The sequence below is a fragment of the Quercus robur genome, chromosome 1 (assembly GCF_932294415.1).
Source record: "Quercus robur chromosome 1, dhQueRobu3.1, whole genome shotgun sequence".
Taxonomy (NCBI): Eukaryota; Viridiplantae; Streptophyta; class Magnoliopsida; order Fagales; family Fagaceae; genus Quercus; species Quercus robur.
The window spans coordinates 48106334-48178422 of NC_065534.1; the positions used below are offsets into that span (position 1 = coordinate 48106334).

Below are 72089 nucleotides of genomic sequence, written 5' to 3' on the forward strand. Positions count from 1 at the left end.
GTTGCCAGAGTTTGTTCCTAAGGTTGGACTCAAAATTGTCAAAAATGGAATTTTGAGCCTTTCAGGTGCCAATATTTTAGAGCATCTTGCTAGCTCTTTCATTGAGGCACTACGTCATTTGAGACAAGAAGTAACTATTATGAGAATTTGATGAGAGAATTCTATATTGCATTGAAAGAAAATAAAAGTACATCAAGTATTTATACAAAGTCTAAGAGTAACTAACTTCTTACTAACTCCACAATATACGGATCTAGCCTCTACAACCAATCAGATTAATACACATGTATATAAATAATAGCTATGAATTAAACTAATCCTAAAGTACAGGTAGTATAGCTGTTTTAAATATAAGCATTGTTGTTTATACAGTCACAGCTACAATTCTTCCATTGCTCTATTCTGATACTTTGCCTCTCTGCCTGAGTCAACAGCTACAATCCAAGCTTGCTCGACCTTCAACATGAGTCCTTGTGATCTCGTCCTTTTGATAACTATGAAACACCATTGGTTTCTTCGTCTTAATGGAATTGTCCAAGTTGGTGTGAAGATTGCCAAAAACACAAAGGCTTAAAAAATACTTACCTCTTTACATAGATATGGAGAGTGCCACCTAATTGAAAAATAAAAAAGTAACGAAACCTAGAAAATGAAAATTCCTAATAACAATTCAAGTAGAATTTGATCTTCTAGGTGTATACTTCTTTGACCCACATGAACTGCACTTGCACATAACTCTAAGATGGGGGGAAAATAAAATAATAAAGAAGCATCTTAATGAATCCTTCAACAAAACAAACAGAAAGTTGCTGTAAGGATTGCATAAGAAGAAAATGAATGTGGTGGTGAGAAAGGAGTGCATAAAGGTCCTACAAGAATATTAAAGAAAAATATGTCAACGTACATGTAATATTTAGAAATGAGTTCAAGGCTTACATATGAAGGATTTGAATATATGTTCCTTCCATGCCAACAGCTTTGATGGCCCCAAAACTTAAATTTTGCATTTTGATTGAATAGTACACTGAGAAAATAAATAATCAAGTGAAGATTATGAAATACAATGCCTAAAAATGAGTGTAAATATTAAAGAATGTAAATGCAGAACTGAAATAGGAAGGAAAATTTTCTAACATGTTCCCAATTTTCTTGAAGTTCCAAAAGATGCTGATAATATGTGAGACACAACATGATGTACAACAACTAACTTTCTTTTATCAAGGCCTTTGTTTCAATGATGCCAATCACTTCAAAGAAAAATATGTCATTTGTGAGAAATAGAAAAAGATGACCATAAGTCAGGTTAAATAACGTAGACCAAAGTTTGAAATTCCCTATAGTAAAAACTTAAGTGCCAAATATGTTTTACTTGGCAGTATTAAGCAATGACCATTCACCAATTTAAACTCTAGCATCAAGATTGATGCAACCAACATTTAAAATGGAAATTTGACTTTATGTTTCTACCGTAATAAAATCTACTTACAAACCACTCTAAGGCAATTCATTTCAAATCAAGGATTTCATGAACAATTTGCAATTATGATTGAAGATAAAATGACTAAACAATATTAAGATATAATATATACTGATATATACAAATAACAAAGAAACTGAAATTTAGCTCCACAAATAAAACCAAATTTGGTTACCAAATAGAGAAGTAGATGTGCAGGACCAAAGTGATTGCAAAAGTATTTTAAAAACATAGCCAAGTTAGGGATAGAGACTTTAGAGTACCTTGGTGTCATTGTCATTGTTGCTATTGTTGATGCTTGGATAGGTTGTGAGTACAACTCATGACCCATTGTAGCATCCAGACTCATATATTAATACATAAATAAATTTTTTTGGCTAAATAGGTAACTGATTTAGTGATATATTCTAAATGCGTTTCTGCTCATGTTCACTTCTAGAGAAATTATAATCAACATTAACTTTCAAGCTCTCTCATGTTCCTTCAATCAAACAATAAAAAACAGAATATTGATTCAAAACAGTAACCATATATTTGCCGTGTGTTTAGAAAAGAGCATACCCAAGCAACCTTCAAGGATCCTTTGTTGTTTCTTGAAATAATCAGCTATCAGTTTCCTTTTCCTACAATTAAATGCATTCCAAAAAAGCTTAACATCAACTATGTCAAAGAATAAGAAATTGTTCAATGATATTAAAACTCCAAGCATAAAAGCAGATTTAAAATAGCAACCATATATTTGCTGTAACTATTAAACATACATAGGGAAATAAAAAAAATACTATATTATTAGATTGATAAATATATATAAGGTTAAAATAAGATATTAAAACTCCAAGAATAAAAGCAGATTTAAAACAGCAAACGAATACCAAACATAACTTTTAGAAGAGAGCATTAAATGATCACTAGATTCATATATTAAAATTTGATTTTGCAGAAGTTCAAAATACCTCACTTAAGAAGACTTTTTGTTGCCATGCAAGTACAATGATAGCTAAGAAACTAAAGTGACTACAATCCTCAAGAGACTAATTTTCAATTTCTAATTCTAACTCATATTCCAATGCTATTGATTCGAAATAACTTGATTCAAAACAAACTGACTTGAAGTGAACTATTCCTAAACAGACTAACTCAAAGTGCACTTAATCAAAGTAAACTACATCGAAGTGAACTAATTCGAAGTAAATTAATTTGAAGTAAACAAAAGCAGATCAGATCCTAATTCATAATTCTAACATCAAATTGATTGAAAGCAAGCATAAATGCAGACCAACCATAGACTACCACAAAACAAATTCAAACCCATAGCTTAGTTTCCACACAAAAAAAAAAAAAAAAAAAAAAAAAAAAAAAAAAATCAAATTGATTATCGTCAAAACACAGTACTAAACTTAGTTACAGAGTTCCAAACCCAAAGACTTATCTAGTGTGTGCACAAACTCAATTACAGATTCAAAGAGAAACACAGCTAAAACTACATATGTATGCACATTTATGTTACCAATATCAATATGTAATACAAAGTTTAAAGAAAATCAAACCAACCCATCAACAAAAAAGTAAATAATCGCTATGTTTTTTCTAGAACAATTAGGAAAATAGCCATTTCACTATTTCAGTAAGGATGGAAAGTTTTCTATCAGATTATCCTAAATACTTACTCTGAAGCTTCCTTCAATCATAGTGATTTACAGATTCAAATGGCTTGTTAGATCCTCTTCACTAATTCAAAAATGAAGCATCCAAACCTATCATGATTGCCACATTTCAGATAAGTACAGGCCTTAAATTTATTTAATAAAATTATGCACTTTTCCTCCCACAAAGGGTTAAATACTCCTAGATATAACCAAAGGGCTAAAGACTTTTCAATTTGATCTAACCAGTCAAATCCAACACCTCTCAGCACAACAATTTATGTCAACTGTATCCATCACCTATTTGGTCCCTAAAAATAAATACAAGTTACAAAAAACAAAAAGATTTCCAGCATGACATACTTTGCAAAACATAAAAAACATGTGAAATCTACTTTTTCTTTGTCGTATTTTCTTTTAATTTTAGAACCCATCATAAAATTAAAAACAAAATTTATTTTTTAAAAGGGAATACAAATCAATTACTGGTATATTTTTGAATCTGTGACCTTTACCCACCACACCATATCAAAAGATTCATATTCCAAAAACACATGCTTAGGCATCCCTGACAATGAACACCTCTCTATCTTGCTGAGATTTCCGATTAGCACAGATGTTTCCGCAATCCCACCCCATGACAGTTTATAATCCAACCTAGATTGCTTAATGTGCATGTCACGATTTTAGACTCAAACTCAAATACGCTGTGATGTGGGTTGATTTTGATGCCAAAACCCATATCCCCAATCCTGTAGTAAAATTTAATATATTGAAAGGAACCAAAATTGAGGGAGAACCTATATTAGGGTTTCGAGTATTGATAAAAACCAATTCTAAATCAAAACAAAATTTGAACCAATTTTTTAAATCAAAACCAAACAAAATAGCCGAACCTAAATCCTATTAAACACCCAAAATTAATATAAAAGATTTTACCTGTAGCCGTTCCAACAGTCTGATGTTAGGTTTACTTTCACTTTCTTCAATTGAAGCTTACCGTCGCCGGGGAAGAGAGAAAGCTCTGCGTCTAGGTTTTTTGTTTTTGGGTTCCTACGTATGGGTCTTGCAGTGTTTGAAGGAGAGAGAGAGAGTCAAAGACTGAGAAATAGGTTTTTGTATCGGGTTTTGTTTAGGAGTTGGAGAGAGTAAGGGAGTGTCTGGTAGGTAAGTTCAAACACACTTTGGAGCATTTTAAACAATATTACATATATTTCTACACACTTTTTTGACCTACACGTATATCAAAAACACCCAAACAATATTATTCAAGCTCTTCTACCAAACACTCCCTAAATTTTATCGGGTTTGTTTTGGGGAGAGATAGTTAAGGGTTTTAGGTTTTTTTTTCTCTATTTTCGTTTGCTATTTTTTTTGGGGGGGGGGGGGAGAGAGAGAGAGAGAGAGAGAGAAATACACATATATCAAAAACATCTAAACAATATTACTTAAACTCCTCTACTAAACACCCCCTAAATTTTATCGGGTTTATTTTGGGGAGAGATAGTTAAGGGTTTTAGTTTTTTTTTTTTTTTTTAATAGTTTTTTTTCTCTATTTTCGTTTGCTATTTGCTGGTGGGGGGGGGGGGGGGGGGTGGGTTTGCTATTTTTTTTTTTTCCTTTTAAATAATGCTGACATGGAAACTCCACCTTACTCGTACTATCGGATCTCGAGTCTGTAACTTCGAGTTTCAAAACACATGCTATCCTACATTCAAAAACAGGCCATTCACCTATATTTTTTTTTTTAAAGTTACTATTCAGCCAATTTTACCATCCGTATCATCATCCTTCTTTTCTGTGATTTAAAAAAAAAAAAAAAAAATTCCGACACTCTACACTCTCTCCGTTCCGTTCTGTTCTGGTCACTCTACAGTCTATATGCAGATATACTCTCTGTCTGTCTCTATGTATATAATAGTATATACATTCTGGCAAATCAGGGGTTTTTAGGGATTATCTATCTCCAGTCTTAAATTTAGGGTTTTGACTCCATTACAGCTACAGGTAAACAATTTTGTGATTTTCTCTCTCCTAGGGTTTTGCTCTTATACTCAGTTCGGACTTCGAATTCAAGAACTATTAAACCTTTTTTTTTTTCAGTGAATCTTCACCACCATGAGCAGCAGTAATAGAGCCAAGAACTTCCGCCGCCGCGCCGGTAACGATAACGACGACAACCAAAACGACGACGCCAATCTCTCCTCCTCCTTCACCACCACCACCACAACGACTGCCCGTTCCGCCAAACCAAAACCAAAAAAACTCCTCAGCTTCGCAGATGACGAAGACGCCTCCGCCGCTGAAACACCCTCCTCCACCTCCAAGAAAACCACTAGTAACTCCTCTTCTCGCCCAACAACCAAACATAAAATCACTTCTCTCAGAGACCGCCAATCGGCGACCGCCACAACCACCTCCTCCAATGTTCAACCCCAAGCCGGCACTTACACCAAAGAAGCCCTCTTAGAACTCCAGAAAAACACTCGAACACTTGCGCCTTCTCGTCCGGCCGTGGCGGCCTCTGAGCCCATCATAGTCCTCAAAGGCCTCGTCAAACCCTCCTCTGAACAAGAATTGGACGACGAAGAAGAAGATAGGCGTAATGCTGAGGATACCGAGGCGAAATTGGCTTCGTTAGGGATTGGAAAACCTACGAGGGACTTGTCGTTGTTTCCTGATCAAGCTACTATCAATGCTATTCGTGCCAAGAGGGAGCGGTTACGGCAATCACGTGCCGCTGCACCTGATTATATCTCATTGGATGGAGGCAGCAATCATGGTGAGGCTGAAGGGTTGAGCGATGAGGAGCCAGAGTTTCGTGGCCGAATTGCAATGTTTGGGGAGAAGAAGACTGAGACAGTTACAATGAAGAAGGGCGTGTTTGAAGATGTGGATGAGAGGGGAATTGATGTGAATTTTGGGAAGAAGGATAGTGGTGAGGATGAGGGAGTGGATGAGGACGAGGAAGAGAAGATATGGGAGGAAGAGCAGTTTCGGAAGGGTTTAGGGAAGAGAATGGATGATGGGACGGGTAGAGTGGCTGCTGTGACTGCTACTAGTGCTGTTCCTGTTGTTCACAGTGTGCAGCAGCAGCAGCAGCAGCAGCAGAAGTTTGTTTATCCTGCGGTGATGAGTGTGTCAGGAGTGCCAAGCATAGGTGGGGCAGTTGGAGCCTCACAAGGTTTGGATGCCATGATGTCGATACCCAAGCAAGCTGAGATTGCTAAAAAAGCTTTGCAGGAGAATGTGAAGAGGCTCAAGGTATGGAATACTTGTCTCATTGCCAAATTGAACCTGAGAATGGTTTAAATATGTAGTGATATATTATGTTCTTATAGTATTTTCTCTTTTGTGCTGTATGCTAAAACATCAGAGCTAGTAAGTTTGATAATAATTGGTTATGAGTGGCTTATTGTTGTTGTCTGATAAAATCGGTTTCTTATTTATGAGTTTTTCGCATATGAGTGCCTTTGAGAAGAAAAAAATTGTAGAATATATAAGTTTAAGAGTATAACCTTAAGAAGAAAGAACTGGTTAGATGCAAAATACATATTTCCGTTTGAAAAAGAAGAAGCAAATTAACATAGTAGAAATTCTATAACATTTAAGAAGTATTCTTTTCATCTCAGCCTGTAGATATAAGTGATTATATTGAAGTGACAGCAATAACTCCATAAATCTAATTATTTACAATCAACACCTAATAATTTTCAGAAATTTCTGTAATCATCATGCATATACATTAGTTATGCATTGTTGAATTAGTTGCCATTTTGAAGTTTCTGGCAGTTAGAAACAGCAACAAGGTGCTGTGGCAGTTTTATAACCTATTATAGGTTGAAGAGAGGCATCGGAAGCTCTATCTGTGTAGGTGAATGGAAAATGGAAATGCTACTGGAAATAAAAATCTTCATCTCATTAGACAAAAAAGTTTGTTTGTTTTCAAGCTTTCTTTGTGATCTTCTGTATTTGAGTTCTGAAACTATGGGTGGTTCCATTTTCTTTTTTCTCGAATCCAAATCGTTTGAATTTTCTGTGGAAGAGGGTGGTTCTTTCTTCTTGTTACGCATTTTTGAAAGATATAAGGATTCTCTCCGATCGGTTTTCATGGGAAAAGAGAGTGCTTTTCGGTTGCTTACGTATATTGAGGATCACTTGTCAAATACCCGTCCTGATAACTTTGCTAGAACCTTCAGGGATGGTAATAAGGTTTTGATTTTGCAAATGGGATTCAATGCACATGGAAGCTTTCTTATGATCTCTGAGCTTCTGCATGGTCGTCGGAAGGGCCTCATCATTGTACCAGAAGGAAAGCTGGGTAGTGGGTGGAGAGGTTTTGGCTTTCATCTTCGCAAGGCCATTGCTCCCGTCTCTCCTGGCGTCAAGTTGCCACCTCTTTCTGCCCCGTTTCCGTCATTGCAAAAGTCCAGAAAGCATAAGTCTTTTCTGGCGGCAGCGGTGGAAGGTGATCGGAAATCCTTTGGTGGTAGTAGAACTGGTAAGCTTGCAATGCCCAATATTCAAAATTCTATCAAATCAAATCTAGCTCACAAGTCTAGATTGAGCAGTCAGAAGTCTCAGAGCTTGGATTTGCGTGATAGGGGTGCTGGGCAGGTAAGCACAGTTCCTGAGGATGAAGTCACGCTTAATCTTCAGGATGACGCTCTTACAATGGCTGACTCTCCTCTCTCGCTAGAAGTTTCTTTACTTTTGGTACGTGGGCTGAATGGCAAGTGGGACATTAAGAGTTCAAACATTAAGGAAGTGGGCTGTTCTGGTGTTGGGCCCTTGAAAGATGTCTTTAAGCCCAATGCTCTTGCTGAAGCCCCCCCACTTAACCCACCTCATGTTCCCAAACTTAAGCCCAAGACTTCGTTGGTCTGGCAGCCCAGAAGAACTGCTTGTAAAGAACTTCTGACTACCATGTCCTGCCCGTCGCGAGAGACCCATTCTCCTGATTGGTTAAGTCCTGGCGCGAGATCCTTCCAGTCGTCGCCGTGCCCTTCGACTTTGCCTCTGAGGTCGTCGGTGGTCTCCGATGTCGCCGCTGCCCATTCTCTCATATCCGACATGTCCGTCGAAGCCAGGTTTGAGCCACCGGCGACGACGGACTCGAATCTTGTTTCCGATGTAGCCGAGTCTGTGCTTCTCGGCTCCGACGAGTCCGAGGAGGCCAGGAATGGGGTCTCCGATGTCGCCGCTGCCCATTCTCTCAGAACCGACAAGTCCGTCGAAGCCAGGTTTGAGCCACCGGCGACGACGGACTCGAATCTTGTTTCCGATGTAGCCGAGTCTGTGCTTCTCGGCTCCGTCGAGTCCGAGGAGTTCAGGAATGGGTCGGTTTGCTCCACAGTTCACGATGAGAGCCTAATGCTTGATCCCCGACTGTTTCTCCAGGAGCATTCCGGCATTTTTGACAAGAAATGGGGAAACTCGGAGCAGTGGTTTCTTGAATTACGCGATGGGAGGAGGGTTGAGGTTCCGGTGCAGATTGCTTTGCCTCCTTGTGAAGCTACAGAGGTTTTGGAAAAGCAACAACAGCTTGTTACGTTGGAATTTTCTGAAGTCACGAACATGTCTTTGGCTCTGTTCGAAGAAGATGATGTTTTGGTGGAGGATTGGGCTTCGGATTCCTTCTCAGAGGAAGCTAATCAGCCCCTAGTGGTTGATCCAATTGCTTTTTCTCTACCCTTGGCCAAGGAGAAGCAGTCTCTTGTAGATGGGGATAGTGTTGTGGGTGTGGACACTTCAAGGAGTCAGGAACCTTACTCCGTTTGGTTTCAAAAGAGATTCAATAACTTTGATAGCTTCCTTGGCACGTCACTTGTGGGTTTAGAAGATCAAGCAACAGAATTTTTATTGGCTGTTGAAGCTGAATTATATCGGAGGGCTGAGGTGAAAAAGAATTCATGTGGTTCAAAAGGTTCGGGGGTGAAAGGTTTAAGAGAGTTGAAAGGGTTGTTTAGTTCTATTAATTATGGCTCTTCATCTTCTAGGCGATGTGGTATTAATAGGAATCGGGTTCTTTCCGTTGCTCAATGAATTTAAAGCTTATTTCCTGGAATGTCAGAGGTCTGAACGAAGTTGACAAGAGGCTTCAGATTCGTAACTTGTTGCGATCCTGGAAGGCTGATATTGTGTGTTTGCAAGAGACCAAACTAGAGTGGATTACTAGAGGTACTGTTCGAAGTATTTGGAGTTGTCCTTATGTCAATTGGTTGTACCTGGGCTCTGAAGGTGCTTCGGGAGGAATTTTATTGATGTGGGATAGCCGGGTTGTGGAAAAGGTGGAGGAAGCGGTGGGGCATTTTTCAGTTTCTTGCAAGTTTAAAAATGTAGGCGACCAATTTGAGTGGGCTTTCACAGGTGTATATGGGCCTAATTTGAACATTAGGCGTAGGTTGATGTGGGAGGAACTAACCGGGCTGATCAGTTGGTGGGATTTGCCTTGGTGCCTTGGAGGGGACTTTAATATTATCCGCTTTCCTTCTGAGCGTTTGGGGGCTGCCAGCTTCTCCAGGTCTATGTTTGGTTTTTCTGACTTTGTTTCTTTGCATGGGTTGTTGGATATTCATATGGAAGGGGGCCTTTATACCTGGTCTAATACTTCCTCAGCTTCTAGGCTAGACCGGTTCCTTTTCTCCCCTCTTTTGGCTGATCACTTCTCTCAGTTCACCCAAAAAAGGATGCCTAGAGTTCTTTCTGACCATTTTCCTATTTCGTTGGAGGGTGGGTGTCAGCGAAGAGGCAGAATTCCCTTCCGTTTTGAAAATTTGTGGTTAAGGGTGGATAACTTTGTAGACAAAGTGAAGGAGTGGTGGGCTTCCTATTTGTTCCATGGTACCCCTAGTTTTATTCTTGCTAAGAAGTTGGCTGCATTGAAGTCGGACTTAAAAAAGTGGAATGAAACTGAGTTTGGCAATGTCACTTTTAAGAAACAGGCCCTTTGGAGTAAGTTGATTGATTTGGATGCTAAAGAGGAGATTCATAGTCTATCTGCTGAGGAGAAGTTAGCTCAATCTAACCTTCGTTCAGATATTGAAAAGTTGACTCTTATGGAAGAGACTAGTTGGAGACAAAAGTCTAGGGTGTTGCATTTGAAAGAAGGGGATGCCAATACCAAATTCTTTCATAGAATGGCTAATTCCAACAGGAAAAATAATGCCATCGAAAGCCTTATGGTTAATGGTACTTTGTCGTCGGATCAGGGTATAATTGCAGACTACGTTTCTCATTTCTTCATGAATTTGTACTCTGAGCAGCAGGTTGAGCGGACGTTTCCGGATTCGTTGGTTTTTCCAATGATATCTGGGGAGAATGCGGATTGGTTAGAGAGGCCTTTTGAAGAGGCAGAAATCTTTGATGTTATTCAAAGTTTTCATGGTGATAAATCCCCTGGTCCTGATGGCTTCCCTATGGCTTTTTTCCAAGCTTGCTGGGGGATTGTTAAGCCGGATCTCATGGCTGTTTTTCATCATTTTTTTGCCAATGGTCAGTTTGAGAAAAGCTTAAACACAACTTTTGTTACTCTTATTCCTAAAAAACATGCAGCTAATGAGATTGGAGATTTTCGGCCCATTAGCTTGGTTGGGGGGGTTTACAAAATTATTGCTAAAGTTTTGGCTAATCGTCTCCGCTTGGTGATGGGGGATATAATCTCTGCATCTCAGAATGCTTTTGTGAGGGGCAGACAAATCCTTGATCCTGTTCTTATTGCTAATGAATGCCTTGACAGTAGATTGAAGTCTGGGTTGCCGGGGCTGATTTGTAAGCTGGATGTTGAGAAGGCTTTTGACCATGTAAACTGGAATTTTCTGCTTCAGATGTTAGAAAGAAGTGGTTTCTCTGCCAAATGGAGACAATGGATTCGCTTTTGTCTTTCTACTGTCCGCTTCTCCATCTTGATCAATGGCTCTCCTTGTGGTTTTTTTGGTAGCACCAGAGGCTTGAGGCAAGGTGATCCGTTGTCTCCTTTGTTGTTTGTTTTGGTGATGGAAGCTCTTGGTCGTATGTTGGACAAAGCAGTGCTTGAAGGTCGCATGTCGGGCTTTAGTGTAGGTAACTTGGAGGGAAGATCCATGGCGGTGTCCCATCTCCTCTTTGCAGATGACACGCTTATTTTCTGTAAGGCTGATTTAGATCAGATTTTGTTCCTTCGCATGATTCTTATTTGGTTTGAGGCGGTGTCTGGCCTTAAGATCAACCTGGGCAAGTCAGAATTGGTTCCGGTTGGGGTAGTCAATGATTTTGACCTTTTCTTGGTTGTTCTTGGCTGCAAGCAGGGCTCTCTCCCTTTGAAATACCTAGGTCTTCCTTTGGGAGCTAAATTCAAGGATAAGTCTATATGGAATCCTATTCTAGAGAAAATGGAGAGGAGATTGGCGGGTTGGAAACGTTTATACTTATCCAAGGGAGGTAGAGTCACCCTTATCAAAAGCACCCTATCTAATCTACCCACTTATTTTCTTTCTTTATTTCCTATTCCTGCTAGTGTGGCTAACCGTATTGAGAAGCTCCAGCGGAACTTCTTGTGGGGCAGTCTTGGAGAGGATCCTAAAATCCATTTGGTTAAATGGGCTACCGTTTGTTCTCCTATTTCTGCGGGTGGCTTAGGGATAAGGAAGATTAGACTTTTCAATGAAGCTTTACTTGGAAAGTGGCTTTGGCGATTTGGGGTTGAGGTAGATGCCCTTTGGAGGCAAGTGATAGAGACAAAGTATGGTTGTATGTGGGGGGGCTGGTTCTCCAGAGCTGTGATTGGCCCTTATGGTGTTGGTTTATGGAAACATATCAGTCAGGGATGGCCTTCTTTCTCTCACCATATTATGTATGATATTGGCGCTGGATCTAGAGTGAAGTTTTGGCAAGACCGGTGGTGTGGAGAGACTTCTCTTGCTGTTAGATTTCCAGACTTGTTCAGATTTTGTAGGAATAAGGATGCTAGTGTGGCTGAGCTTATGATGTTCGCTCATGGTGTCCTCTTTTGGGATGTGAGATTCATTAGGAGTGTGCATGCTCGGGATCTAGAGTCTATGTCCGACTTCATGGCTTCTATTTATGGTTCGCATATAAGGGGGCGAGGTGAGGATAAAATATGTTGGATTCCTAACAAAGTTAAGGGTTTCTTGGTTAGTGGTTATTATAGAATTTTAGCTGGCACCGCTTCCATTGGGTTTCCTTGGATAAGTATATGGAAGCAAAAGATTCCCTCTAGAGTAGCTTTCTTTGTTTGGACTGCTGCTTTAGGGAAATGCTTGACGATTGATAATTTACGTAAAAGGAAGGTGTGGATTCTAGATTGGTGCTACATGTGTAAGAGAAATGGTGAATCGGTTGACCATCTATTTCTTCATTGTCCTTTTGCTTCGGATCTATGGTCTATGGTTTTGGGCCTTTTTGGAGTTTCTTGGGTTATGCCGCACTCTGTTCTGGGGCTGTTATGGTGTTGGCAAGGCAGCTTTGGTCGTCATCGAAATGGTTATATTTGGTCCATCATTCCTCATTGCTTATTGTGGTGTCTTTGGAGGGAGAGGAATAGTAGATGTTTTGAAGATACTGAGAATTCTATTCCTGCCCTCAAGCTTCTCTTTTTTAGGACTTTAAGGGATTGGTTGTTTGCTTTGCAAGATAAATCTTTCCCCTCTTTTATTGATTTCCTAGACTCTTGTAATTTTTGCATTTGATTTCTTTTCCCTTGTTCACTTCCTGTGCACTAGGGTGTTCCCTTTTTTATCAATATATCTTTTACTTATCAAAAAAAAAAAAGTTTGTTTGTTTGTTTGTTTTTATTTTATTTTTAATAATTCGATTGTGGGGGGTGGGGGGATTTGAGCCCTAGATGTCTCATTGAAATACTTGAAGGTGCCAATCAATTGAGCTGCAAGGCTCTTGGTGCCAACCATTAGACAAAAAGTGAATGAACTTTGAGGTAACTAAGAATGGGGTGGAGAGTATGGTTGTGGGTTTAAGACCCATTAGATGCATGTGTAACTTACAAAAACAAATTGTAGCCGTTCATTTGTGGCTGTCATTAGGTCATAAATAGCTAGGCAACTGCTGTACTAATCTCTATTATGTTCAGAGATGGCTGGAGAGTTTTTGTTGGTGGTTGGTGCCATTGGTTAGGTTATATTGATGCATGCTAATAGCACCCACTATATAATGAGACTTCGAAAGAAAAAGAAAACTAAGTATTTGAACAGACTTGTCTTTATCTAGGTTCACTTAGTTAGAGGTGAAGACCTCAATAGTTGGGAGATGGTGGGTTTGAACATTGGATGCGTTTGTTGGATACATCAGGAGGTGTCAATTGAGCTACAAAGCTCTTGTCTTGGCCTTCAAATATTGCTTGAATGGTGTCTTCATTTTTTATTTGAAGTAACGTGTTTGTTGCATAATGGAAGAGGGTTAACCCTAGACCATACATGTGTACATTTTTCCTTTTTTTTTTTTGGCAAAATTGTCCATGGGTATGAAACGAAGTGTTGAAATGACATATATATTAATAATGTTCTGTGCTTTTAGTCTATGCATATATCTCCATACTTTAAACTTACTTTCTTTTTGTTTGTTTCTTTAATAAGGAATCTCATGGCAGAACCATGTCTTCATTGACAAAGACTGATGAAGATTTGTCTGCCTCATATGCGAATATTACTGCTTTTGGAAAGTCCCTGTCTATTGCCAATGATAAGTTCATTTTTATGCAAAAGCTTCGCCAATTTGTTTCAGTTATATGTGACTTTTTGCAGGTATGAATTTATCAAATTCTGTCCAGAATACTTGTGTGCTCAACTTCTCTTCTTTGCCTTGTACAGGATAACAAATTTTTTATTTTTATTTTTTAAATATAATTAGTAAACATTCTTTTGACAAGTAATAAGAATAGTATTAATGAAGGAGAAAAAACGAATAAAGCAAATGCAAGATGTTCATGATGGTGAACACAAGAAAAAGCAACAAACAACAACAAAGATAGAAAAAGCAACTTATGGGACAAATCTAATGAGAAGAAAGAAACTCAATGATGGAAGAACAATTTGAAGCACCCTAGCACCTAGACCAATTAAAAAGAGTTCTTTGGCATATAACAACAAAGATAGAAAAAGCAACTTATGGGACAATTCTAAGAGAAGAAAGAAACTCAATGATGGAAGAACAATTCAAAGAACCCTAGCACCTAAACCAATCAAAAAGAGTTCTTTGGCACAAAGCTTGTAACTGAATAAGCGATTTCTCTTTAGTCTCAAAAGAGCACCGATTTCTTTCCATCCAAACAATCCACATCAAACAGCCAGGAACTATATTCCATATGTCCGAATTAAATTTCCCTAGCCAATAACTCCAACAAAACACCAAACTTTTCATAAAACCTGGCATGACCCATTGGATCCTGAAAACCTGAAGCATAGACAATGGAGGAGAAGATGATCTACTAATTTCTCGTTACAGCAGCACATATAACACCGATTCTCCAAAGAGGGACCCCGGAGCATCAAATTTTCCAAGGTAAGGATCTGTTACAAACTTATGAGTAGAACTCACTCTTGAAAACTGGCTTGCAAGGGAAGGGTGCTCAAGAGCTTATAAACACATGGTTAAACTTATACTTAATCCATGAGGGACACTAGGATCATAACAGATCACCACGCTTCGCAGTTGACGTCCACGACGACTTTCTTTAGCAACACTGATCCGATGGTAGCCCATTCTCTTTTGGTGGCTCCGTTCACCTATCAGTTGGTCACCCCTTTCGGGATTTGACTATAAAGCCGCAACTTATTTTATCTCATACTCAATGAGCTTTGCCTGATTAATCGAGGTGGTGGTTGGCTCTGATACCAGATGTTACAAACTCATGGGTAGAACTCTCTTTTGAAAACCGGCTTGCAAGGAAAGGGTGCCCAAGAACTTATAAACACATGGTTAAGTTTATACTTAATCCATGTGGGACGCTAGGATCATAACATGATCTGACCATGAACTGTTGTCCACATGTAGAAAGCCACTCTTTTAGGAACCTTTAACTTTCCATATACCCTTCCAAGGGAAACTAGGGATAGAAGCACCCTGGATCTTATTGTAATTGGACCAAATATCAAACTTACCATTCCTGTTAAGACACCAATGGGAATTGTCACACCCAACACCCCTAAGAATCCGAGATTGAATGAAATCAAGGAAAGAGAAGGCAACTTCTAATTCCTTATCATGAAAGGTCTTATAAAAATCTCAAATTTCAAATTCTATTATTTCCACCCTCCGAATAATACAAAACATTAGAAATGCAACTTTCCTTGTCATTTGAACACGCATATAACTGAGGATAGAGCATTTTAAGTGAGATATCCCCAACTCACCTATCATGCCAAAAAAGAATGTGAGAGCTATCACCCATCACTAGGGCCAAATGTTTGGAGAATCTCTCCCAACCTTCATTAATACTATGCCATAGACCACATCTGCGGGCCCTTTTGCATACTTTAGTATTCCACCCTCCTTGACCCTCTCCATATTTAGTGGCAACAATCCTCTGCTAGATATGGGTTCCTTATTATGCAAACCTCCTTAACCATTAATAGGGCTTGATTGAAATGCACTAACTTCCTAATCCCTAAACCACCCATCTCTAAAGGTGAACACACCTTCTCCCAAGCCACCAAAGAATATTTGAAACACGTTCCAACTTATCAGCCATAGCTACATGGATGGTAAATAAGGATAGGTAGTACGTAGGAAGACTAGAAAGGGTACTCTTCAATAGAGCAAATTTACCACCCTTAAACAAATAAAGAGGATTCCAACTTGAAAGTTTCTTCTCTATCTTCTCCAAAATAGGATTCCAAATGGATGCTATCTTAAACGGAGTACCCAACGGCATTCCCAAATATTTCATAGGTAGGATACCCACCCTGCACTAGAGTGTATTAGCCAAAGCATCTATATTACAAACCTCCCCAACCGGGACAATCTCACTCTTCCCCACATTTACTTTCGAACTAGTAAAAGCTTGAAAACAAGACAAAGCTAGCCTAATGGATAGCAACTGTTTTCTAGAAGCATCATAGAACAAAATGGTATCATCTGCAAACAATAAATGTGATGTGCGTACCCCAATGGAGTTAACTAGTCCCACATGAAAACCACGAAGAAGACCACTCTTCTTAGTTTTCTTCAGAATTCGACTTAATACTTCCATAATCAAAAGGAAAAGAAGAGGGGACAATGGATCACTCTGTCTAAAACCACGAGAACTTCCAAAAAAACCTGTCGGGGATCCATTCACAAGAACAGAGAAACGAACAGTAGTAATGCAAGCCTTAATCCACCCCTTCCACTTCACCCCAAAACCCATCCTATTCAACAAATAGAATAAGGCATCCCAATTCACATGATTGTAGGTTTTTTCTATGTCCAACTCAATGTAGTCAAAGGCACCCTTAAGGTGCCAAGGCCTTATATCGCCTGAGGCGAGGAGGCGCCAAAAAGGTGTTAGCTCGAGTGAAGTAAGGCGCCAAATTCTAAATATAGTTATTTTACATATAGGGTTCCAATCTAATGTATTTGATGTATAAGAATATTATATAAACAAATCTGACTCTATTCCTAATGGATAGGAGCTGGTCCATAAAACCAGTTTTTGGGTTTGAATCCCAACTAAAAATTTAGTCTCCATCCAAATATCAACTAAGTCTGAATATTAAACCATAAATCACCATTAAAAAATTAGTCTCCATCCAAATATCAACTAAATCTGAATATTAAACCAAAATATTGTTCATAACTTCATATTAGAAAGAAGAAAACTCCTAAACAAAACATTGAATTTCATGACTATCCATGACAAAACAAAAGCATTTGAAGATTGAACATTCTAATAGGCTAATAGCTTGAATGTGGTTGTTAGTTTTAATCTAAAGGTCATCATCAGACTCTTCACTCAAGTTTCCATCACTTTCAAAACCACTTGAACCAAATTTATAACCATCAACATTCTCTTCCTTGGTCTCATCAGAATCAACATCTTCCTCCTCAATATTTGGTTGTGATGTTGAGGCCTTTGAGCTAGCCCTTGATTTTGTTTGGAATCTAGTATTCTTCCTTGGTTCTCCAACACCAGCAGCTCTTGCTGCTACACCCCATGTCAAACCATCATCATCATTATCAAAAACCAACTCATCTTCAATATTCATAGATGGTTCGGACCCATTTCCCCTAACAACCATTCATTACTTTCATCTATATCACCTAAGGAGATGGGATCAATAACATCACGCTTATTATATCATGCCTTAATCTTTTGATTATACTTCACAAAGACCAGATCATTTAGTCGTTTTTGTGCAAGTCTATTCCTTCTTTTTGTGTGAATCTACAAGCATTATGAAAACTAAGTATTAGACTATTAGTGAATAATTAAACCTTTGAAACTTTCTATGAAATAAAGTAGTTCATCAAAGGATAAAATCTACTTATTATACTTAAAAACTCCCTTGCTCAAACACGCTCCAATTACGCTCACAACAAACTCCACAATTCAGCTATGTTACAAAAATAAGTATGAGTAATGATATATGATATATCATAGAAGTCAGATTTTTTATTTTTAAAAAGTGCCAGTGTTCTAGTCATTTTAAGTTAGATATAAATGCTTTCTTACCTGGAGCCCTTGTCTTTCTAGATCTTTTCCACCAATGGAATGCCAAAGAGTCCTTCAGCTTTCTTATACATGGATAGCTCAAGCATGATCTTGTCTTGAATTTCAGTTCTAGGAACTAGTTTTTCTATACAAGCATACAATCTTGCTATAATTTCTTCATTTTTCTCTATCTCAAGATCGAAATAGAAATACTCTGGATTCAAGAAATGACCCGCTACATGCAGAGGCAGGTGTAGTTGACATTCCCATCTCTCATCAATGATTTTAAAAATATTTGAATACTTTTCTTCATTCTCATTAAAAGCTTTTATAATAGCTTCTTTGGCCCTATCCATTGCCTCATGTATGTAACCCATAGCCGGTTTCCTCTCATTCAACAAGGCAAAGAACTTGAACAAGAGGGTCCATAATTTTAAGAATGTAAACTATAGTATTCCAAAAAACAGGCATCAAAATCGTTTTTGCTTCTTGTTTAGCCTTTGCTTCCTTTGCCCATTTTCTACGAACCCACTCCTTAGAAGTAAACATGGCCCTTAAGTTATGCTTTTGCTTATAAATGGATTTTAATGTAAGATATGAAGTGCAAAACCTAGTTTTCCTAGCCTTAACTAGCTCTCTTTGGTTTGTGTATTCTCTCATCATATTTAACACACCCCCATGGTTGTAGATATATTTAGTCAATTGAATGACTCTTTCCAAAGTTTTTACAATTCTAGGAATTTTCCCAATGTCCTCCAATATAATGTCAATGCAATTTGTAGCACATGGAGTTCAATACAAATTTGGCCTTTTTGCTTCCAACAACTTCTTAGCCAACACATAGTTAGATCCATTATCTGATACTACTTGGGCTACATTAGCCTCCCTAATCTGATCTACAAATGCATCAAGTAATTTGAAATTTTTTCCCTAGTTTTCATAAAGATGATGCATCAATTGACTTCACAAACATGGTTCCAGAGGGCAATTCACCAAAAAGTTCATCAAGGTCCTATTGGTTCTTCTAGTCCACCAATTAGACATGATAGAACAACCATATTTCCTCCAATATTTCCTTGTGATCACTCAATAACTCATTTGTGTAAGCCACCTCCTTTTTGAGAATTGGAACTCTTAACTCATGGTAACTAGGAGGCTTCATATTTGGACCATACTGCCCAATAGCTTCAATTGCCCATTTAAAGGCATCTAAGTGAGCAACATTAAATGGTGTACTGGCTAGATAAAATAGCCGGCCAATATACTGGCAAGCTTGTGCTCTTTTCTCAAATTTATCATTGATGTTAGTTTGCTTCATCTTACCATGTTTCCTAAGCTCAACCACTTTTTTTGGCTTTAATGTCACAAAAAAATCAATGGGACCTTTCAATTTTTTAAGACTGACATTAATTTCACAGGTTTCACTTGGGTGCTACTGCCAACCCCTCTCTTACTAGAGCATGATTCATTTCCTTTTTGGATAACTTCTACTTCCTCTACCTCATCATCATCTACATCCTCAATTTCAATCATATTATTTATATCATCAAATTCAGGCATCTTGTCATAGTTCACCTTCTCTGTCATATAACACGCAAGCTCTTTTCTAATGTGATTAGGACATTTTGAACACTTTGTAGTGCTTTCAAAATTCCCCACTTGATGCTGCTTTGCTCTATGTATCCCTTCCTTTGTGACTTTATTACAAAAGAGGCAAGTCACTAAATTTTTGTCTTCACTATTAGCTAAATAATTATATTTCCATCTTGGATCTTTTCTCTTCCCATTATTTGAAGCCATTCTACATATAAAAAAATGAAACCCAATACAATACATTTAATAGGATTCTATTAAAGAATAGCTAGCTATGTATCATTTACTATGGTTTAAGCTCTAAAATTGAGTGAAGTAATGAGTTTGAGAAAAGGGAAAAATACAGGAAAAGAAAATAGAGAAAAAGATAGTGGAAAGTTGCTATGAGATAGTTAGAGTCTAAGAGAGAAGGGTAAAGGAAAAAAAAAAGCAGAGAAAAAATAGAAAAGGAAGAGTTGCTGCAGATAGTTAGAGTCCAAGAGAGAAGGGAAAAGGGAAAAAAAAAAAAAGCAAAGAAAAAGCAGAGAGGGGAGAGTTGCTGGAGACAGTTAGAGTCCAAGAGAGAAGGGTAAAGGAAAAAAAAAAAAAAACAAAGAAAAAATAGAGAGGAGAGAGTTGCTAGAGATAGAGAGTCCAAGAGAGAAGAGTAAAGGAAAAAAAAAGTAGAGAATAAATAGAGAGGAAAGAGTTGCTGGAGGCACCAAGGCAGTGAAAGAGAACTCAGGAAAAAAAAAAGTGTAAAAAAAAAAAAAAACTAAAAGAATAGGAAAAAATTACCTGATGTTGGTTGATTGCTGGCAGCCACTGGCCCACTCTTAGTGGTACTTCTCTTCCAAACCCTAGAAGAAGAAGAAGAAAGACCAATGCTTTGCTCTGAAAGCCGTTGAAGAAGAGTTGTTCTAGAAAATTCTTTTTGGATCTTTTGTTTTATGGTTTTTTTATTTTTTATATTAATTTATTTGAACTAATGGGTGATAGCTCATCCCCACTAAGGATAACAAGTTTAAAACCAACCTTGCACCCCTTTAAATTTACAAAACATGCCATCAGTGGCTTTAAAATGCCAAAATTTACCGAGGCTCTCGCCTCTTGTCTAACAAAATACATCTGGGTGAGCGGCTCACTAAAGGTGCCTCATCTTAGTGCCTTTGAGGCGCTTTTCTGGCGCCTGGCCTTGCTTGGGCGCCTAGGTGAGTGCCTGGAACGCCTTTAACTACACTGGTCCAACTTACAAGCCACATTTGGTGAATGACACTTCAACCTACTATCTAGGCACTCATTTGCAATAAGCACTGAGTCTAAAATTTGTCTCCTACCAACCAAGGAATTTTGAGACTCAGAGATCAAACTGTCTAACACCACTCTCAATCTATTCGCCAACACCTTAGACATCACCTTGTACACAGTACACACTACCCACCAAATTGATAGGCCGAAAATCCTTAATATTTATAGCATTATTTTTCTTGGGAATTAAAGAGAGAAAAGAGGCATTTAGAGACCATTCAAACATAGAGTACCTATGAAAGTACTTAAATACAACCATAACATCAACCTCCATAACACTTCAACATTTGTGAAAAAAAGCCACTGTGAATCCATTCGGACCAGGGGCTTTATCCCCCTCCATCTTTGTCAGAACCTGAGTAACTTCTTCTTTTGAGAACTCCCTCTCAAGGGACAACCTTTCATCCTCTCTAATACAAGCAAAATCCAACTCATCCACAGTTGGATGCCACACATCTGTCTCTGTATAGAGATCTTGATAGAACTGAACCACTTGAGAACTTACAACAGATTCATTCTCATATAAAACACCATCTACCTCTATGTTCCTAAAGTGAGTAGCTCTTCTATGAGAATTCGCTAATCTATGAAAGAAGTGTGTGTTGTTATCTCCCTCTTTCACATACAAAGCACGGGACTTTTGTCTCCAGAATGTCTCTTCCATAGTAGCTAAAACTTCAATATCACCTTTAACTTGTGTTCGGCGAGATTGTTCCTCATGTGAAAGGCCCAGTAGTTCTTCCTTAACATCCTGACCCAATAATTCGGACATCAAACTCTTCTTCCTAAAAGCCAAATCTCCAAATTCCTCCTTATTCCACTTCTTTAGGTCTTCTTTAAGAGCCTTTAATTTCTAAGCCAAAACAAAACTTGGAGAGCCCATAAAACAATACCCTTTCCACCATTGTTGAACTCTCTCAACAAAACCTTCAACTTTTAGCCACATATTCTCAAACTTAAAAGCATAACACCCCCTACCAACACCACCAACTTCCACCAAAAGCGGACAATTAGAAATAACACGAGGAATCACCCTTTGAGACACATTTCCAAAATTATCCACCCAATCCACAGATACTAAAGTCTTGTCAATACGGATATAGATTGCGGCTCAGAATCCCTAAACCAGGTGAAACAAGCCCCATCTAATGGTAAATCCACTAGGTAATTACTCCCTACAAAATCCTAAAAAGCAAACATGGTTGGGCTGAAAGACTCACAACCAAGCCTCTCACATGGATATCTAATGATGTTGTAATCTCCAAATAATAACTAAGCTGTGGTCCACCGAACATGCACCCTGGATAACTCCTCCCACAAAACAGCCCTATGTTAGTTTGCATTGGGACCATATATACCGGTGCAAACCCATTCAAAACCATCTAATACTCTCCTAAGAAGTACACTAACAGAAATTTGACCAACAAAAACATCAATTTTCTCAACCACCCGCTTATCCCAAAGCAGTAGAACCCCCCTGGATGTTTGAACCGCATCTAGGACAGCCCAATCAATGAAGGGACTACCCCATAAGCTTCGCACAACAATAGAGTTTAACGAAGGAAGTTTAGTTCTTGGAGACATACTATATCACACCGCCTTTCCTTAAGGAGATTCTTACAAACGTCCCTCTTCTGAGGGTTATTCAATCCCCTCAGGAGGGATTTTGGTTATGTGGGATAGTAGGGTAGTGGAGAAGTTAGAAGAAGTTGTGGGGCACTACTCAGTTTCTTGCAAATTCAAGAATGTTGGTGATAATTTTGAGTGGGCATTCACTGGTGTTTATGGTCCTAGTGTGGACAGGGATCGTAGATTGTTGTGGGAGGAGTTGTTAGGTCTTCATAGTTGGTGAAACGTGCCTTGGTGTGTATCAGGGGATTTCAATGTTGTTCGTTTCCTAACGTAGCGATTAGGGGCTGTTAATTTTACTCAAGTAATGCATGACTTCTCAGATTTCATTTCTGTGCATGGTTTGTTGGATCTCCCTATGGCAGGTGGTAGGTATACACGGTCCAATTCCATCCCTGTATCCAGGATAGATCGATTCCTTTTTTCTCTTGATTGGGAAGAGCATTATCCCAATATGTCACAGAGGAGGTTGGCTAGAGTCTTATCTGATCACTTTCCAATTATCCTTGAGGGTGGTGCAATTCAGAAGGGACGAAGACCTTTTCGTTATGAGAATATGTGGCTCTAGGTGGAAGGTTTTGTGGGGAAGGTGAAAGATTGGTGGGATTCTTATCAATTCCAAGGTACACCTAGCTACAGAATGGCCATGAAACTAAAAGCCCTGAAGGCAGACTTGAAGAAATGGAACGAATTGGAGTTCGGAAACATGGCTGTAAAAAAAATACAACTGTGGAGTGATTTGAATGCTTTGGATGCAAAAGAGGAAGTGGTAGTTCTATCAGAAGAGGAGAAGTTAGAAAAGGCAAGGCTTTAAATAGAATTTAAAAATCAGCCTTTTGGAAGAGATTAGTTGGAGGCAAAAATCAAGAATGTTCTACTTGAAGGAAGGGGATAGCGACACAAAGTTCTTTCATCAAATGGCTAACTCACATAGAAGAAACAATGCAATTAATAATCTCAAGGTTGATGGGGTCCTGACTTCTGATAAAAAAAGTATAGAGGATTGCATTATTCAGTTTTATAAAAATTTATTTACAGAACATAAAGTCTATCGCCCACATCCGGTTGTGCTGAATTTTCCTGAAATCTCTGATGACAAGGCTGGTTGGTTGGTGAGGCCTTTTGATGATGTAGTAGTTTTTGGGGTAGTTAAAGACTTTGAGGGGGATAAAGCTCTTGGCCCAGATGGTTTTCTTATGGCTTTTTTTCCAAGCTTGTTGGGATGTTATCAAATTAGATCTCATGGAGATTTTTCAAGTTTTTTTTGAGAGAGGTCAGTTTGAGAAAAGTTTAAATGCAACCTTTATCTCCTTGATTCACAAAAAGTTAGATGTAGTAGAGGTGAAAGATTTTCGGCCTATTAGTCTGATAGGGGGGTTTACAAAATTATTGCTAAAGCATTGGCTAATAGGTTGAAAGAGGTGATTGGGATGTTATTTCGAAGTCTTAAAATGCTTTTGTTAAGAATAGGCAGATTCTAGACTCATGTCTCATTGCAAATGAATGTTTGGATAGTAGGCCGAGATCAGGAATTCCAGGGGTGTTATGCAAGTTGGATGTGGTGAAGGCTTATGATCATGTGAATTGGGGTTTCCTAATGTACATGCTTGAGCGGCTTGGGTTCCCAGAAAAATGGAGAAAATGGATTTTTTATTGTATATCCATGGTCAAATTCTCAGTTCTGATTAATGGAGCTCCATGTGGTTTCCTTGAAAATTATAGAGGCTTACAACAAGGTGATCATTTGTCTTCATTATTATTTGTTGTTGTTATGGAGGCAATTAGCAAAATGATGGATAAGGCGGTGACGGAAGGTTGATTGTCTGGATTTAGTGTGGGAACCTCCACAGGTGATCACTTATGGGTATCTCATCTTCTTTTTGCAAATGATACCTTGGTTTTGTGTGATGCTGATATCGACCAGATGCTGTTTTTGCACTTGATTTTGTTATGGTTTGAGATTGTATCGGGATTGAAAATTAATTTGGATAAGTTTGAACTAGTTCCTGTGGGAGTGGTTCCAAATTTTGAGATGTTAGTAGACGCTTTAGGTTGTAAGCAGGGCTCACTTCCTATGAAATATTTAGGCCTTTCATTGGGTGCAAAATGGAAAGATAGAGCAGTTTGGAATCCCATCATTGAGAAGGTGGAAAGGAGGTTAGCAGGATAGAAAAGATTGTATCTATCCAAAGGGGGGAGACTTACTTTCATAAAAAGTACTTTATCCAATTTACCTACTTATCTCCTTTCCCTTTTTCCAATTCCAACAGATATAGCATATCGTATAGAACAACTTCAATGAAATTTTCTTTGGGGTGGTTTAGGAGATGATCCTAAACGTCACTTGGTGAATTGGTCCAAGGTATGCTCTCCTATCTAGTTTGGGGGTCTAGCAATTCGAAACTTGAGATACTTTAATGAAGCACTATTGGGAAAATGGTTGTGGAGATTTGGGTATGAGAGAGAAGCGCTATGGAGAAGGGTTATAAGGGCTAAATATGGAGTTGAGGAGGGAGATTGGTGCTCTAATTCTGTTCCAGGCTCCTATAGGGTGAGTTTATGGAAAACTATCAGTAGTGGTTGGTCTACTTTTTCTCGCTACATTTAGTTTTAGATTGGAGATGGGACTAGAGTGAAATTTTGGCATGATGTCTGGTGCGGGGATAATCCTTTGAGTATGTGTTTTCCAGATTTATTCAGAATCAGTAATGATAAGGAGGCTTATGTGGCTGATCTCATGCAATTTCCCAATGGGGTTATTTTTTGGGACTTAGAAATCCTACGAGAAATTCATGATAGGGAATCAGATTCTGTTTGTTTTTTGGAATGTTATATATGGAGTCTCATTGAGAGGTATTGGTGAGGATAAGATGTGTTGGACAACTGCTAAGAGCAAGGGTTTTGAGGTAAGCAGTTACTATCAGGCTTTGTTGGGTGTATGTACTCAATCCTTCCCTTGGATAAGTATTTGGAAGCAAAAGGTTCCTTCCAGATTTGCATTTTTTGTTTGGACTGCAGCTTTAGGAATGATCTTGACTATTGATAATTTACGTAAGAAGAAGGTGTTGATTCTAGATTGGTGTTATATGTGCGAAAATAATGGAGAATCGGTAAACCATCTTTTAGTACATTGTCCTATTGTTTATCAGTTGTGGTCTATGGTGTTCACCTTGTTTGGTATCCACTGGGCGATGCCAAAGACTGTAGTTGAGCTCCTTGCTTGTTGGCAAGGAAATTTTGGTCATCATCGTAATGGTGTTATTTGGATTTCTGTCCCTCATTGTTTGATGTGGTGCATTTGGCAAGAGAGAAACAACCAGTGTTTTGAAGATTCTGAAAGGACTATAGCTGATTTAAAACTTTTCTTCTTTAAAACTCTATTGGACTGGATGTCTATCACAGGAAGTCATTCTATTTTTTTTGTCTATGTTTTGATGGATGCTTGTAATTTATGTATTTGATTATGTTGGTCCCCGGCTGTATACTTCCTGTATACTTGGGTGACTGATTATTAAGTTCTTGAATAAAATTTCCTTTACTTATCAAAAAAAAAAAAAAAAAACTTTTCAATGGCATGTCTCCACCCCATTGATCATGCCAAAATCAAACCATCTTCTACGACATATTGCATAAATTTTGAGAATAAATCCCATCCACTTCTAATCAAACCATCTTCTACTTCACACTGGATAAATTTGTTCCAAGATCTTCTTTTCATTTATATTCAACTGTGAATGTTTTGGGCCTTCTGGCTCTTGACAGCCCAGCATCCTGTACCATGTTCATATTCAATTTTAATTTCCCCAATTCCTTTACAAGTTTGCCTACATTGTTTTGGTCTTAATATGAGTGGATAATCTAATCCAGGGACTAGGTCCTCTGAATCTGTCATGAATTGCCTTACAGGTTTCGTCATAGCAGCCCTTTCAGGTTAGTCCCTTTCCGCTTTCCCATACAAAGAAACACAACACCGAGGAATATTACACTTGCAAGCAAACCATATTTAGCTTCTCCAAAAGGTCAAAAGAATTCTCATTCTTCACATATTAAAAAAGAAAAGAAAAGAAGTATCATTCCTGACCACTTATAATGGTAGGGTAAAAAGCTCTGGGATACGTCCTCCAGGTTGTCTAAGAACCAGGTAGGAGATTAAACCCATATAAACTAGAGACTGTTTCCCATGATTGTTCTTATTCTAAGTATTGCCTCCATGATTTCGTGTGCTTGGTTTGGTTTCTTAATGAATATATATATATATATTAGTTCTAGGATGGGTGACCTCCTGGGAAGTCCTTGTATTGCACCCTTTTTCTTTCTCAATAAAAAATTTATTACCTATCAATAAACACTTTGGTTATAGGCTTCATGCATGCTCACTGTCTTTGCATTTTATCTTTCTAACCAGTGTGCTTCAGAGGTATTAGTAGAACTGTGATATGGGTTCTCTTGTTATATCATCATCATTCTCTCTCACCCTCATCCTCTCCATCTCTTTTTTACTTTTAAAATTTTCAAAGGCTATGAGCAAGGTCCTGCCTTTTTATCTGTGTTTATGAGTGTGCTGTTACCCCTTACTTTCAGTATAAAGCTCCCTACATTGAGGAACTTGAAGAGCAGATGCAGAAAATTCATGAAGAACGTGCTTCAGCTAATTTGGAAAGGCGGGCTGCTGAAAATGATGATGAAATGGAGGTAGAAGTAGCTGTGAATGCAGCAACATCTGTTTTCAGTAAAAAAGGTAGTAGTGCTGAAATGGTTGCGGCAGCCACTAGTGCAGCACAGGCAGCATCTGCTGCTGTAAGAGAGCAAACAAATCAATCGGTAAAGTTAGATGAGTTTGGTAGAGATATGAACCGGAAGAAGCATATGGACATGACAAAGAGGGCTGACCACCGGAAAGCTAGGTTTGATTCTAAGAGAATTGCATCGATGGAATTGGACAGTTCAAATCAAAAAATAGAAGGCGAGTTAAGCTCTGATGAGAGTGACAGCGAACTTCAATTATTCGAACATCGCCAAAAGTCGTTGATCCAGATTGCTGACGAAATTTTCAGTGATGCTGCTGAGGAATATTCTCAACTTTCAGTGGTTAAAGAAAAATTTGAAAAGTGGAAGAGAGATTATTCAGCAAGCTACCATGATGCTTACATGGCATTAAGTGTTCCTGAAATCTTTTCTCCATACGTGAGACTGGAGCTGTTGAAGTGGGACCCACTCCATGAGGATGTAGATTTTTTTGATATGAAATGGTATTTGACTAACAGCTCCAGTGCTAGTTTAAAAGTACCTCTTTTTTTTTTGTCCTCTGTTCAGAAGGATTCGCCCTTCTGGCTGGGTTAAACTTGCTTGAGGCTTAAGCCACTTGTAACTTTTCCTGTTCAATTAACACATCACACACAGATTTGTATTATATGAGTACTTGTTTTCTTAAGTCCGTTGTTTATATTCAGTGTTTCTTTGCTTCTTCAGGCATTCATTGTTATTCAATTATGGTGTGCCAAATGATGGAAGTGATTTTGGATCCGATGATGCTGATGCTAACCTTGTCCCTGAACTGGTGGAAAAGGTAGCACTCCCAATTTTGCATCACGAAATTGCCCACTGCTGGGACATGCTCAGTACACAAGAGACGAAGAATGCAGTTAATGCCACAAACTTGGTTACAAATTATGTTCCAGCTTCCAGTGAGGCTCTTTCAGATTTATTAGTAGCTGTTCGCACTCGTCTAGCTGATGCTGTTGCTAATCTAACGGTATAACTTATCAACTATCAAACTGTTTATAATATGGTTTTTTCTTTTCTAATTTTGATTGTAAATTCAAGAAACCATGATATGTTCACTTCTAATGCTCTTGATATTGAATCTACCGTCACTTCCAATTCTTAGGTCCCAACATGGAGCCCACTTTTATTGAAGGCTGTGCCAAGTGCTGCACGAGTAGCAGCATATCGATTTGGGAGGTCTGTTCGTTTGATGAGAAATATCTGCTTGTGGAAGGAAATTCTTGCTTTGCCTGTTCTGGAGAAGCTTGTTCTTGACGAGCTTTTGTTTGGAAAAGTTCTACCTCATGTACGAAGCATTACAACAAATGTTCATGATGCAATCACAAGAACTGAAAGGATCATTGCATCTCTATCTAATGTATGGGCAGGTCCAAATGTCTCAGGTGAACGCAGGTACCTACAGTTATTCTCATCTTGCCTTTAAATTAACCTTGGGAGTGATCTCCACATATTACTTTTTATGCAAGGAGCACAAAGAAAATTGTTTTGTTGATTTAGTTTTATTTAATTTTGAAGTCAATTATATTTCTATGACTGGTCAATTGGATTTTATTTATGGTCTTATTAGTTTATATGGTTATGAGTATTTTATTTAATTTTCTAAAGTCGTTATTTTTATAATTTGCCTAGAGCCTTGTAGCTCAACTAGTACTTTATGGTGTTTCCAACACAACATTCAGGGTCCATACTGTGTTATTAGCAAAGTCCAGCTGCTAGTGTTACATAGCTCAAACAACCTAAATCCTTCCACTGTCAACACCTAAACAAAATTTAAAAAAAAAATCAATGACCCCTGTGTAGTGGTCTCTGCTCCATCATATAGTTGCTGCCGCCCAGAGATTGCTGAGACCTCAGCCCATACAATTTGATCCACCAAGTAGCAAGGTCTTCATTGCCCTATAGCATATGAGCTGTGGTCTTTGGTTTTTTGCTTGTTTGGAATTCATTGGGTTATGCCACATAGGGTTATCAAGTTGTTCGAGTCTTGGCAAGGTAAGTTCAGTTGACATTGCAATATTAGCTATTTGGACACTTGATGTGGTGTATTTGGTGAGAATGGAATGCTAGAAGCTTCAAGGGATGTGAATGGTCTATGCTTGACATTTAAGTCTTATTTCTTTTAAATTCCCCTTCAATTGAGTTTGGTCCTGCCATCTGTTTTTTGTTTTTCCTTTCCTGTTTTACATGATCTTTATAATTTTGGTTCTCGATTTTTACCCCTATAGTACATTCTCAGTGTACTTGGGTTGGCTCTACTTTTTAATAAAATTTTACGTTACATATCAAAAAAAAGTAGCAAGGTCTTCGACCTCCAACGACTCCAATAGACAATCTCGGGCCTTCCGGCCTGATTTGTGGTTCAATTACTTTTCAGTTGTCTTTTGATAATGTCATCTTAGTTGAGTAACAAAGTATTAAGTAACAAAATAAAAGGCTTGTTGCATGATCTGCCTGTCAAGCCTACAACCCATGATTGGATAAGCCTTGGTTATCTTGGGTGTCCAATCAATTATGCCTTTCATTCCTATCCTCTATTGAGGTAGCCTCTTGCAGTTAGGGGTGTCGATTTGGGTTAGCGTGTTGTGTCGAGATAAGGGTATTCGGCTAAATGGCTCAACCCAAATATGACCTGTTAATGAAGTGGGTTTACACGACCCACTTCACACACTTAATAAACGGGTCATGTTGTGTTGACATAAATGTGACACGACTCATTTCAACCCTGCTTAATATTAAATAGGTTGGGTTGACACAAATTCAATTCATTTAACCCGCTTCAAAAAAAGCATCGGATTAATATTGTTATAAATTTAATAAACAAGAAATTTAATACAAATTCATAACATCAAAATACCTAACATACAATTTGGAAGTTAATATTAACATCAAATGCATAAAACACATTGTCCAAAAGTTCCAATTAACATCAAAGTACTTAATAAATATTAAGTCCATAATGTAGTATCATCCATCTTGAAATAAGTTCTTTACATCTCAAGAGAAGTGCATACACTACTTATAAAAAAAAAAAAAAAAAAAAAGTGCATATACTTCAACCCAAATTCAAAATAACATAGTTCAACAAAAATATAACATCCATCTAGAAATAAGTACTTTACATCCCAAAATAAGTGCATACACTTAACCCAAATTCAAAATAACATACTTCAACAATAATATAATATCTAAAGAACTTGCCAAATGATAAGTATAAAAAATAGAACATAGTTTATGTCTCTCTTATTTTCTTTTTAAGTTTAAAATATAAGTTGGATATAAAAGGTAATTGGCAAATCTAAAATAAAATGAATATTTATATGTTATATGAGTTAAACGGGTTGTGTTAAATGGATTATTTTGGGTTAGCACAAATAAATTGACGTGTCAAACGTGACACTTGCGGGTTGACCTGCTTATGACACGTTTCTTATCATGTCATTTTCAGGTTGACCTGTTTATGACCCGAAAAAGGTCCAACCCTAACCTATGTTGTGTTCGTGTCGTATTCATAGGTCGTGTCAAACATTGACACCCTTACTTGCAGTTATATCCTGGGAGAGTGCTACTGAAAGCCAAAATGGTTATTATGTGAATTAACAAGATATCTTATAAAAAAACACAAAGTGAACCTTTCTGACCATAAGATCTAGAACAGATGTGTATAGTTAATTATACATTGGCTGTTATTTGTTTTTTTAATATCGTCTATAAAAAAGAAAGTTCGAATTTTTTTGATAGGTAATAATATTACTGTTCAATATCATTGAAGGCTATGCTAAGGTTCCTAACCTTTTTTTTATTTTTCTTCTTTTTGTTAATTTGAATATCCAGCCACAAGTTGCAAGCACTGGTTGATTATTTGCTGCTACTTGGAAAGACCCTGGAGAAAAGGCATGTGATTGGTATTACTGAGAGTGAGACGAGTGGGCTTGCCCGGCGATTGAAGAAGATGCTGGTTGAGCTCAATGAGTATGACAATGCTAGGGACATAGCCAAGACCTTTCATCTGAAGGAGGCATTGTAATATTTGAGAAGCTTCTCTTGTGTTACACAAATGGACTACAAGGTTTGCTCAAGATGAAATTGCAGGATAAGCTCAAGAAAAACATTGAAGGCCAGGGCCGTGTGTCAGACTTAACATTCGGATGAGGCACTTGAGCAAGCACCATGCCCTTAAATATTAACGAGGAACTCTGTGCCCTCATTTTTCCAAGGTACTTTGATCAGAGGCCTGTGTCTGTCTTGACCTTCAATTCTCGTAGAGGTTTTTGAGGAACCCTCTCCTTCATTGTGCCATGGTACTTCATTTGAACTGTTGGCTGCCCGATGGTTCCTAGAATTGTAACTTTAGGCATTTATGGATGTATCTATTATTTCCTCTAATCTTATTTTTATTCTGGCGGTAGAGGTAAATGTTGCTAAATTTTTGAGAGGCAATAATGTGCTTCTTTTGTACTTATCAAAATATCAAAAATAAATAAATAAATAAATAAAATTACAAATTAGGCAAGATAGCTAGGCAGCCATGTGATTAATAACATGAACTTGACTATACCAGATAGGTGGACGGTTGCCCATGCTAGGCCTAGACCCATAATTATAAGAAAATGGCGATTGAGTCATCAGGTCCAACTAAGTATTCATGATGGAATTATCTCATTTTTCTAGCCTTGAGCCTTCGAGTAAAAAAATGGGAACAGAGTTTCTCTACAAATTAACCCTTCAAACTTATCATATATTTTTATATTGACTGTGAAATTTGAAAATTTAACTGTTAAATTGCATGTTTTTATTATATTCTTCATTCTTGCAAAATTTCAAAAAGATTAAAGATCAATTGCTATGTCATCAAACAAATTTTAAATTTCAAGTTTTTGTAATCTAAAATTGTGTATAAAAAATAAGTTTATTGATCGAATAGTAAGTAACATTCAAATTGAATGAAATTTGACATGTACATTAAGAACATAAGAAACATAAAATTCAACAGTTAGATTTTTAAAATTCATACTCGAAAAAGAGATACATGATAAGTTTGAAGAGTTTCTCTCCAAAATAGTTTGAAGAGAAATTTTGTTCATAAAATGGAAAGGTTTATTACCATTTATGTGGGCTAAGATTTAAGGAAATCTTGTTCTGCATAGTATTATGTAAAGATCCCACAAACATCGAGACTAAAGTAGAGGAAAAAGAGAATGATAGTGCATCAGATGCTATAAATACCATCAACATTTGTTGTGATGAGAATATTCATTGAAAAATTTTATCCGTGTTAACTGAGATTGTTGTACACCACAGTCAACGGAAATACACAGGAAATACGACAACAACATATTCACTATTTGCTTGACATTATTCATTATTATTGTTATTATTTTTGTGCTGAATAGTCATTATTCATTATTTTTTTGATGAACATAGACATTATTCATTATTGAGCAAAAACAAAAGGTTCTTGTAAATTATCACCTTGATAAAGCACAAAGTCATCCTGTTAGTATGTTCTTCGTCAATGTCGATGGACAAAGCCAATTTCCTGTTAAGAGCTAAGAAAGTAAAGGTGAAGGACATCAGGTGGTGCCAGCTAAGGGCCCTCTGATGCTTAAGTTAGATAATCTCTCTTTAGGAACCTATAGCATACTGCAGTATGATGTGTGAGTGAGTTCACTTACTTGAGTTAGTTGGCTTTATATAACTAGTACTTGAGTTAATACGTTTGTCCATTGATCTCCCCTGGACGTTGCACCTAAATGAATTGTGGCATTAATGGCAATGAAGTCTCCTCTTAATTTGTAACATCTGAGTGGCGACTCATCAATGGCAATGAAGCCCTCTTGCCATTACTCGTTGCTAATTGGATTGGTAGAGTTATTTCTGACTTTAATGTGCTTATGGTCAACCATTTAATCATTACTTGTCAGGTAGAGTTATTTCTGACTTCAATGCTTACAGTCGTCCATTGGAACGAACGACCATTTAATCAATACTTGTCAGTTGCCCCCTTTGTTCCTTTGTCATCCAGATCTCGGACGAGTATAAGAATATGATCAATTGTGACGGTTTGTATTTTTCCGTTTCCCGATACTCTTCTTTTTGCCATAAATGCGAAACAACTTCTTTGTCAGATGACGGACACATGTCTTCCTTCTACCGTGGTATGTGAGAAATCTCCTAGATTTTGGGACGCCTTAACTTCGGTTTTCCTTTTTTTAGAAAAAACCGTTCCCCTCCTTCTGCCTTATTTTCTCTGTGCTTGAAGCTTTGAGGAATTTCAAACTTCAAATCTTCTTTCTCCTTGGTAAGGTCTCTTTTCTTTATGCTCTCTTGATGGTTGATTTTGATTTCGTTAGATAAGAGTGTCCTTCTATCTCCTTCTTCTTTGCTAGATTAGGTGTCTACCTTGAACTCTTCTTGTTGGCGTCCACAAGCAAGTCTATTTATGTCTCGTTTTATTGCTTTCAAACCTATTTTGCTTACCCTTTACCCTTTGATTCGCCGCTCTCTGATCAAACACCATTTAGAGATGACCACGATAGAGTATAGGGAGGGTGATGTTAGGTCGAGTGAGTTGGAGACAGGGCTATCATCAAATGCTGAATCCCTGGGTAAAGAGGTCGACACGGCTATGTCAAAACTGCCCTCGTTCTCTTCTTCACCCCCCTTACACGCCCTCTCTGAGTCTTGCTCTTTAAAAGGAAAGCACTTGAAAGCTTTTTGGAAAAGGTTTCAATTTTCCAAAGGTACCATCACTCGCTTGCCTTGTTCTAGTGAAAAGGCTTGTAGTTTTTCCCACGGTGAAGTGTGCTTATATGAAGCTGCCTTTCTGTGTGGCCTTCATTTTCTCGTCCATTCGTTCATCATGAAACTTCTTTCTTATTTCCACATTGCCCTAGGTTAACTCGTTCCTAACACTTGGAGGGCGATTGTAAGTTGCATGTCGATTTGGATGTCCGCCTTTGAAGGGGACATGGTAACATTAAACGAATTTTTATATTTGTATCGTCTAAAGCCCTCCACCTATTATAGGTATTTTGAGATTTTACCTTGGGATAAAAAATCTAGGGTCGTCTCTAGGTTTCCCTCTTCCTTTCGTGATTGGAAATCACGATATTTCTTTATCTCTAGAATTGGCTAGGAAACCATGTCTGACGACTTATAGGGCGAAGTCCTGAGGTTATTGCGGAAATGGGAAGTTCCAACACTTGTGCGTACTTTTTATTTTTATTATTTTTATCATTTTCCTTGATTCCTTCATTTAACATTTCGTGTATAACATTGTTTCTCTTTTGTTTTTGTAGCTTTTGATCGTCATGAGTTGGAGAATCAATACCGCGACCGAGTTCGGACTGCCCTTGCTTTTGCTTGAGAGATCGAGGATTTTGACGACCTAGTTGACCTTTGTCATTTGTTTGACTGTTGCCTTGGACTTGAACCCACTGAGTACGTGTTAGAGAAGATTTACTGAGAAGACAAAAGTAAGTTTGTCTTTATAAGGCTTCTTGTCTTTTCCTCCCTCTTTTCTCTAATTACTCATCTTTCCTCTTTTATTAGCAGAGATGGCCACGAGGTACAGTAAAGAGAAGTATGACCGTATTAAAGGGATGAAAAACGAGCCATTGTCCCAGCTTGCCGCAGATTTGAAGAGGCAAAAAATGCATGACGAGAAAGGTGACATGGTGGTCTCTTTGTCCATTCAGATTATTCCGTCATCCCCAACCTCATCTCTTGAAGTCAAGGCTTTTACTCCCCCTATTACTCACTTGAAGGGAAATAGCAAAGTTGGGAAAAGGCATTTGGGATGATCCAGCTATGGCCCTTGGACGAGCTCACAATGTGATTACAGATGACAAGCTTAAAGGCCTAACGTCCATTCCTTCCTATGAGCTAGTTAGCTGTTATATCCACAAGCTGGTGTAGGTATAACATTTTGACCTTATTCTTCAACATCAACTTCACTGTAGTCTCTATTTTAACTTTGGAATCCTTCCTCCTGGTTCTCGTAGAATCCTTATGCTTGACCACAGATTACCTCAGCAGTGAAGAGAAAGTCATGGTGGCCTACTCTAAACTTGAATCTGTTGAAGCAGAAAGTTCAAAGCTAAGAAAAGACTAAAGCTATGGACGAGACTAACAAGGCGAAGGAGAAGATCAAAGAGTTTAATAAGGCCTTGAGAGTAGAGAAGAAGCTTGTCGTCCAGAGAGACGAGGAGATCTAGGCTGCTCTTTTAAGGACCAGTGCTGAATGAGAGAAGGTTGTTGAAAAATTCATGAAGTCTGAACATTTTTCTGACCTTCAGTTCATTCAATACTACAAGGGCTTCGAGCTTCTTCGTAGGTGGACGATGAAGAATCACAGCCAAGTCGTGGACTTCTCCAATCTCGACTTCGAAGTTATTGATACTGAGGTTCTTGCTGACGAAGCTAAGGAGCAAGAAGAAACAACAACTACTGTTGCTATTGGAGGGGAGGATGCTACTGATGCTGGGGGAGCAGATCCTGGTCAAGGGGACAAGGCTGTTGCTCCTTTTGTTTAGTAACATTGATTTATTTTTATTTTTTGAACAATGGCTACCTCCTTGTTTTGAGGCTTTTATTATTATTATTTTTGTTTAAGAACACTGGTTACCTCTCTATTTTGAGGCTTTTACTTGCCTACTCCTGACTGCGTATTTCGTCTAGAAATTGATGATTTCTTTTGAGTATTTTATATCAACTGAGCTTTTTGTTTATTGACGAAATTTCCTTGGAATTTCTCACATGATTTAAATCTGCTCGTTGAATTTACACCTTTGATTCTTCATGACTTACTCAAGGTCTAGCCTTTGAGATTTAAGCTCGTCTACAGAGTTTGTATCTTCGAGAATATTTGGGCTCACCATTATTGGGGGCCTAAGCTTGCAATGATTTAGACGCGTTGGCAGAGTTTTCATGAGTTACTTAGAACTTCACGCTTTGAACTTGCTTATAAGGATTCTGGACTTGCTACTTGTTAGCGAAGTCCTTACCATTGATACTTATGATTTTAACTCATCACTTGCAAGTGGAGTTTTTATAATAATGACTTGACCTCATCATTCTTGAGTGAAGTTTTTATTGCCGATAGTCATGATTTAACTTGTCATTCACGAGCGGAGTTTTCACCACTGATAATTATGATTTGAACTCGTCACTTGTGAGTAGAGTTTTTACCATTGGTAATTATGATTTAAACTCGTCACTTGTGAGCAGAGTTTTTACCATTGATAATTATGATTTAAACTCGTCACTTGTGAGTAAAGTTCTTACCATCGAACATTATGATTTAAACTCATCATTTTTTAGTTTTTACCATTGTTGAAATCTTTCAGAGACTTCGTCAATATGCTTATTATGCATAGCTTGCGCTTAGTTATTAGGTACGCATGTTAAGACTTGGTCTTTGGAAAGAAATGGCTTAGAGACACCTTATTTGCTTCATTCACCCTTGCTTGTGAAGGTATTACAAGGGTGTAACTTTAACAAAGTAAAAAATGCGGAAAATAGAAAATACTTGCATGAAGAAGTAAGATCTCACTTATCTATCAGTGAGTAAGACGAGGTATTCTAGGTGTTTGGAATTTATTGGCATTAGTATTTTTATTGGTAGTATTTCTTGAGGTGTTCTACATTCCAAAGACGAGGTAAAGGACTCCCATTGAGGTCTTCCAAGTAGTAACTTCCTCTTCTCGAGTAACAGATGACCTTTTACAAACCTTCCTAATTAGGTCCTAACTTTCCCTAAGTTGGGTCTTTGGTGGCCTGTGAAACTTTTCGTAAAACCATATCTCCGGGATTAAATCTTCTAAGCTTCACCCTTTGATCATGGTACTTTGACATTTTTTGCTGGTACAGAGCCATCCTTTGAGCCGCATCATCTCTGACTTCAGACAAACAATCCAGAGCCAATTTCAACTCCTCGTTGATGTTGTGGTCATCATAATAAGCTCTTTTGAGGCTCGACATCCCCACTTCAAAGAGAATCACTGCTTCAGTACCAAATGCTAATTTAAACGGTGTTTCTCCCATTGGTGTTCTTGCAGTTGTTTGGTAAGCCCATAGGACACCTGGTATCTCCTAAGGCCATTCTCCCTTTGCCCCATCAAGTCTAGCTTTGATGATTTTAAGTAGAGTTCAATTTGTGACTTTTGTCTGACCATTGGCTTATGGATGCCTGGGTGAAGAATAATAGTTCTTTATTCCCAAATCCCTGCAAAATTCCCTAAATTTGTGGTTATCTAATTGTCATCCATTGTCGGAGATGATCACCCTGGGGATTCCAAACCTGCAGACAGTGTTCTTCCAAAAGGAATTCTGTATCTTGGCCTCTATTATTACTGCCAAAGGTTCTACCTCGACCCATTTCGTGAAATAGTCAATAACAAGAAGCAAAAATTTGACTTGCTTCTTACCTTGTGGCAGTGGACCAACCATGTTGATTCCCCATGTTGAGAATGACCAGGGGGATGAGATACTCATCAAGTGCTTTACTGGAACATGCTAAGCATTCCCAAACCCTTGGCACTTGTCACACTTTTAGACGACCTTAACTGCGTCCTTTGCATGGTCGGCCAAAAATATCCTGCTTGTACCACCTTCCCCACCAGTGACTGTGGACCTGAGTGGTTTCCACATATGCCTTCATGTATCTCTCGTAACACATACATTGCGTCTTCTGAGTTTAGGCACTTTAGGTAGGGTAGCGAGAATCCCCTTTTGTATAGCCCGTAATTCAAGATAGTGAATCTGGATGACCTAACTTTGACCTTCCTGGCCTCTGACGAATCTAATGGGAGTTTTCCATCCCTGATATAGGTCAAGATTTGGTCCATCCAGCTATTTGCAAATTGAATATGAGAGACATGCAACCTTTCTATACTCAGACCCACTTGCTCTTCCATGTATAATCCAGGCCTTTCTATATTACCGTTGGAAGAAGCTAACTTAGCCACTCTGTCGGCTTCTAAATTCTCCTCCCTTGGTACTTGATCAATCCTAACATCATCAAAGTGAGAAATTAACTGATTAGCAGTTTTAGGTACCTTTTCATTCTTTCTTCCTTCGCTTCATACTCGCTGGTTATGTGCCCTACAACCAACTTTAAGTCTATATTCAGCTTCAAGTTTCTTGCTCCCAGAGCTCTTGCTATTCTTAAGCTAGTGAGAATTGCCTCATACTCTGTTTCATTGTTCATAGTCGGGAATTGGAGTTGGACCCCATATCTAAGAACATCCCTTCTCAAGAGAAAAGATGATCACGCCTACACCCCCTAGACCTGCAACAAATGACCCATCTGCATATATCATCCAATACTCTGCCTTCGGGTCTAGATCTGTCATGGTGAACTCAGCAATAGTGTGCTAATGCCTAAGCTTTGATAGCAGTTCGTGGCTTGTACTCAATATCAAACTGGCTTAGCTCAATGGCCCATTGAACCATTCTCTCTGCTGCATCAAGCTTGCTCATGGATTTCCGGATGGGTTGGTCCATTATGACCAAGATGGTATGAGCCTAAAAATATGGACGAAGCTTCCTTGACGCGACAATTAAAGAGAAAGCCATCTTCTCTATCTGCAGGTACTTGACCTCAGCACCTTGAAAGGCTTGGCTTGTGTAATAAAATGGTCGCTGAACTTTGAGCTCTTCATGGATCAATGCCGAGCTAATAGCTGTTTGGGACACGACTAAGTAAAGGAAAAAGTCCTCTCCTTCCATAGACGAGCTTAAGAGTGGTGGTTTGGATAAATACTCCTTGAGGCTTTGGAAAGCTGCTTCATACTCTTCTGTTCATTGGAAGGCTTGCTTTAATTTTTTGAAGAAGGGAAGGCACTTATCTATTGCTTTGGAAACAAATCTGTTTAGGGCTACTACCCATCTAGTCAATCTTTGCACCTCCTTCACATTTCTCGGCAAAGTCATATCAAGTATGGCTTTAACCTTTTTGGGTTGGCTTCAATTCCTCACTGAGATACCATAAACTCAAGAAACTTACTTGATGAACCTCCAAATACACACTTTGTTGGATTTAGCCTCATTTAATATTTCCTCAGAGTATTAAAGGTTTCCTTGAGGTCGTCTAGATGGGAGCATGCCTTCTTGCTCTTGACGAGCATATCATCCACATACACTTCCATATTCCATCCTATTTGCTTGCTAAACATCTGATTTACCAGCCTTTGGTAGGTAGCCACTACATTTTTGAGTCCAAACGACATGACCTTGTAGTAGTACAACCCCTGGCTAGTGACAAATGCTGTTTTTTCCTAGTCTTCCTTATTCATGTGAATCTGGTTATAACTTGAAAATGCATCCATGAAAGCTAGCAACTCATGTTTGTCTATGGAATCTACAAGCTGATCAATCCTAGGGAAAGGAATACTATCTTTTGGGCAGGCATTGTTGAGGTCTGTGAAATTCACACACATTCGCCACTTCTCGTTGGACTTCTTGACCATCACAACATTAGTGAGCCATTCAGGATAAAAGACTTCTCAGATGAAACCTACAGTTAAGAGCCTTTCTACCTCTTCCATGACAGCTTTGTTCCTCTCTAGAGCGAAGACCCGGTGTTTTTACTAGATGGGCTTTTTTGTTGTGTCGACATTCAAACGGTGTTCTATCACCTTGTCTTCTATACCTAGCATATCCCTGTGGGTCTAGGCAAAGATGTCTAGATTCTTCTTCAAAAATTCCACTATCTCTCCTTTCATCGATGGGTTGAGTTCCCCACTTACCTTGGTGACTTTTGAAGGATCCCCTTCCACCAATTCTACATCCTCTAGGTCTTTGGTTGGTTTCATAGGTTCTTCCTCTACCATCCAGGCATGATTTTCTTTGGAAGCTAGCAGTACCTAGTAACATTCTTGAGATAATAGCTAGTCACATATCTCCCCAATCCCATGAGGGAATTTGACTTTGAGACAGTAAGTTAAGGTTATAGCTTTGAGTCGGTTTAGCGTGGGTCATCCAAGGATCACATTATATGATGAGGGGCAATTGACAACCAAGAATTCCTTATTCATTATCTGCGCAGGATATGTTCCTACTATGATTGAAAGTGAAATGATGCCCTTTGGATAAATACGGTCTTCGCTGAAACTGGCCAAGGGTGACTTGAAAGGTCAAAGTCGCTTAGGGTCTAGCTTCAATTGCTGATATACTGTCATGTACATGATATCTGCCGAGCTTCCATTATCAACTAACACCCTCCTTGTGGATTGTCATGATCCCAGTGGCATCATGCTCAAAGAAAATAATTTCGTCATCACCTGAATGATGGTACTTCATAGAAGGATGTTTGATGTGGACGCTATTGATCTATCTTTGGTATGCCATTCTCAAGGACTTGTATGGCCTTCCAATGACCGGCCTTCTAGTGATCATCCTTATTTCCCCCACCACTTGTTTTTCATCATCTTTATGGTTGTCATGGGATTTGTCTTCTGCCTTTGACCAAGACTGATGGTTTCTTTTGACAAACTTCTGAATTTTCCCTCTTTGGATAACTCTTCAATCTGCTCCTTCAAATCATGACATTCATCAGTATAATGACCGTGATCTTTATGGAATCGAAAATACTTCTTTAGGTCTCGTTTCTTAGAAGACGAGCTTCAGGCCGGGTTCATCCTTGATCTGTATCAGGATCTTATCTGCAGGCATCACTAGAGGAGTGAAGTTCAACTTCTTCTTCAGAGCCTCTGGGTTACTCTTACTAGAGCAAAGAATGATCCTTTTGGTCATTCTTTTTATTTTGGGAGTCACTAGCTTCTTCCTTCTTCCGTTTGCCAGTCAAACCCTTTGCAGTCAGAGTATCTTCACCATTCATATACTTCTGAGCCTTGAACAACAAGTCTGTCATGGAGGTTGATGGTGTCTTTCCCAGCGAAAAGACGAGATCAGGATTGTTTAGCCTAGCTTGGAAGGTCATCATGATGATCATCAACCTTGTCAATCTCGAGAACAACCTTATTGAAATGCTTCACATACTCCCTTAAGCTTTCCCCCTCCTGCTGCTTTACAATCAGCAAGTAAGAAGTGGGCCTTTTAAGACGCTGACCCCCAATAAAGTGTCAGACAAACAAGTCACTTAACTATTCGAAGTTTGCGATTGATGATACTGGCAGTTTGCTAAATCATACCCTTATGGCTCCTTTAAGGGTGGTGGGGAAAGATCTGCATATTACCTCATCTGGAGTTTGCTGTAGATTTAGTATCATCTTGAAAGCCCCAATATGGTCGACAAGGTCTTTATTGTCGTCGTATAATTCTAGTTGTGGGAGGCGAAACTTAAGAGGTAAGCGGCATTCCAGAACACTGGTGGTGAAAGGCGAGTCCGTTCTCTTGAGCGTGCCATTGAGGTTCATAGCTGTCTTTCCCTTCCTAGCATTCTTTACCTCATCCAGTTCCCTCATCAAGCTTTTCATCATCTGATCATTGTTGTGTGTCGACTGCTCTGTGTGCTCAGAAGTGTCTTTTCCTTTGCTATTCTCAGGGCTGTTAGCTTCATCGTTGTTATGGCTGTGGTTACGTTGCTAAAGGGAAGTATTGCTACCCTCAGGACGTGTCCGTCACCTTAAGTCTTCATTCTGTTTCATTAGCTCTTGCACATTAGCAGTTAACACTTGGATTTGCTGGGCTATTACCACCGGATCTGGCAGTGCTATCATAGTTGAATCCATTTTTCCCAAGGAACTTTGTCAATAAAGATACGATGACTTGCTATATTGCGTTACAATTTTTCGTCCCCACAGATGGCGTCAAACTGATGAAGCACAAAGTCACCCCGTTAGTATGTTCCTCGTCAATGTCGATGGACGAAGCCAATTTCGTATTAAGAGCAAAAAGAGTAAAGGTGAAGGACACCGGGGTGGTGCTAGCCAAGGGCCCTTCGATGCTTAAGTTAGATAATCTCTCTTTAGGATTCTATAACATATGCTGCAGTATGATGTGTGAGTGAGTTCACTTGAGTTAGTTGGCTTTATATAACCAGTACTCGAGTTAATGCGTTTGTCCATTGATCTCCCCTGGACGTTGCACCTGAATGAATTGTAGAATTAATGGCAATGAAGTCTCCTCTTAATTCATAACGTCTGAGCAACAACTCATCAAGGCTTCTATAATAGCCCTCTTGCCATTACTCATTGCTAGTTGGATTGGTGGAGTTTTCTGACTTTAATGTGCTTATGGTCGTCTATTTCATTTAATCACTACTCGTCAAAATAGAGTTATTTCTGACTTCAATGTGCTTACAGTCATTCATTGGAACAGATGACCATTTAATCACTACTCGTCAACCCTTATAAAATAATACCTAATCATCGAAATAAATTGGTAGGTCATTCATCATAGGGCTATCAGCTGCTATGTCCTTCAGCAAGATCGTTAGTTAAGCAAAATTAATCAATATCCATAATCTTTGGACTGGCTTACCATGACTATTCATTTCTGACTTGAAAATTTTAGGTTAAGACGTAGAAAAGATGAACTTCTATCATTTACTCTTCCGAATTTAGTCTTTAAATTATTACGACTTGGAATTTTTCTTTTGATATGACTTATGAGTTTTCCATCAATAGAAGTGAATCAAGGGGTTAATTTATTTTTTAACGGATTTACCTAGAGTGGAAATATTATTAATTTTAGTTTACGTCTAGTGTCTGTGTGTTTGAGAGAGAGAGAGAGAGAGAGAGAGAGAGAGAGAGAGAGAGAGAGAGAGAGAGAGAGAGAGAGAGAGAGAGAGATCCAGGTCTGTTGTAAGTTGTGACTACTAGCTACGGAAGAAATAAAAAAATAAAAAAAGGCTTGAGGAGAGACGAAATGGCTTGATCCTATCAGCTTTTAAAGTGACAACAACTCTAGCCACTTGTTGAGAGCTTATTTGGCTAATTTATTTCTCATTTTTGCCGCCACATGAGATCCATACATACATTTGTTTTGTTTTGTGAGATCCATACGTACAGAAATTAATTAAATCAACATTTTTCATGTGATTGACTGGAAGCTTGGAGGAAAAGAATAGCAGCGGGAGAAAATGAAGCAAAATAAGGGTAATTCTGGTGCCGTACCCCATCCCACAACTATTTGCACAACTTTCACATGTGGCAAGCCACCTCATCACCTTAGGCCCACCAACATACCACAACACTTCTTTAGTTATTTCAAATTTTCAATTATAACTACCATCGTAACTTTACTCCTTTTCTTCTTCTTCTTCCTCCCAAAACCCATATGTGAAAAAGCTTGAGCCCCAAAATAAATTGCAGTGGCTGGAACTACGGTGGTGCGAAAATGGAAAACTGACTCCGGAAAACACCATCCCATGCCAGAAAATAAAAAGCCAACCTTGAGAAACATTACTTCTCCGCCGAAAAACCAAAACCCACTACTCCTTGAATCCGTGAAAAGCATCATTCGTCTCAGATTTGCAGTTGCAGGAGTACTGGCACGGTGGCTCGTAAACGGAAATCCCACGCCAGAAAACACCATCCCAAATCGGAAAATGAAAACCCATCTTTGTAAAACGTTAATCCATTGCTGAAAACAAAAACCCATTGCTTATGTTAAAATTGCTGGTGCTAGGAAAAGGAGACCCAAAAGGACTGCTTATGCTTGTGAAGCATAAAATTTGCTTGGGACTGTCATGTTTTTTGGTAGTAATAGCTGTGGAGCACCAACACCTACTGCAGCAACTAAGGAAGCTTTAGTGCAGGCTACTGTCAAGGCCAAAAATCTTGGTTTCTGCAGAATTTTGGTTTTGTGTTGTAGTAACAGACTTGTTCAAGTCTGTAATCAGAATTGTAATCCTAGTTGGGAGGATAAAACTTTGCTCCATGATATTGTAAATCTTCAGCATCAGGGTGTGTGTTGTAAAGCTCTTTTTGTTCCCCGAGCTGTTCTAGGTTGTGTCTGTAAGTATGCAACTAATGTTCCTGGTGCTTGTAACTGGACTCATCCAGACTTGGAGTAGTTCTTGTATCTTCCTTTATTGGTATCACAAAAAAAAAAAAAAAAAAGGATTTTGAAGACTTTTGTAGCAATTAATAGTTAACAACAACAATCTGTGCATTTGTACAATACACAATACTACAACATACTTGGCATTATACTTTGAGCAAATCAACATAACAACAAGCAATTGTGCCATAAATCCTTACACAAAGAACAAACAAAATGAATGTTCCACAAATTAGAAAAAACAAGTTTTAATTTTTTATTTGACTTCCTTCTATACCAAAGCAACCTTATAGTTGACATGCATCCATTTTCTACCTTTAAGCTTGTTAATGCTAGTCCAGATCATAAGAGCAGCACCGATTTGCCCAGAAGTTGCTGAAACATTAGCTCAATTGAAGTTATTCCTTTACTTGGATGGAATTTAAAAAACACAAACAAGATTTTTAAGTCTATTGTATGGAATTTAAACACAAACAAAATCTGTAAGTTCATTAAGCAATGGGTTTTTGTTTTCAACAATGGATTAATGTTTTACAAGGATGGGTTTTCATTTTCCGATTTGGGATGGTGTTATTTGGCGTGGGATTTCCATTTATGAGCCACCGTGCTAGTACTCCAGCAACTGCAAATCTGAGACGAACGATGCTTTTCGCGGATTCAAGGAGTAATGGATTTTGGTTTTTCGGCTGAGAGGTAATGTTTCTCAAGGTTGGGTTTTATTTTCTAGCATAGGATGGTGTTTTCCAGAGTGAGTTTTCCATTTTCGCACCACTGTAGTTCCAGTTGCTGCAATTTATTTTGGGGCTCATGCTTTTTCACATATGGGTTTTGGGAGGAAGAAGAAGAAAAGGAGTAAAGTTACAGTGGTAGTTATAATTGAAAATTTGAAATAACTAAAGAAGTGTTGTGGTATGTTGGTGGGCCCAAGGTGATGAGGTGGCTTGCCACATGTGAAAGTTGTGCAAATAGTTGTGGGATAGGATGTGGCTCCAAAATTACCTACAAAATAAATTTACACTGTTTTTGGAAAGAAGGGAAGGGAAAATAAGTAAAAAGCTAATAAGAGAGGAAGAAAAAAGAAGATTAATACTGGACCCTTATTTAAAATCCCAATTTGGATAAAAATGAAGAGAAATTCCAATAATATATATATAGCCACATATTTTGATTTTTAATGCTTAGAAAATTACATTTTTCTCCATCAATTTACATTCCTCTTCTTATTTCATCAAAGAAAAAAAATAAAAAGTAAAAGAAAAATAAGTAATTTTCTTTCCACTTGTCTTCCCTTTGCAAGCCAAACAAAGGAAAGAGAAGTAACTCTTCTCTTTTTTTTTTTTCATCCCTCCCTATTTCAAAACATATGCAATAGATTTTTTTTTTCTCTCTCAACTCTAAGTCTCCAGCCAAACAAAGTGTTATAAAGTACCTTAAAAAACTAGTCACAAAACACTTTCTATAAAATTAAATATGATTTGGAAAATTAACTTGTTTAAATGAGCTATTTTTTATTATTATTATTTGGCTTGCATGTAAAATCATTAAAGTTCTATTTGATTCAATTTACATGTAACACCCTATTATGTTTCAGCCTATATCCGAAGTTCTTGATCCCAATAACAAGGAATCCAAATCACTTCCAAAATGATTAGCATCACATGTGAAGCCCAACAACCCAAAAACACAAGTTTTGGCACAAATTTCATTTTTAAGACCATTTTCTAAAAGGTTTCCCAAGGTTATGTATGCTTCAATCCCAAATGTTGATGTAACTTTAGAACAAAACCCTAAAATTGCTCAATTTCCTAATCTTTCACTCACTTTTTGCAACTATCAATCATATTGCTTCATCCAACCCATTAGTTTTAGGGTTTCAAACCAAAATACCAAATCCAATCCTAATAGTTGTTTCAAGTCACTGATCCAAACACAAACATCAATGTGATAATCAATTTCAACCAAGGGGACCGTTATTAACTTCACATTAATTAAAGTTCCCAAGGGGTAAGGTATGAATCTTCTCTATGATCCATATTCTTGATTTTAGTTATTTTTATGTCCATTTATATTTCTACCCTTGACATGGCGATTGATGATTAATAATATGATGTTGCTCACAATTTTGCTTGGTTTTCTGCAATTTTTAAATAATCTAAAAATTTTCCCAGAATTGCGCACTCCTAAAATAATAGGTGTACGCATCTCCTTGAGTGATGTATGCCATTTTGGGCAAAGACATGTCCTTGTTTGTTCTTGATTTGGTTTGTTATTCATGTTTTGGACAAAATTTAGCAACAAAATTGGTTGTAATCTAAGGCTACAAACTTACTCAATATCTTTTTATTGAAGGTGAATTTTAACAAATTCACTATTAAATTACATATTTTTCTTATATTGTTCATACTTGCAAAATTTAGAAAAAATTAAAGATCAATAGCTATGTCATAAATAAATTTTTTAAATTGCAAGTTTTTGTAGTTTAAAATTATGCACAAAATATAAGCTTGTAGATCATATAATAAATAGTATTTGATTGACATAAAATTTGACATGTGTATTAAGAGCGAAAAGAACATACAATTCAATGGTTAGATTTTCAAAAAATATAGTAATTTTTATTTTATTGAGTAAGGTTGTAGATTAAGGCTACAACTAATTTTGTAGCTAAACTTTGTCCTTCTAGAAATTTGGTTGAAACCTAGATGCATATGCCATCATTCAAGTGCGTAGCATAAGTAGCACTTCCTAATGTGTATGCATTTTTGGGCAAAAATCAGTTTCCATTTTATTTTCCTTTTTAAATTTGCAATAAATGTTGCATAGTTTTCTTTCCTTAATTAATTAGCTTCCTTTTCATCACTACTTGTTTTAATTCATTCCAATTATTAAAATCCAAATACCAAAAATATTTAAGATTTTTTTAAATTTTTTTGCATTCATTTACTTTGCTTTTAAATTAGAACTTTATTAACTCTAGGGTTAGTCAATAAGGGTAATTAAATCAGAGAGTCAATTAAGGAAGTTAATCAAAATATATTTCCTACAAAATTAAAATCATAAAGATTTGAAATTTAAACTAAAATTTGGAATTCAGATTAAATGCTATAAATAAGGAAAGTCTTAATGAATAAAATCATTTCAAGGATAAAAGTCGATGAAGTATTGTGAAATAATTTGAAGAGTATAATCTTTCCATTAATGCAAATCAATCAAGACTTAATGATGGGAATTAATGTGGAATTTTTCTAAGACAATCAATTAAGTTTAAAAATCTTTCAAAGACTACCGCGCACCTTTGGCGCGATAATCACTCTATAAGTATAAGTGCTTGTGAAGTGTTGTGGCGGGGGGGGGGGGGGGGCGGGTAAAGGCCAGGGTTCAAGTCTCTAAGAGGGAGTTTCATACACATATAAACATAGATTAGGCTAGAGTAGAATTTCATTTTGTATTCAAAAAAAAAAAAATATCTTTCTAAGATTATAATTAAACTTAGATGGTTAAGTCAAATTAAATAATTCCCATAATGCAACTTAATTGATTTTTAATGATTAATTCAAATCATATTTGAATTTAAATTGAAGTGTCAACTAATAAAAAAACCTTTGAGGATAATTAAAGATCACGTCATTTCCTAAAAGACTTTGATGTCTGAAGTTAAATAAGGTTAAATGAAAGGAACATTAATGATTAATTAAGCATTCAATACCATTTCTTAACAAGGCAAGACCACTTAATTAATTAAGTATAATAAAGAATGGTATTCAAGATTTTGAAGAAGACTTCATTTAAATGCCTTCCTTTCATAAGACTTAAGCATTAACTTAAACCGAGTATAAAATTGTTCAATGCTCACATTCTTGTATGAATGTTTACATTTTCACATACTTCATACTTGAATGTTTACATGTTCACATGTTTGGATGCATAACGAAGTCTATATACATCTGGACGATCCTTGATGCATAATCTTTTTCCATGATCATACCTTAACTTCAAAGTTAGTCTGATTGTGTAACAAAGAAGCAAATAGAGCTAAGATTTCTTGTTATTTCAAACAAGTATATGAACAAAAAATTTCATTTACGAAAGTGGACCTCAAATGGGGAAAAAAAAAAACAAACTCCAAATTTGAAGTTTACACTTAAAATTAAGTGAGAGCAATTTATCTGAGAAAAAAAAAATGTCAATGCCAATCAATAGAGGTTAACAATTGACCTGTGGAGAGAGGGGGGTGGGGGGGGGGGGGGGACGAAGAGAGAGAAGATACATTTGGGACAAAAAAGAGTAAAGTTTATATTTTTTTTTTGGCAGAATGGAGTTTGTTTGTGGTGACCTAGTACCTAACATTTGGAAACCTGTTTTCGTTCTATTGACTAGGAAATTTTTTTTCCTTTGACTTGTGTTTCCCTAAAACAAATTTAGCGTTTAAGTGAAATCATATCGTTACATTAATATACCACAAATACACTCTTTATGTTGTTTTACGAAGAGGTTAGAGTCGTTGTCTACCCTTTTTTTTTTTTTTTTTTTTTGGTTGTATGTTTTCATGATTTGTAGACATTTTTAGAGATAACTTCAAAAATATTGGCCAGGACATTTTAGCATTTACAATTGCAATTAAGCAAACTCTGTATATTATATTTACAACCATGAAAGTTAAAACTATGTCAATGTCTTTCATCTTCTTTTTTTTTTTTGAGAAAGAAGCTGACTTATTTTATTAACTTGAAACAATTACATCCAAATCTAAAATCGAAACAATATGCGATGGGACATCTTCCATCCATACTTGAAAATCTGGTATGCATAATGCTTTTTTCACCAGACTATGAGCAACTCTATTGCCGTTTCTCTTAATATGAGAATACAACAATCGTTCAAAACTATTAGCAACCCTTTTCACATCGTCTACCAGCAGACCAGTTGAAGATAGGCTACACTCTGTTGACTTCATAGCTTTAATTAGACCGAGAGAATCTTCTTCAAGAGTAGCTCTTCGAAAACCCAATTCACGCGCAAAGGTCACTGCCTTCCGAGTAGCCAGTGCCTCAACCTCGTCAGGCTTGTAAGCTTGATGAATTTTTTCTGAACAAGAAGCCAGCACAGCTCCATTATTATCCCGAATTACCACTATTGCCGCCACTTGAAATTGATTTCCCTTGGAATATTTTTTCAAGGCATTAATTGGATTAACTCCAATTGTACATGCTAGCTGGCTAGTAGACTCCAAATCGGGTGTAACAATCTTTGCCAATAATAACTCTTCATTATTATTTATATTTGCCAAAAACGTATCCTCCTGTAATACCTCCATCGAAATAGAAGGTGTATTAATTGAGTTGGACTTATTGATAATTGGCGTGGACTTTGGCAGCACTAAATCCTCAATAATTGTAGGCATTGAAGCCCAATCCAGTTGCGTGGCTGAGGGCAGCATCAATGAGGGAGTTACTTCAGGAGTTGTAACTGAAGTAACGTTCATGTGGACCACTTCAGCACGGCCTTCCTCCATCGATCTTATTGTGCTCCTCCCTACGTTCTCAATCTCCGCTGTCTTCCTCCCTGTTGGGCAATACCGATTTCGCTCATAATACCCAGGTATCAGTGATTTCTTCCATATTAGTTGACGTCGAATGAGTAGTAGGCTCCTCACAAATGGGATGTCAGACCCAAACTGGACCAGCCATCCGACCCGGGTAGCCTTGAACCGGATAGAAATACGGCTTTTTTAAGTGGTAAGTTAAATACTGATGCAATAACCAATAGGCTATGCTCCTTTGGTGTGTTATTTTCAGATTTAATATTTTATTTATTTACAATTTAGATTATAGTTTTCCAATTTATTATATTACCCCTCTCAGGGTCTGTTTGAATACCACTTATTTTTCTGAAATTGAAAACTTATTGGTAAAATTACTGTAGATAAATGTAAAAGTTAATTGAAATAGTACAGTGGGGCCCATAAATAGTACCAAAAAATGCAATGAGACCCATGAAGAGTAGCAAAAATAAGCTGAATAGTAAAATAATTTATAATTTTCATCCAAATCCAAACGCACACTCAATCTATTATTATTTGATAATTTTATTAGAGGTTCAAGAACTATACTTTTTACATGTAAATATACAATTTATTAATTTATGCTGAAAATGATTTTATTTTAGATAATTTTTTTATTTGAAAGATCACTAAACACAATTTTTTGACACTTGTTTATGCTTTATTATTTTCTATTAACCTTGTAAAAATGGTGAAAATTCATTTGAAAGTTGTTTTTATTTTTTTAGACATACTTTTAGTAAAAATTTGTTAATGTTTTCCTTTTTAATACCTTTATTTGTATTTTATTATTATTAAATTAATTATGACATCGTCACGGTTTGACCTCGGTTAAACCTCGATCCGACCTTAAAAATCTTGAACCTCTCCCTTTTCCAGTTCGTTAAACGGTCTGGGTCTAAAAACCATACTTGCCATGTGGCGAGCTGTGGTACAAAGTTGTGCCAAAAGTTGTGTCCCTAGCATAATTCAATATGAGAGTCTAAAACACTATTTTAGGACTATCTAAGAATGACTCCCCTAAGAGCACTCACTTTAGTCCTTGAATCATTTAAAAAAAATCACATTTTAACCAATTAAGACAAAAATTCACTCATATCAAGTCATGCCAAGTTGTGTAAAAGTACATGGTTATTATAATAACCTTGTAAATTTATACAGACACTCATTTTCATTTAGTTTCTTTTATTCTTTTTTTTTACGTATTCTAAAGATAAAGGAAGAGAATAGATGATGGTTGTAGTGTCTAAAGAAAAAAAAAACAATTAAAAAAATAAAGAAAATTTGATATATTAATGAAATTTAGTGTAAAATAAATAATTGGCCAAAATGCAAAATTCACTATCTAAGTTTCATATTTTGTCATTTCAGCCCTCTAAGTTTGACTTTTGTTATTTTAGTCCTCTAAATTTCAATTATACTTAATTTAGTCACTTGTTTACAATATGTTAAATTGCATTGTTAACTTACACAAAACGACGCCATTTTACAGTTTAATTAATATTTATTTTTCTTTTAATTTATGAATTTTATAAAAAAAAAAGTTAATTAAAAAAAAAAAAAAAAAAAAAACCCAAAATGGTGGTGTTGCTCGCTCCCCATGAAGAACAAAGTCTGAAACCCCACCCCCAGCCAATCTCAGAGGTTCAATGTGAGAGAGATATCAAGATACTAGCCATTGTCTAGTGCATAACCGTTTTTTTTTTTTTTTTTTTTTTTTTTTTTTTTTTTTTTTTTGTCTGGATGCATTACTGTTTTTGCTCACAAGTTACATATTTATGTTTGTACTTGAAACATGCATCTTTCCGGGAACCTAAAGTTCAAGATTCTTTATCTTGGCGAAAGCAGAAAAGTCAAACAGAGTATAAACAAAATAAACCAAAACAAAGTATAAGCCTCGCACCGATCTGCTCTCTTCAATTGCATTGTTGTCGAGTGTTCTGATCTCTCTCTCTCTCGGTTTCTCTGTTATCGGGTGGGCACGGGGCGGCCAAAACGGGAAATTAACATTAATTTTCAAACATTATAATTAGTAGGCTAAGTTTTCAAACTATATTTTTTACTAGCATCTCGAGGCTAAGAGGCTCGATTTTGGACTATAAATTGAGTTTTTGAGGGTCGGTTTTCATGTTTTGATCGGGTCCGAGGTGACGCTTTTTTTCACATGGCATCCACTTGTAAATCTAGTTTCTAAGACTCGATTTACATCCACAGTACAAATATTTTCAAGTTTGTGTCTGGAGACCCAGATCCAGTTCTTCTCCCACTCTCCTTTCTCAAAGTTCCAAAGTCCCAAAAAACCCAAGAACAAAATCAAATCAAACTGACCCAGGCCAGCGCGACCTGGGTCAACGAGCTCGGACCACGGCCGGCGCTGGGCGAGGTTGTTGCGGACCGTGATGAACGTCGCCGGAGAGATTGACCTCCTCAGTGGTCCAGAATGAGGCCTCGGCCTTCTTGTACATCTCCCAGATCTCCGGGTACTGAATCGGGAACATGCAGAACCGGTCCGGGTTTGGAGCTAGCAATGACTCTTCGGGAATCGAAGGCATATTGGTATTTGAAATTTGAAAGAAATTTGGTTTTTGTTTATGTGATTTTGGGGTGCTGAGAATTGTCGGTGTTTGGGTGGAATTATTTAAGGGTTATAAATCGAGTCTTAGAGACTCGATTTCCATGTGGTCGCCACATGGAAAAATATGCCATATCGGACGAAATCAGAGCCTTTAAAATTGGCATCACCAGTTGACATTGTCAAAGTTATGTGCATAATAAATAAATATACACAAACCCCTCATGTTTGAGGACAATAGAAAAATTATGATAAAACAACCTTTTAATTAACAGTGATCACTCCATAAGGTGTCCTTGATCGGATCCAATTTAGTGTACGTACTTGTTACATTACACCCACTTGTTTGCTTAAAGTCACTACTTCAATGATGGAGTAAATCATCCTATCATATAGCAGCACAACAAGTGTAGACTTTAGTGGTAATATTCAATTAATATCCACAACCTAAAACAATTTAACAATCTATGAAAAATCATTACTTCCTGTCTTTGGTTCCTTAACCATTAATATGATTTTTCTACAGATGTGACATCACATGCCACATTTAAACAATGAAATATACCTATAAAAATTATGAATGTGAAAATAAAATTTTATTATCAAATAAAAATTCATATTATTGTTTTTGAGGGCACATAATTCTAACAAGTTAAATAAAAATTGAAAGTATTTATTTTGCTTAAAGTTCTATGACTTGACTTAAAAAAATCTATAACTTGAAAATGAATGAAAATAAGTAATTTTTTCTTCAATATAATGGTTTAGAAAAATTCTTTTTCTTTCATATCATTGATTCCACACAACACATCCCGACGTGAGTTATTCTATGGTGATGACTTCACACAATACTCAACTGCAATTAAATCTACTATCCACTGCCAATCTAATCTATGTTATCTTGATAGTAGATTTACAAATTGCATTCTCATATCCTCCATCATTTAGAAGATAACTGAAGTAATGATTGTATGTAATGTATAAATTTTATTTTTTTACAATATAAAATTATCAAAATAATTAAAATAAAATCTAATGTTCTTGAAATTTTTTGAAATAAAATTTTAAATTTCTTAAAACTTAGTTAATAGAGTTTCTATTTTATCTAAAAGTGAACTATCACAATTAATGAGAATTTAACTATTTTTTTGCAAAGAAAAGATAACCATAGGCCTAATTTATATTTTATAGTATAGGATGTTACAGTTAGATCCATACCATGTGTAATACATTAGTCCATTATGATAGTTTCAAATAATATCGTAATACCTATCTATATGAGTTTTCCTTTTAATGATGCTATAAAAGATAGAGTTTAATAGAAGTCATTTAAGATCCAACGTATCCAATAATTTTTTTTTTTTAAAAAAAATGTAATTTCAAAAGTCTTTTAATTATAATTTTTTTTTAATCATAAAATAGACTTTATCTAAACTCTAAAGGAAAGCATTCGGAATGATTACATCATTGATACCATGTCATAATTGTTGCAAATAGCAATATTATTATTCATGATTAATAGATGAACAATGGAACTGTGAATTAATAATTTAACAATTCAAATACCAAGTACTACAAAACTACATATACAGAAGACTCCAAATATTGGAACATACTTCTTTTGCCATTTTCATTTTTCAATCAAAACCAAAGTTTCAAAGAAAATTCCAATTCAATTAAACCCAATATGTATATACACATGAACATAAAGAATTCCAAAAATAAAAACAACAATCTCCAAAAGTCTTTGCCTAATACAATCACTATTTTTTTTTTCTTCAGATTGTGCGTTCTTTAGTTCTTTTTCCTTTAATGTTTCATCAAACTTTTTCTAATCGACCAAAATATCTCTAATATATGTTAACATTAAACCTGATAAGAAAACTTTACATACCTGTTGTTTTGAAGGCGCTCCAAGAACCAAAATCAATGCAAGAGACTGTACAACAAAGTAGTGTTGGAAGAATAATCCAAAAAAAATATATATTAATATATATATATATATATATATATATATATATACTATTTAAAATATAATATAGGAATGAAAAGCCGAGTTGAAATTGTAACAAATAATCCCTTAAAAAAACTATTTATAATATAATATAGGGTTATGGATTCCTAATCAAATTTGGTTATATAATTTTTTTTTTTAAAGGATGAATATGTTGGTAGAGTCCATTTGATATAAAATTTAAATCCTATTGAAATTAAAAATGATATATATTTATTGAGTCTCATCTATATATATATATTCATATATATATTAATAGGTGAAACTGAAAGAAAATCCAATTAGATTTCAAATTGAAATTCAATTAGATTCTAATTTTATGCCATGTGTCCTATCAAATCTAATTTTTAAAATTTGTGTCAAGTTAGTTAATTCTGTGTAAAAATTGGAATTCAATTAAAGTTTAATTTTGCGCCACATGTCTCATCTAATGTAAGTTTTTTTAATTTTTGTTCCAAATGAGTTAATTCTATGTTAAAAACGAGGCGTTCAATATAAATAAATCATAAAAATATAATCATATATATATATATATATATATACCATGACTATATACGGTCTATTACTAATTAGGTAAAATAATTTGACTAGTTATTTATATTTTTATAAAAAAAATTGTATTTAATTTTAAATGCATCCATACATGGGTTATATGCTAGTTTGATATAATTATAGAGTTTAAATCCTATTGAAATTATAATTTTTAATCAATGTTCATATAAAAAAAATGAAAATTAATGGAGATATAAAAAAAATGTCATCAACATAGAAATTATCAAATTAATGGAGATATATTCCGTTTTTGGGATAGATTTATATTAATGGAGTTATTATATAGTTTGTTAGGATCATCTAAAAAGTCACTGATTATGTGATAAGTTAGGTCTCCTTTAAGTATAGTAGCGGTATGGCACCAAACAAAAGAATTAAATCAAATTAAAAAATATAAACAGTGACTTTAGGTCTCCTTTATGATTTGCTTGGCTTGCTCCTACAAGGCCTGTCTCGGTTGGCTTTGAAGAGTTGCAGAAAATTCCAGGTTGTGTCTCTGATCCTATCTAGCGGTAAAGTTTGCTTCATAGAGCATCTCCAACAGGAGAGCTAAACACAAAATCCTCTCTACCATAGAGAGTGAACCTACAAAATAGGTCTTCAATGGACTCTCTATACCTGAAATTTTTTTTTGGCCCATGAACAGTAGTAGCTCATCAAGTCTGATGGGCTACTGTTCATTCTTCAAATGTTTTTTTTTCCTATTATAATAATCAGGTTTTGAATAAAAAAATGTTGGAAAATATGTAGTTGTTAAAAAAAGAATAAATAATAAATGAAGAAATAAAATTTAAATGAGATAGAGAAAGTGATAGAAAATCTGTTGGAATGTATATTTGAAAAAGTGGGTAGCTAAAAAGTAAAAGTCATTGTTTATTCTCCAAACAGTACAAAAATTTTCATAATCTACTAGAGATGCTCTTAAGCTGAGTTTTGTTTTGGTGAGCCCATATGTACCAGGCAATGGTGGCGAACATCTCAGTAACGTGAGGCTTTGAGATCAATCGGCCAACCAGGTCCAAGAAGTCTCCATGAGTAGCTTCGAACTGATTTACCTAGCCAAAATCAATGCACCAAACCTGTTTTACCGCCTCACAATCCCATAACGCGTGCTTTGTATCCTCTTCACATCTTCCACACCGGCGGCACATAGGATCCGATACAATTTTTTTCTTCATCAAGTTAACTTTGGTTGGCAAGCTATTTGTACAAGCCCTCCAAAGAAAATGTTTTATCTTTCCTGGCACTTTGAGCTTCCAAATCCCTGACCATAAACCTGTTGCTGCTGCCGAGCTTGAGACTAAGGCCTCCTCCAAGCTATTTGTACAAGCCCTCCAAAGAAAATGTTTTATCTTTCCTGGCACTTTGAGCTTCCAAATCCCTGACCATAATCCTGTTGCTGCTGCCGAGCTTGAGACTAAGGCCTCCTCCTTTCTTGAATCCTCACAGACACATTTATGCCTCGACTTCACCTTGGTATGATTTAAAAGCATTTTTATTTATGATCCTCAGTGCTTTATTGTCACTACCCGCTCCTGCATAACATGCTTTTTAATGAATTCTTAGGTAAAATATTATTCTGGTGATTTATAAAAAAAATAAAAATAAAAATATTTTGATTCCTAAATTTAATCAAAATTTTTTATTTTTTGTCCCTAAACATTAAAAAGTTCTTTTTTTAATTTATAAATTTGTAAAAAGTTTTTTTAATAAATAATTTAGAGACAAAAATAAGAACAAAAAATAACTTTTTTTATTATAAATAATTTAGAGATTAATTTTCTTTATATTAAAGATAGAAAGTGAAATTTTTTCAATAATTTAGAGACAAAAAACAAACTTTTGGTAAAATTTAGAGACCAAAATAATATTTTAGCCATAACTTTTTTTTGTTGACAAACGAAAGTATCCAGACCTCTTCGAGTATCTGACTATTTCCTCGAGTGTATGTAGTCCTCTCATTCCACACACAATAGGAATGAATCTCGTGGAGGTGGCCCCAAAATGCTAGCAAGAGATTTCGAACCCAAGATCACATGGATATTGACAAGTGCTAAAATTATACACTCATCCATGAAACGGACAAGTATTACATCTACAGGTTCGTCTAGACAAATGACGACAATACAATCCACAAGGCCATCCATGAAAGGATGACCATACAACATTAATGGAACAATCATTAATGGTTTCATAACCGACGAGCTCCAACGGTTAGAAAGGCCAAACATGAGCTAGCTAACCCTCTATTTAAGCTCAGACAAATGTTACTTAAAATAGCCAAGAAAGCCATAAAGAGGCTGCCAACAATTATGCTAATAATGAGGCTCCTAACAGTTTTACTAAGGCTATAAATAAGCCACAAAGCACTAGAAGAAAGGTTCACAAATTCAAACATACATAATTACATTTTGATTCTCTGAGAGATATTGAGAACTCTACTAACTTAATCATAGAGAACCATTGGTTAACGCCACTCCGATGTCTTTCTCATCATAAGCTTTGACGAGGTTATCAACTTATAACCATTTTTGGCTTCATCAGTTTGGCATTGTCTATGGGAAGTGTAGATTTGAATCATATAGATTTTCGTAACTCTACTATTCAAACAATGCAATGGATCCAAATTCAATAGGCCTACTTGATCCAATGCAAATGACCCAACAAATTCAAACACTAGCAGCAAGTGTTGAAGAATTTGTGGACGCCTCCCGAAAGATTTAAATTTTCGAGTTTTGTCGCACATTGGGTCCTTGGCAACGTGACTCATGTGTGCTTGTGTCTCTAGAGTGGGGTGTGTGTGTGTGTGTTTGAGTCCCTTTTTCTTACTTTTATTTTAGGAGTTGCCACCATTGATTTTGTGTTAGGTGTGATTGATCACCTAGATATCTAATTTATTTTAAGTTACCTAATTAACTAAACCAAATTTTAAAGGTCCATTAATTAAGGTAAACCAAAAAGTCTTTGAACCAAAGTTTTTTGACTCAGAAGTTTGGTTACATGTAGGGAAGGTGTTAGGCACCCCACAACACCTATCCTAAGGTAATACCTCATTTTAATTTATTCCCAACGTAACTTTTTACAAAGAAATAGAATACTTGGCATTTTCATTTTTTTTTTTTTGAAAAAAAGTTTTCATGAACAATATATGTATATACATGTAAGTATTTACATATAAATATCATGTGGATGGTAACTCCAACAAAATATACAATCAAAGCATGTTAGACATATACGTAAGTAACATATGAAAAAGCATACATGTATACTATGCAATAACATGTGAGTATCTATTTATTATATAGCTAGCATGTGAATACTAACAATTATACAAAAACAAACACAAAGAAATGAAAAGAGAGGGCTGGAAGATTAGCACCTTATTGTCATCCACCATTTCTCATTTTTATGTTCATTCAAACGATGACAAAGAGAGATTTCTTAGTGCCAAATATGTTAGAGACAAATGCATGTTTATTGGATGTTCAAATACTCAAGGAATTGAGCTTTGAACACATACCCACAACCACACCTATCCTAAGAAGAAAATTGGAAAAGAAAGTTACAACGTTAACTTTTTTTTTTGGGGAGAAAAAACACATTTTTGGAAAAGAAACATTTTTCTATATGGTAAAAGGATTTCAAGAAAGTATATTGTTTTTTAGAAAAAAAACCTTATTTTCAAAAGCATTTTATTTATTTGAAAAGCCATTTCTTTTTTAGATTCTTGGAAAAGAGAATGACAAAGCATTCTTGCAAACATTTTTTTACGTGGTAAAAACATTTCTTTATTTATTTATTTTTTGGAAAACATGATTTTCGGATTTTTTAGAAAAAGAAAAAAACACATTTTAAGAAAAACCCAACGTGATAAAAGCATTTTTTTTAACGTGGTAAAAATATTATTTTGAAGAAAATATATATATATATATATATATATATATATATATATATATATATAGTACTTGCCCTTTTTGGATTTTGAAAAAAAAAAAAAAAAGCTTTGTTGTTGTTGTTGTAAAAAGAATCATCTTTGTTTGAAAAAGATAGTTTTATTTTTTGAAACAAACTTTGGCGTATTTAAGAAAAATCCTTTTTGAAAACGTTTTTAGAGAAGGAAAAGGGCATTTTGAAAATACATCGTTTCTTCTTTTTTATTTTTTGAAATTTCGGGTTCCACATATTTTAGAAAAAATACGTCTTCTTTTTTTTGAAATTTTTACTTGAAAAGATGAGGAAAAACTTAAAAAGGAAGTATTTTCTTAGAATAGGGGAGTAGGGGAGATGTGTACCCAAGCACTTTTCTTTATGCCACATCATCAGCCAGAAAAAATAAAGAGATAACAACATGAAATATGTGCAGAAAAATAAAGAGCTTTAAAGGTAAGGACTTGAAATATAAAGACTTGAAATGTAAAGGCTTGAAATGTAAAGACTTAAAAGTAAAAAGCTTTCAATATTTTAAAGTTGATTAATTTTTATTTTTTATTTATTTCCTCCTTAAATAGAGTCTAATCCCCTTCAAGACTTATGGATCCTTAAACATAAAGAAGTGAGAGTTCTTAAGCGATCAACACTCTTATGACACATGTTAGGATTAGTGTCCTTAAATCCTATTGTATGATGCTATGTATGAAATTATGTATAACATTATGTATGACTTAATGTTGTAATTAATAAAGTTGTTTTATTATTATTTAAAATAATGGTAACATGAATATTTGGACATTATCATTTAGTCTATGAGATGCATAATATGTGATTTAGTCACAGAAGATATAAATCACAAGTTTTTTGTAAACTAAGAATTTTAGTTTATAGTCGGTGATAAAATTGGGCATTTCATTTGCGAAGACTATAATATATCAACTAAGATGATTTGTTTTGATAACGGAAGTGAAGCCTTCTAATTGATATGTTGATATATTTTAAGAGTTAAGACATATTGAACAGAACCACTGTGAGATTTATTATTCTCCTAACGACTGTCAAACGAATAATAAATCTCGCGACTCTATTTACATGAACTCTTAATTTTGAGAGAATAATGGATCTGATCCTGAAGTGTAGGTTACTTTGATATATATCAGGATTGAGATCTAAAGTCACGATCAAAACTTGTAAGGTTGAATTTATTCAACCATCTAATTGGCTTTATTCCGTGCCAAATTTGCTTGTAATTCAGCATTTAGTAACCCTGTATCTAGGTGGGTTTGTTGTAAGGGTAGTGAGTGAGATAGAGTGAAGATTGCTCAAGAGTGTGCAAGAAAACAGAGTGTCGCGGCTGGGACTCGCGGGTGGACTCCCGGCTGCAAGCCGTCAGAAGCTGCACACGTGCCAAGCATGCTGGAAGATGAACAGTCATGCTAGCTGGAGCACTACAGGACAAAATAGGACAACTGGCCATACGGTTATCTCGCGACTGGATCTCGCGACTTGGTCAAGCCGCGAGCCACCCCTGTTTTGTAAAATCCTGACGTTTCACATTCCTCTCCACTTCAGTATAAATACCCCTTTAACCCACGATTGAAAGAGAGCTTCCAGAGAGAATTTTGAGAGAGAAACCCTAAAGAAAAACAAGATTGTTTCACACACAATCCCTACCTTAGAGTCTCATCAAATTCCCTTACTCTCTTCCTCTCCATTGTCAAATCCTTGAGAGGCATTATACCAAACTTGGTTCTCACCATTATCATCTCTGTGAGACAGTCGTTTGGAGTTCTGGGAAGCAGTTAGGAAGGAGCCAATCTTCATTGGTTGATGCTATGGTTTAGTAGCGGAATCCGGGAAGCTAGAAAAGAAAAAGGTTCGGCGCAACCTCGTTGGAGCAAGAAGCTTGGAGGGCTTAGGTGCACTGGGTAGATTAGGCTTGGAGGGTCTATTGCTGTCCTTGTATCCCAACTGTATTTTCTAGTGGATTGATTACCGCTTGGAGGGCGGCGGAGAGGTTTTTCGCCGAGGACTTCGGTTTCCTCTTCGATAACACATCGCGTGTTGTCTGTGTGTTTGCATCTTCCTTCCTCTCTATCTCTGCCTTTACATTATCTGCTGTGGTTTTATTTTGTTATGACTTAGATAGTTTATAACCAATTTCATATTATAGCATGTGTTAAGTTTCCGCACACTAGTTGTTTGACATATTGCTTGTGTTGGTTAAGTTGATTTTTGGGGGTCTAAACGTTCAAAAGTGTTTTGTACACGTTTTTGAACTTTCAATTGGTATCAGAGCAGGTACACTGCTGTTTGGTTTCATTACCATTGTGTGATCCTTGACTCCCTTTTGAGATGGATAGGTCTCAATCCCTTAATGCACCTCCATATTTTGATGGTAGTAATTATGCTTTTTGGAAGGTTCGTATGAGAGCTTTTCTATGCTCTATTGATGAATCCGTGTGGGATGCTGTTGAGATTGGTTGGACCAAACCTGAGGCAGCCAAATCCACATGGGATAAGGCAGCACTTGCTGCATCTAATGCTAACAGTAAAGCACTAAATGCTATTTTCTGTGGTGTGTCTCCAGATGAATTTCACAGGATTTCTCACATTACCATTGCCAAAGATGCATGGGAGATTCTGGAAACAACTTATGAAGGCACGAAGAAAGTGAAAGACACCAAGTTACAAATGCTGACCACTCGGTTTGAGGAGCTTAAAATGAGTGAGGATGAGTCTTTTGACTCCTTCTATGGGAAGCTAAATGAGGTGGTTGTCAGTAAGTTTAACTTGGGGGAGAAAACGGAGGACTCAAAGATTGTAAGGAAGATCCTTCGATCATTGCCGGAAAGTTTTCGTGCTAAAGTGACAGCCATTGAAGAGAGCAAGGATCTTGACGACATCAAGGTACAGGAGCTGGTTGGTTCTCTGCAGACTTATGAGATGTCGCTGCCCAATCAACGGAAGAGTAAATCCCTTGCTCTAAAGGCCATTAATGAGAAGGTGGAAGATCAAGACTCATCGGGAGAAGATGTGGTTGACAAAGATGTAGCCTACCTTGTCAAAAATTTCAGAAAGTTTTTGAATTTCAAAAATAATGGCAAATTTGATGATAAAAGAAAATTCCAAAATTCTGGAAGGGAGAAGAGGGATTTCAAAAAGAAAGATGGAAAAGAATCCCAATCCACACAAGGTGTCACTTGTTTTGAATGTAACGGGCATGGACACTTTAAGAAGGAATGTCCAAATTATTTGAAATCGAAAGGCAAAGTGTATGCCACGACCTTGAGTGACTCAGACTCGTCTGACTCAGAATCTGAAGAGAGCTGTGATGGAGAGGGGAACTATTCAGCTTTTATGACTATTGCTCATGTTGAGTCTTCGGATGAGTTGAATCTCCTTGTACGAGACCTTGGAGAACATAGTGATGATGAATCATTAGGAATTGTTGAAGAATCAGAAGCTGAAGAAGAAGAAAGCACAACAAATCTTCAAGAGAATTATAACTCACTCTTGGAGAAGTCGGGTGAATACACAAGGGTGGCCAAGGCTGCTGTGAGAAAAATGAAGAAGGCTGAGGAGGACTACAAGAGTCTCCTAATTCGATATAGGGAGGCCAAATGTGAGATAGAAACACTGAATGGTGAGTTGTCCGAAGCTTACACAAAAGTGAGATTTCTTGAGAATGAGGTTGTGCAAGCGAATCTTAAAATAGAGAGGGTCACCACCAAGAAGCTAGATGATGTTATATCATCTCAAAAGAGCTTTTCAGACAAATCCAGGTTGGGATATACCGGAGGAAGTAGTTCATCTGGAAATGTCACTAAAGAAGTGAAGTTTGTAAAGGCCAAAGATCCAGTTGTAGCTGACCTTACTGGTGAGAAGCTCGAGGTGGAAGAGAAGAAGAATGTGGTGGACCAACGGATGCTGAATCATCGTAATCAGTCTGTGGGCAGGTCTGAATCCCGTGCCAAGTCACGTCCACGACCACAAAGGGGTCCTAGAGGAACTTATGTGTGCCATTATTGCGGACTTCAAGGGCATACTCGACCAAATTGCCAAAAGCTGAGAGCAAAGAACAGTGCAACTCCTCAAAGGTCAGGAGGACCCAGAATTGATAGGAGAGTTTGGACAGGAGATCAATCTAGAGATCAAAATGGAGATCCCGGAATGATGAACGTGATGAAGATGATTGGTGCATTCACCAACTGCTTGGAAAGCTTCTCACGAAGGTTTGAAAGCCCTAACTCTCGTACCCAATCCTATAAGGAAATCACCCCAAACGTAAGTGACGTGTGGGTGAAAAGGGGTACTCATGCATAAGCATTACAACATATCCATGCATTAATACTTCCTATGCTTTGTGACTATGTTTGTTTGGTAAGCTTGCTGTTTTTGATATTGGTTGTTTGCTTGTCTTCTTGTGAATTTTTCTTAATTTTGCTTTATCAATCTTTTTGTTGCTTGTGTCAAAAATCCAAAAATCACATAAAAATTAGAAAATCAAAAAGCTTGATTGACTTTGTTGAGTTTTGTCTCAAAACTTGTTTTGCCTTGTACCTTTGTGCTAATGGCTTTGTGCATTTTCGAGCATTGCTTGTTTTCATGCACTTATATCACTGTGGGAAAAATCTTGAAATCTATGTGATTGTTGTAAATAGATCTTCAGACTTGTCATGAATGATTAGTGAATGGTTATGTTGATCTTGAGACATGCATAGACTTGTGTCTATATATCTTCCCACTTTTTATTTTTGTTTTGCTAAAAAGAGCTCACCAAATGTAAATCTCCAAATGAAAATCTCCAAATGAAAAGAGATATTGAGCTGCAAAAGCCTGTCGCACATTCTAGTATTTGACTAGGAAAAAGGGTAAGCGACCTTATATTAAAAGTGATTGTTCATTCAAAAAGGCCAAAGGCCTGTTCTTCAAAGAGAATTGTTATATATCCCTCTCACAATGAGAGATGATTGCCTCAAAAGATCAAAAAGATCAAATGTTATGATTGAAAGTGGAGTCAAATGAAAAGCTCCAAGTTATGTTATCAAGTTGTGTGGGAGGTCATATATACATATTTCTATAATTGAGATTGGTCACATGATCTAGTGCTAATTGTGTATGCCTTGGTTGAATTGATCATTGAAGCTTCACATTAGACGAAGGACTATCTCATTGTTGGTATCCACACACAACACACAAGTTTATGTTCAATAAATGCCATATTCATTTGTGTGATTGTACTTGATAAAATATGTTTTCACATGCTCAATCTTTGTTAATTCAAGCACAAAAAGATTTTTGAGTATTTTAGGTGTTTTTGGAAAGTATTTTGTTTGAAAATTCTGAAAATTTCAAAAATACAGTTTTGCCTTGTTTTGGCGGCTCAGTCGCGGGTATGTCAAGTCGCGAGCCTCAGTCGCATCTTCGCTGGTCATTTTTGGCGACTTGTTCGCGAGTGGAAGGCCTAGTCGCGAGGTTCACTCAGAGATTTTCGCGGCTCAGCTCGCGACTCACTTGCGGGTAGACCTTCCAGTCGCGAAAAACACTTAGAAAAATTTTGAAAAATTTTGTTCTTGAGTGCTTTGGCGGCTTGAGCTGGCGACTATGTGGCGACTTAATCAAGTCGCGAAAATCGCGTGTTTTGCAGAAACAGGAGCAGTTTTTAAACCTCCTTCAGTTTTCCCTCGAACTTTTGTAACTGTTCATCTTCCCTTTAAACTGTTTTTTCCTTCCAAACACTTCGTGAATCCATTTTTAGAACCTCATTGGTGCTTCATTTCTTATCCAACTCATCAAGAAAAGGTATGGGTTTTGCTTTCTCAATCTCTTTTTCTTTTTCCTGCATATTTCTGTTTCTGTTTGGACTGGTATTGTATTCGTTTTACTTATCTCTATGTGTAATGGGTATGAAGTGTCTTGTTTGATATTGTTCTCACCTGTTTTCATGCTGAGCAGTCACAATGTGTCTTTCATTGTTCTGATTTTTGCCTATTATTGAATCTGAGAATCTTTTCTGAAATGGGTTTGGTGTCTATTTGACTTACTCATTACACTTGCCTGAATATTGATGTTGGTGTTTGGTTTTGGTCACTGAGTTGTTGTGATAACATAATGTATGTCTCTCAACCACGTGCTCCAGTGTGGATGTTTGGTTTCTTCATGTTGAAATATTTTCCCCTTGTTCATGTCTCTGATGGAATGAATTATGTTATCTGCTCTAAATGTTCAAATGCTATATCTTATTGCATATCATGGTCATGTTAACCTGTCTCAATGACAGTTTTGTCAGTTGTGCTGTCTACATATGTCTTGGTGGACTATCACCAAGTTTGATGCACGTATTCGTTTGTGCATCTGTGTATTGTTGGAAGTTTTGGTTGGGTCTGTACTATCTTCAGTTTGTGGTTATATATTGAAATATTATTCACACTGAACCTTGTTGACAATCATCTTGTGGGGTATTGTTGTTTGGTTCTTTGCTGTTGGCCTGTTCTCTTGCAGATGTCTCGTCGATCTTCCAGGGGTAAAGATACTGTTGCTGACGAACCAGCAACACCAGTTGCTAAAAGGACTCGTCTATCATCTCAGGCATCTCAAGATCCCAATGAGGATAGATTCAGAGTTCCCCTTAACTCACACGCCTACTCAAATGTGTTTGACAAGTCAACCACTATAGTGGAACGGGTAGTAGAGTTCAACACCTTAGGGACTACTTTCATCCCTCGAATCTTTGAGAAACGAGACTGGGCAAACTTGTTCGGAAACTTTGATGATCCAATGGATGAGCTGGTCAAAGAATGCTTCTCCAATGCAACTGATCTTGGACCTCACCTCATTTTCTGGGTCAGAGGAACAGAGTTTTGTGTTACCCCAGACTCCATCGCAGATCTTCTCAGCATCACCAGACCTCAGAATGTGAATTTAACTCCCTATGATGAACGAAATCCAGAGGTTGGAGAAATTTTACAAATCCTAGGACACGATCATGAGGTATCCAGTGCAGGAACTTCCATCAGCACCGCAAAGTTTGCACCTGAGCTGACCACACTGAAGTTGATCATGTTCACCAATCTCTACCCATTGTCCAACACTACATTCATCAATCTTGGGAGAGCTATATTTCTGTGTGACCTCATTACAGGAGCCCCCATTGATATATGTGCTCACATCTACTACAACTTGAGGAAGACCGCGTGTCGATCTACAGCTCGAGGAATCATTCCATTTTGCAGTCTCGTCATGAAACTCATTCTTAGTGCAGGCATTATTCCTCCTGCAGATGGTAAAATGTTGACTCGTCAACGTCCCATTTCCTTGTTCACTCTTCAAGCAAGCAGAAGTCACTCCTCTAAATCACCAAGAAGTGCTCACCTCTCTCTGGTTACTCCTTCTGCCCCTAACTCAGAGACACCTGCACATACCACATCTGCATCTCGTGCTGTTCCTGAAGCTTCACCGGCTGGTATTCCGCAAGCACAAACTGCTCCTCATACTGATAGAGTCGGCAGCGTACTTGAGCATATTCAGAAACGCGTTGATGAGCTTGTGGCACTCCTCTACTCCACAAACAACCATGTCCAAATGCGCCTCGAGACTATGGAGAATCAGCTTGATGAGATTCAACGAAAGTTGGACGAGAGTCTTTAGCTATTCGTGACAAAAAGGGGGAGAGCATTCAGTAAGGGGGAGAAAAGTTCAAAGGGAAGTGTGCATAGTGATAGGGGGAGTACACACATACACACATACTTTTGTCATACTTTTGTTTTTAGTCTTATCTTCTAAACTTATGGTTATGGTTTTGATACACTGTGTTTTGGTGTATAGCTGTTTTTAACTCATTTCATATACTCTTGGTTTAATCTTTAATATATTTTGATGATGTTATTCAGGAAGTTACTGTTTTGTACCCATGTGCTTTTGTAAGCTTTTAGGGTTATTGTTTTATGCATAGTTTGTAGGCTTTACGGTATGTACCTTGCTTAAGTGCAGCCTTTATGCTATGTTGAAATCAGTACTTTAATCTAAATGTTCTGCATTTTGGTTTATTTACTGTCACTCTTGTGCCCTTGTAGGATTGTTCCTAGATGCATATGCCTTGTGTGCTATGCATTGGTTGAGTGTTGAGCATACAAGTGTCTTGCCTTGTGCTTGTTAACTTGTATGTCTTTGTGTTCATTCCAAGTGTGAATGAGCACTGTGATCACTATCTTGTGGTGTTCACTTGGTTGATCAAGCCATGGTTTGTTTATTAACTCCATCTTTGCTTGATCTCATATTGCCTGTTTCATATGCATTTATAATTTTCTGCTTACAATGATCATGGTGTATTGTTGTGTTTCAGGAGTTTTATGTTCACATGATTCAAGTGCTTCACAGCTTCTAGAGTTAGGTGTGAGTGAGTTTTGTTCAACTGTTCCCAACTCACATGTTAAGTCTAGAGTCTGTTTTGGGGTTTTGTCACGGAATAGCCAAAGGGGGAGATTGTAAGGTTGAATTTATTCAACCATCTAATTGGCTTTATTCCGTGCCAAATTTGCTTGTAATTCAGCATTTAGTAACCCTGTATCTAGGTGGGTTTGTTGTAAGGGTAGTGAGAGAGATAGAGTGAAGATTGCTCAAGAGTGTGCAAGAAAACAGAGTGTCGCGGCTGGGACTCGCGGGTGGACTCGCGGCTGCAAGCCGTCAGAAGCTGCACACGTGCCAAGCATGCTGGAAGATGAACAGTCATGCTAGCTGGAGCACTACAGGACAAAACAGGACAACTGGCCATACGGTTATCTCGCGACTGGATCTCGCGACTTGGTCAAGCCGCGAGGTCAAGCCGCGAGCCACCTCTGTTTTGTAAAATCCTGACGTTTCACATTCCTCTCCACTCCAGTATAAATACCCCTTTAACCCACGATTGAAAGAGAGCTTCCAGAGAGAATTTTGAGAGAGAAACCCTAAAGAAAAACAAGATTGTTTCACACACAATCCCTACCTTAGAGTCTCATCAAATTCCCATACTCTTTTCCTCTCCATTGTCAAATCCTTGAGAGGCATTATACCAAACCTGGTTCTCACCATTATCATCTCTGTGAGACAGTCGTTTAGAGTTCTGGGAAGCAGTTAGGAAGGAGCCAATCTTCATTGGTTGATGCTATGGTTTAGTAGCGGAATCCGGGAAGCTAGAAAAGAAAAAGGTTCGGCGCAACCTCGTTGGAGCAAGAAGCTTGGAGGGCTTAGGTGCACTGGGTAGATTAGGCTTGGAGGGTCTATTGCTGTCCTTGTATCCCAACTGTATTTTCTAGTGGATTGATTACCGCTTGGAGGGCGGCGGAGAGGTTTTTCGCCGAGGACTTCGGTTTCCTCTTCGATAACACATCGCGTGTTGTCTGTGTGTTTGCATCTTCCTTCCTCTCTATCTCTGCCTTTACATTATCTGCTGTGGTTTTATTTTGTTATGGCTTAGATAGTTTATAACCAATTTCATATTATAGCATGTGTTAAGTTTCCGCACACTAGTTGTTTGACATATTGCTTGTGTTGGTTAAGTTGATTTTTGGGGGTCTAAACGTTCAAAAGTGTTTTGTACACGTTTTTGAACTTTCAAAACTTCAGTATGTTGGGTAGCAACATTTAGAGTTGATGGAACATATATTCTCAAGATGGAATTCATAATCTCTTAGCAGAGATTTAAAATATTCCCTTGAGATAAGTTTAATGGGTTTGGTTATTCAGAGTGTTAGGCCTAACCACTTTAGTAAGGAGTTACTTAAAGTATATATTTATGAAATTGGATTTCATAAATATATGATGAATAACTTAAAAGATTAAACTGGGTACTGAAGGATTAAGATGTAGTAATCTTCAAAGTGGTAGTCTACATTCATGACTTTGTATTACTACGAATATTTATGAAAGAGTTGTATGTATAATAAAGTCTTGGAATATAATTTATTAATAAGGCCTAGAGTGAAATTATACTTATATATTGGTATTAAATATAATTAATGGTAACTTTGGACTTATCAAGAGTTGACAGAAAAGCTCAAGGCCCATTGGAGCTGGTGTCTTATTTGATCCTTTTTGGTTCCACTCCAAGCCACATACTAAAACCCAATTGGAATGGCTCAAAAGGCTAGCCCAATTAAATAATCAGTTATAAGAAGATAAATATACAGAATTTTGTAAGAGAATGAAAGAGATGTATGTGAGTATTGGACACTCTACAATTTCCCTTAAACACATACATATAAACTGATTGAGAGACCACACTTCTTGGGCACAAGTGGAACTGGAGTGAAGATTAAGAGTGTTCCTAAGTACTTCTAATCTTTGGTTTTGAATTTCACTGCACCAAGGTATACTTTCTTGTTCTTATATATTCTGAAATTTATATAGTACATGTTATCAATTGCGAATGAAGTAGATCTGTAATTTTCCGCTGCGTATGTTTTGTATGCGATACAAACATGTGTATTTCCAACAATTGGTATTAAAGCGGTCTTCAATTTTGAATTTGTGTAACCTAGTTTGTGAGTTTGGAATTAAAGAAAGTAATTTCATGTTGTTAGAAGATTTTACAATTAATTTTTTGCGTGGTCATTGAAATTATTTTTTGATAAAAATTGATATTGATGTTATGATGTTGTTTAAGTTTGATGTTAAGTATGTTAAATTGAACTTTAAGGCTATAGCATCAATGGAATTAAGTTTTGATATCAATCTCTGTCTATTATGTTCATATAATGGTTGTTTGTTCATGAAAAACTGTTGAAAACTGCTTCAGAAAAATTCTTGAAAATTCTAGTTTCACAAGTTTCGATCGATCGATTGAGTGAAACAATGACTAATTTGTTTGATTCGATTGATATTCAATTGCTAGTTGATCAATTGAATGTTCTTTTTCGATCAATCAAGCAGCGATTGAGTACCGATCAAGCTAGGTAGATTGTTAAGTATGAATTTTTTAATTTTTTACACATTCAATCGATCGAAAACTGTGAATTTTGAATTTATCTAAGTGTTTTCACATGGATAAAATGCAAGGATATGTGTGATGAGATTACACATGTTTTCTAATTAAAAACCTTTATTTAAAACATCTAGTGGGAGAGAGATACAAGGGTTGGATCTCATGGCCTCCATTATTGGTTCATAGTAATGTGAGTAAGCACCTCGTCTTAGCGTATATGCCTCACGATCCCAAAGGAGGGTGTTTTGTTTCATGGTACTACAAGTTTAAACACTATAAGGGAGATGAAATGTGACTACACATGATTCTAGATAATGGTATACACTAGACTAAGTGTAATGTTAACCTCCCAAAGGAGCTATGTCATTATTACTCTTAGAGGCTAAATGTAATACGACATATTATTAGTGTTTGATAAGAGTTATCATGATAGCACTAATAATGAGAATAGTTCTCAATCAATCATGGTGTCTATAATATACTTGCTACCAAGGAATTATAGACATGGATTAAGTTGTCGTTGCATATATTATATTATAGTTTTATTAAGGTTCCATATTATATGCTTATATGCTAAATTGATAATGTTCGGTTTACTTATTATATTCATGTTTGTAATTTTTAGATTTAATCATGGCATCATTTAGCCAACTTGTTGCTATTCTTAATCAAAATAAACTGACTGGATCCAACTATGTTGACTGAAAAAGAAATTGGGACATTGTTCTTATTGCTAAACCATGTCCTAGCTTTCCATCTTTAGATGAAAATGAGGTTATGAGTACTTCATCACTTTTACGGATGATTACTCAAGATATGGTTGTGTGTACCTAATGAGATAGAAGTCGAAAACCTTTGAAAATTTCAAAGAGTTTAGGGTTGAAGTTGAGAATTAATTGGGTAAACACATAAAGGCCATTCGATCTAATCGTGGTGGCAAATACCTTCTTGGGGATTTCAAGGATTACTTAACTCAAATGAGATTGTATCCCAATTAATTGCACCTGGAACTCCCCAACAAAATTGTGTAGCATAGAGAAGGAATAAGACTCTTTTAGAAATGGTTAGATCCATGATGAGTTATTCAACTTTACCAATTTCCTTTTGGGGATATGCACTAAAAGCTGCAATGCATATTTTAAATTTAGTTCCATCAAAATCTATTCTCAGCACACCTAAGGAATTGTGGAGTGGGTGTAAGCCTAGTATGAAATATCTCCACATTTGGAGATGTCCAGCACATGTGTTGTTATGTTGATATGTTTTAATAGTTAAGACATAATGAATTGAATCGCTGTGGGATTTATTATTCACCTAACGACTGTCAAATGAATAATAAATCTCACGACTTCTATTTACATGAACTCTTAATCCTAAGAGAATAATGGATCTGATCATGAAGTGTAGGTTGCTTTTGATAACTTTTGCGGAAGCAATATAAAACAAAAAATCATATTTTCATTTAAAGATTGTTGTACCACACAATCATGGATTCTAAATAGAACAAAATTGCATACCTCTCTTAGCAACCCAAGCGTGTTGCCTCCCAAGGTATTCACGTCTCTCTCTCTATTTCTTTTAAGTTTTCAAAAGACTGCAGTATCACACAGTAGTTCTGATGGCCAATTACTAAATATGATATTATAAAATCTTATTTTATAGTAGACTTCTAAAACCCTAGAGAGAGATTGGACGTGGGATCCTTAGGGATCCTACTCTTCAGCCGTAAGATTTTATCAATAACCTTTTGAACGTTATTGATTTATCTTGAAACTCTTTCCAAAATTATTTCTTAATTTTCTCAACCATATTAAGAAAATTATTGACCCTTGAAGATTAGAGAATTATAAATGAGGTCCCATTTCATACAATTTTATATCTATGTCCTTCCACCATACTATATTCCCACAAGCCACTAGGACTGGATAAATATCACTGTCATGTCCCTAGCTTATGTGACCCTTAATTTCTTGATTTCATAATTTCTATTGGACTCCAAAATATCTTTAAAAACTCTTTAAAATATATATACAATGTTATATATATAAAACATTTTTTGAAAAATGTTACCGGCTGATTTTGTTTTGAGTCCAACTTCAATATGAAAATCAACTGAATATTCTATCTTCTTCAGAAACTGATGGATTCATTGTTGAGCATTTATATATTTTACTCATTACACACATAACCTAACGTGTCTGTATATAGCATTTAAAATTGGCATCACCAGTTGACATTGTCAAAGTTATGTGCATAATAAATAAATATACATAAACCCCTCATGTTTGAGGACAATAGAAAAATTGTGATAGAACAACCTTTTAATTAACAATGATCACTCCATAAGGTGTTCTTGATCGGATCCAATTCAGTGTATGTACTTGTTACATTACACCCACTTGTTTGCTTAAAGTCACTACTTCAATGATGGAGTAAATCATTCTATCATATAGCAGCACAACAAGTGTAGGCTTCAGT

The 72089-nt window shown here is 36.8% G+C and overlaps 1 protein-coding gene across 1 annotated transcript; it reads left to right on the forward strand.

Annotated features, from left to right (window-relative positions):
- Window positions 1–4863: 4863 nt before the first annotated feature.
- Window positions 4864–31569, forward strand: LOC126690844 (transcriptional repressor ILP1). Its single transcript, XM_050385970.1, has 7 exons — window positions 4864–5127; window positions 5224–6384; window positions 13707–13874; window positions 26852–27519; window positions 27740–28022; window positions 28158–28447; window positions 30887–31569. The coding sequence occupies exons 2-7, from the start codon at window positions 5239–5241 to the stop codon at window positions 31077–31079; spliced, it is 2748 nt and encodes a 915-aa protein (XP_050241927.1). The 5' UTR covers window positions 4864–5127; window positions 5224–5238; the 3' UTR covers window positions 31080–31569.
- The last annotated feature ends 40520 nt before the right edge of the window (window positions 31570–72089 follow it).

Excerpts from the sequence above, each read along its gene's own strand:
- LOC126690844 (XM_050385970.1), top strand. The coding sequence starts at position 5,239 with ATGAGCAGCAGTAATAGAGCCAAGAACTTCCGCCGCCGCGCCGGTAAC. Across the intron at positions 13,875-26,851 it reads TTATATGTGACTTTTTGCAG|TATAAAGCTCCCTACATTGA; the intron begins GTATGAATTTAT and ends CCTTACTTTCAG. Across the intron at positions 28,448-30,886 it reads AATGTCTCAGGTGAACGCAG|CCACAAGTTGCAAGCACTGG; the intron begins GTACCTACAGTT and ends TTGAATATCCAG.